At 40.3% G+C, this 72,089-nt stretch overlaps 1 protein-coding gene across 2 annotated transcripts; it reads left to right on the forward strand.

Moving 5' to 3' along the window:
- The first annotated feature begins 33,939 nt into the window (after positions 1–33,939).
- On the forward strand, positions 33,940–60,032 carry HDAC2 (histone deacetylase 2). 2 transcript variants are annotated; one of them, XM_086461286.1, is made up of 14 exons: positions 33,940–33,999; positions 42,660–42,772; positions 43,233–43,350; positions 44,306–44,380; positions 44,681–44,819; positions 46,887–47,028; positions 50,722–50,814; positions 50,926–51,034; positions 52,384–52,524; positions 54,633–54,741; positions 57,451–57,581; positions 58,473–58,628; positions 59,376–59,433; positions 59,650–60,032. In XM_086461286.1, exons 1-14 carry the CDS (start codon positions 33,948–33,950, stop codon positions 59,678–59,680), a joined length of 1,467 nt encoding a protein of 488 aa, XP_086317412.1. In that variant the 5' UTR covers positions 33,940–33,947; the 3' UTR covers positions 59,681–60,032. The 2 variants fall into 2 exon arrangements, with proteins under 2 accessions (XP_086317412.1, XP_086317413.1); XM_086461287.1 differs by lacking the exon at positions 52,384–52,524.
- The last annotated feature ends 12,057 nt before the right edge of the window (positions 60,033–72,089 follow it).

Here is a 72,089-nt window from a genome sequence, read left to right on the forward strand (position 1 = left end):
CTGAGCCACCTGGCAAAGTCCTGCTAAACTTTGTAATAATCTCAACTTTCCTTCTCATCAGCTTGTTTTACCAATGTCAACTTGTTCAGTCACTTGTCTATCAAACACGTCTGGCTTCCCCAAGGTAGCATGCCATAAACCAGTGTCATCATCATCTCTGCAGGTGGTTCTGCTTTAAGAATCTAGGAACATATTCTTGTATTCTCAGTCATAGTGGTCAGTGTGTTGGAAGAATAAGATTTTAAGAGTATCAGGGTCAACAGAGATTCCATTTGTGCCTCAGGGTCTCTTTTGCATCAGGCTCCTTTTCCATGTGTAACTGCAAATGCAATAAAGTTTCTTTCTATGGTAACTCTACCACCACATCAGTAGTTGGGGACAGTAAAGAATGAGAATATGAAGTTTTTGTGTTTGCAACTAAGGATTTGAAAATTCTTTGGGATACCAAAGGCTTATGGCTTCTCTGAAGCAAAGATGATTTAGTCATTATTGTGCCATTTAAAGCACATAACTTGAACCAAAGCAATGATCAAGGTGATATATATATATACATTAAAAAAAATGAATGAAGGAAAATTTGGAGAACAGAATATAATTATTACCAAAAGAACATGCAGAATACTAAGCCTTGCTCTGATACAGCAATAACATTTTAGCAGTTGCAGCTGTGGGATCTATCCTTACATTTTCTTTCTCCACAAAAGGAATGAAGGACAATATCTGGAAAATATTCTATGGGCCAAATGGTGGGAACTATAAAAGTAAAGATACAAATATCGGGATAAAACAATATGAAAGTCAAATGTTGACAAAAACCAACAGTAGAACTGGTCAAAATGTTTTATTCTAAAAAAAAAAAAAAAAAAAAAAAAAAAAAAGTTTTGTCACAAATAGATTTGTATTAAAAAAAAACCAACACAATAACAAAAAATCCAAACCAGAAGTGTTCTAGCTTGAACTACAACATAAGTAATCTCTGCAAGAGAGTCTGGAAGAAATAACTAACATACACTATCAAGCATACACTATCAAGGAAATTACACATATGTTCTGAAAAATATGTGGGGTTTTTTATTGAATGAATCCTGTCTGAATATACAGGCATCACCTACCTGAACCACAATAACACATCAAGAAGTATCAGGAAAATCCATCTAAATAGTTCCACTGTATTCTACGTACTATTGTGTAACCAGTTGTTTCTGTTCATCTTTGAACAGTATGCCAATAGCTAAGCGTGAAGATTGGCAGCAGTTGTAACACATGGAAGAACAGCTCAAATATTTTTAGAAGGCTTTTGTGACGTGACCAGTGCATGTTTTCAAGATGAAAGTACTAATCCACAGAAAGAATATATGTTTATACTGAAAGTAAAAGCAAAGAAACATTTATATTTTTCATATTTGCACATTGAAATCTCATTTGTACAGTATGCCTAATGAACCATCCATCTGCAGAGAAGAGGAACAGTTCAGCTCTGTCTGCTGCCTTTTGTTTCTATTTGATCTATGTTTGTTTGTAAGTGATGCTAGATTCCCAATTGCTAGGTTTATTGTTTATTGATTTTTACTATTATTGGGCTCTGCATACACACAGGAATTCATGGTCCGGAGATTTTTACTAACTGTGCAGTGAGAACTGTACACAAGGACCTTTTTCATCAAAGTCAGTGAAATACCAAGGAGGTAGGGCCAGCTCTGGAGTCCCCAGCACAAGAAAGGCACGGAGCTGTTGGAGCGAGTCCGGAGGAGGGCTACCAAGATGGTCAGAGGGTTGGAACACCTTTCCTATGAGGACAGGCTGAGAGAGTTGGGCTTGTTCAGCCTGGAAAAGAGAAGGCTCCAGGGAGACCTTATAGCAGCCTTCTGCTACCTGAAGGGGGCCTACAAGAAGGCTGGGGAGGGACTTTTTACAAAGGCCTGCAGTGACAGGATGAGGGGTAATGGTTGGAAGCTGGGAGAGGGCGGGTTTAGACTAGATACAAGGAAGAAGTTCTTCACCCTGAAGGTGGTGAGACACTGGAACATGTTGCCTAAGGAAGCTGTGGCTGCCCCCTCCCTGGCAGCGTTGAAGACCAGGTTGGATGTAGCCTTGAGCAACTTGGTCTAGTGGGAGGTGTCTCTGCCGTGCCAGGGGGGTTAGAACCAGATGATCTTTGAGGTCACTTCCAACCCAAACCATTCCATGATTCTATGATTCTATATCCCAGGTATGCCTAGCACTCTGGGACTGAAGGTGCTCAAAGGTCTCACAAGTGGGCTTATCAATGGGCAATTATAAAGAATCAGGGAAATTATGCTGAAATCTTGTCCATTCTGCATATATACCATAACATAAACACTTACAGATTTCTCAGTGCTTAGCCAGCTCTACTAGTGTGAGCAGTTAGTTATCATTAACATGCTATTCTGTCTTCCAGCCTTCACCGCAGACAGCCAGGACCAGACTAGGTTTGGCTTTGTGCTGCAAGAACAGTAATGCTGTCACCACAGAATCATTCCATATTTTTATTTATAGAGAGTTGTCAGGAAACTGTTCTAGTCTGTTATAGTTATGGAAACAAATGTCCTAGGCCTATAAAATGTATCCCCTTACTTGAGAGCACAACTGCTCTCAAGAGCATGGTTGTCAAGATCTTTCATTAAAACTTGATACTTTCAATGGAGCTCATGTTACTCTTTCAATAACCTGCACAAACAATATTCAGGATTTTGAGGTTGGAGAAGACTAACTTGGCATTTTTTACAGCCTAGTAGTCAAATTAAAAGTTTCAGAAAGGTCCATTGGTGAGGAACATGAAAAAGTTTAGGTTACTGATAATAAAGTCTTCAAGAGTTGGATCATGCACCTACTTAAGATGATAGTTATAGAGCAAGCTAGACAAGCAATTTATCATTTCTGAGTAGTTTGTCAAGGAAATAACTGATGCCAGGAAATAATGACAAATGTGGAAGAGCACCAGGTTCAGCAAGATACATATTTTACAGGCAACATCCTATCCTTGTGTGATGTAAAGGGCAGAAATCAGAAAAAGTCATATAGGGAAAAGTGAAAAACAACCAATACAGACTAAGTACCATTTAAATACAGTTTAAGGAAATAATAAACCTTTATACATTTATACTTTATCTAGAGTCTATAAGTCTAAAGAATAAGACTGGGGAACGAGAATGCCTCATTTAAACAAGGGTATTGATACAATAATAGATGTATCAAGAATTTATCAGAAGGGAAAAAACCTGCTTGAGCACTATGGCTACACCTCTACCAGTAACCAAATCAGGGCTGGGTCTTAGTCTAGAGCACTGCATCACCATGGTCCATATTGCTAGAACTCCTTCTGGCAAGGTAGTGATTTGTGGCAACAAGCACTCCCCAGACATCTTATTTATTAGTATATATGTAGCCTATAATAGCAGGTTATGAAGCATACAGAAAAGCTAGAATATACTTAAGTTAAGATGTATGTCAAATACACAACTAGGGACACTCTCAGCCTTTTTTTTTCAGGTCTACACCAAATGGATGCTCCCTTCACTTTGCTAACTGTAACTTTGCCACTTTATATTCCCTAACAGATGAAGTACAGAGGTCTCGGCCTTCTCCCACACTCCAGACATGAGTCTGTTGGCCATGCCCAAAGGGACCACTGAAGCCTCTTTATAATTTAGAGTAGTTCAACATAAAACAGATGGCAGAGCTAATGTAAGGAGCTGCTTTGGAGATGGAAAAACAAGAGTCCCTTGGTGGAGCCATCCCGTGCTGAAAAACTAGGATAATCAACAACAAGGCTACCTTCATCCAACACTAGGCATATTCACAGACTTGTGTGAGCCACTGTGTCCCAGCTCATGAGCTGCAGAACTCTGCTGAGACACAAATAAAGCCTAGAAACATGATGCTATTTATTACTCAGTGCAAAACATCAAACCCAGACAGCTACAGATCAGTCTGGAGCTACACAAAGCTGTCTTCAAGTTTTTCATTTCAATTAACCCTGTGCTGTCCCTCTTCTCGTCAACACTGGCAATATCCACCACACTTGGCGTGTATGCTGTCCCTTAGCTGCATGCGTAAAACTAACAGCATTGACTATCACCAAGACTCACTTTCTGAAAGGAAATGTCTGCCTTCAAAGCACTTGCAGGACCTTGGCAGTGACCATGGCCTCCACTGCAGCAAGCAGTTGATGATGAACTGTTCTCCTTCAGGCAGTAACTTCTGCTGCTGCTGAGCTTCAGTTGGCAGGAAGGAGCAAGGTGCAGTGTTGTCCAGATGGGAAATTCTTGCTGTAGTAGGGGGCAGTTTGCTCCATGATGAAATTCGCGAGTCCAGTAGGAGCTGGAAACTGCTGCCCCAGCTATACATGGTGCCCGTGAAAGGCTGCCATTGAGCAGGTGGGTAGCTTTTGGTTTGTGCATAGGCAAATGAGCATTTTGCTTTTCTTTTGCTCCTCATTTTGGGCACACTTGCCTGAGAGGCAAGATTCATGATTCAGCCCTGCAACCTTCCTCTGCCCTTTGTAATAAAGCCTTCCTCATCACGGTGAACAATGACTGTCTTTGACTACATGCTCTGCAGTGGAAGAATGGTGGTAAAGGGCATCTTTACCCTAATGACTGCCTTATCACTGCACAACTCCGTTATGTTTGTATATGGAAAGCAAGTGAAAACAGATAAAAGAGTAATACAGCATATTCAGGTTGTCATAATGTAGGTTAATCTTGTTGCTTTTATTCACATAGGAATATCTTAAAGAGATAAAGATTCCTTTCTTTCCAGCTTTGCTGAAAGCTCATTGATGCCTAAAGCCTGTCCAAAACAGTATTACAGCAACCGTGTGACTAACAAATGTCATAAAATTATTTAAATACTTGTTCTTTCTCTGATATTGCAAAGGTTGTAGAAGTAAGTCAATGGCATGATGGTTCATGGCTTTCTTATCCAAATACTAGGATTTTTTATTGTTTTGAAATACAACAATAACAAGGATGGGAATCCTCGAGGTGTAAATTTTTAGCAAATTAGCCTGTTCCTAAGCATAAAAGGCAAAACCGATGCCCAGGCACACCTGTGAGGCTAATTATTTCCATGTCAAAGGCAGTAAGTTTTTTAATAATCTTGCATGTCAATAATTTTGTAGCAGTTAACTCTTAAAGTGCAATTATAATTCCATGTTAAAATAAACCTTAAAATAAAAAAAAAAGAAAAAAAAAAAAAAAAAAGGAGGGGCCAGATCTCTCACAGTAAAAGAGCAAGATGTTCCAGGAAGAAACTTACAGCTGGAAGATTCTATCTTACTATGGAATCTCTGAGCCTTCAGCTTAAAATGCAATACTACATTCAAAAAGACTGGGATTAGTACTCCATACAGAATTTGCAGCACTTTTGTGCCTTTTTCTCAAAGGCTGAGATGCTTAACATTCCTTAAAATATAAAATATTTAACTGATTTTTCTTTTTGTGTCATAAAATAATAATTGTTCTGAAATTTAACCTATTGGAAACTTTTATTCCCTGGAGAGTAGCTGGCAACTCACCAAAAAGTAATATATTTGCTCTGGACTGGGAGAGGCAGAGAAATTCAGTGCACACAAGGAGCATGATCTGAGAGCACAGAAGACAGTTAGACCATTGTGCTACCCTGAAGATGACACAGAAATCCTGCTTATAAAACTTTACTGCGTACTAATTAAAGGGGGACAGCTGGAAAAGCAGAGTATCAGCTAGAAAATTAAGCTTGTTACATGTGAGTGAGAGATTCATTCCATCAATTGGCTTATTAGCATCTCTAGAAAATATTCCTTTACTTTGTAGGTTTTTCCTTCAGTGGATTTCACCGAGTCGTTTTCATTAACTGGAGCTCCCCCTCAAGGAATACAATGGGAAAATATTTTTGCAATAAAATAGACAGATTTTTCATTTTGACTAAAACAGTCTTGATATCCTAACCTACAAAATCTTAGAGATTTTCTTCAGTGTATTCCCTCGCTTACGGATGATATATAGTTTGCTAAGCAATTTCATGTAGAAGTGAGTCTGTTCTTAAATAAAGAAACCTAGGCCAGAAAAGATTCGAACATTGATCCGAGTGACTTTGGGGACTTAAGTATGATTTTACTCTAACTACAGTTCTTGTACCACAAAATGGCTGATACCCACACTCTGCTGTAGTACAAAAAGCCTAGGTTTTGGCTCAGCCCTGTCCCTCACATTTCAGCAAAACTTAAATGAGAACTGCTAGATGGGTCACTGCATGGAGCTCTTAACAGAGCCCCTCTCCAACAGCCCCACTCCCACTGTCTGCCAAGGCAGTACCTGCAGAAAAGATGACAGGCCAGAAAATATCGAGTGGCAAAAAAGGTGAACACAGGAAGACAAGTTGCCCACACTTCGTCAGGGATGTCTAGGCTGTGGTACCCAGAAATATTCTCTAGGTTTGGTCAAAACTGTGCAAGGAATTCTTCCCAAGACATGAAGACCCTCATAAATCTCACAGCCTTAAGTTTTGCATTTCTTCAGCCTTGACTTCTCTGATACAGACATTTTGCAGCATAGATAAAGAAACACAAATCCTATCAAAACAACAGCATACATCAAACAAAACACAGCACATAATTATTTTGCGGTGGAAGATAGGAATGAGTCACATATCACAAATGTTAGACACCTGGCTGAATTCATTACTGCAGCATCGTTATATAGTGTGATGATACCCAAAGAGGGAGGGCTGAGGGCAAGAAGAATGAATACCTGGTACCAAACAGCTACTAGTGTCTTTACTACTAAACAGGTGAGCATGAAGAGATCGTGGGGATTTGAAGGGTATTTGTCTTTGTGCCTTTCTTGGTGCCTCTATTATCCTGTGTCTCTTCACCTTGACTCATCATAGGACGACTCACAAACCTGTAAAACTATCTTAGGAGGGAAAAGATGTCCATGACTCTTAAGATTTGACCAAGATAGCCTCTGCGATAGTTTTGGTGGCATTAGAGCTTTCTCTGCCTGTTCACATTCAGTCACACTGTGGTGGTAAAATTATTGAATATTTAAGATTTTCAGAGGTCTGGCTAAGAAGTTTATCCTAACTGAAAGAACATTCTATCAACTAAAAGCTAAAAGTCTGTGATTGTTTCCCCCTCCCTGTTCTGAGCTGAGCTAATACTGGGTGTGCCACTCCTACAGGCTCCACCGACAGCTGTCTCTCCATATTGTCACATTATTTACTGTTTGATTTCTTCTTTGAATTGTGGCAGTTAGCATGATACTTAAAGAGTCCATCCCTCCCAGGGATGGATACCTGGGTTTGTTAACATTGAAATGATTGTTTTTCCTCACCCCTTTCTGTTTTTTTCTGAAACAGCATATAGGCTGGGTCTCTGCAAATCGCTTGGCAGAGAACAGGGGAGCAGAGGGGAAGATATTGGCCGAATGTTCACTCACTCTGATCATAAGTAATAAAGCTTATGTCTGACCTGTGCATTATTATGCACTTGGAGTCCCCCAATCTGCAATAACAACGTAGGAAATACAATTTTTCAGGTTCTCCAGGGACCTGGTCCCACTCTTAGCACTCCATGGTATAGCTCAGCATGGCATGATTAGCTGCTCCAGAATTTGGTTTTAATTTCACTTCTTCCAGAAAGTGGACGGAATCACAAAGCTTAACCTGACACAGTATCTGACACTTGGTTTTCTTTTCAATGTTGTACAGTAGATAGCAAAACGCCACACACTATTTGCCCCAGTAATGTCACTCTGCCATTCATCCAGCAAAACCCTTAAAAGCTACAGTTTCATGTTATTTTTCTCACACAATAATTAGATTTTGTATTTTGCAGGCCCTTACAGTTTTGCTGCAGCCTACAGCAGGTACAGCAGGTGCAGCACGTACAGCCATGCTGTAAGAGAGGTAATCGTCTGCCCCTGCACTGGTTTCTCAATACTGAACCTTTGCTATAGGGTATTGCCCCTTAATCCTCCTATGCAGCCAGAGTGAATGTTCAGTCATTCAGGAGCCAGGTCGCCAGAGATCTAATAGTTAATCTTTATAAATTATGCTTATTTATTCAACTGAAACTGCAGGGAGGACACAGCCAGTGTAACTGGAGGGTTTAAGAAAGGGGAAAATTTGTTGGGCAGCAGTAATTGCAGCAAGAGGAGCAAGAATATGTGAGAGAAACATTTCTGCAGACACCAAGGTCAGTGAAGAAGGAGGGGGAGGAGATGCTCCAGGCACCAGATCAGAGATTCCCCTGAGGCCTATGGTGAAGACCATGGTGAGGCAGGCTGTCACCCTGCAGCCCATGGGCGGTGGAGCAGATGACTGCCTACACCCCGTGGAGGGCCCCCATGCCGGAGTAGGTGGATACCTGAAGGAAGCTGTGACCCCATGGGAAGCCTGCACCGGAGCAGGCTCCTGGCAGGACCTGTGGCCTGTGGAGAGAGAGAAGCCCACGCTGGAGCAGGTTTGCTGCTAGAGAACCCATGGGGGGCAGGGCTCATGCTGGAGCAGTCGGTTCCTGAAGGACTGCACATCATGAAGGAGAGCCACGTTGGAGCAGTTCATGGAGAACTGTAGCCCGTGGGAAGGACTCATGCTGGAGAAGTCATGGAGGACTGTCTCCTGTCAGAGGGACCCCACATTGGAGCAGGGCAAGTGTGTGAGGAGTCCTCCCGCTGAGGAGGAAGGAATGGCAGAAACAACAGTGTGATGAACTGATCCCAACCCCCATTCCCTGTCTCCTTGCGCTGCTGGGGGGGTGGAGAGGAGGGACAGAAATCGAGAACAAAGCTAAGCCTGGGAAAGAAGGGAAGGGTGGGGGGAAGGTGTTTTAAGATTTAGTTTTATGTCTCATTATTCCTCTCTGAGTTGATTGGTAATAAATTACATTTTTTTTCCCAAGTCGAGTCTGTTTTGCCTGTGACAGTAAATGCTGAGTGATCTCCCTGTCTTTATCTTGACCCACAAGTCTGTTGTCGTATTTTTCTCTCCCCTGTCCAGTTGAGGAGGGGGAGTGATAGAGTGGCTTTGGTGGGCACCCAGCATCCAACCAGGGTCAAACTCATCACACTGTCCTTAAAACAGTAGAAATAGCCTATACACAGCAATTTTTTTTTTTTTTTTTTTTTTTTTTCCTAGGGAATGTTTGCTCTGATTCTTCTTACTGTCTTCCTACTAGTTAAGCAAAATCTTTCCTTCCTCACCTACAGCTTTATTCCTATGGATATGCAACATATAGACTTTGTAACAGTTCAGTTATGGTATCATTATATTTATACCCCATCTCCTCATTGCTACTAGCTTCTGATTTGTCACAATGTGCGACTGAGAAAACGCAAGCTTGTAACATCCAGGCTGCATCACAAACTTCTGTTCACACAAGAAGGAATAATTCTGCCCTATGTCAGCTGGCTTTGTAGTTTGCATAGGCTGTAGTATCACAGGCTGATTAGAGAAGGAAGGAAGAATGCAGAAAATGCAGTTGGTTTTGCTACTGCTACCCCCAACCAAAGCTAGCACTTCTCATTTGTCTCTGTAATGAGAGGGAGCCTTCCCGAGCCCCAGGTACATTAGGAAAGAATGTGTGCATGGGAAGTCCCCACTGTGCGGTTACCCTAATGTTTTCAGGACTCTTCAGATGGCTTCTGCTGAATTAGATGCATAAAGGAAGAACTAATCCTGCTGAATCAGGAAATGAGACGATGGGGATGTTCTGTATGATTCCCATTACCTTTATATTATAGTCTGCAAAGGCTACAGCTCTGAATATATGTTACATGTCTAATTCAATGGGAGTTTGGGGTACAAGTTCAAACAAACTGCATGGGGAATGTGGAGGACCCTGGTGACTGGGAAAAGAACATTTTCTGTATTTTTCAAGTATTTAGAGTCCATATCTCAGTGCTTTCAGTCTTGTCTATAAAATAGGATTATCTAGGCTTCAGAATAAAACTGAGAAACAATTTACAACCTTGTTGTCTAATATGCCTTAAGCTTCTGGTGATGTACCATTAAAATTAAGAAACACAAGGAAAAGGTTCCACTATAGAGCAACAAAGTTCATTTTAACTGCAGACCATATGTTCAATATCACCTACCTTTCCATACTGTTAACTAAACTACTGGCATCAGCTTGATCTGCTGAATAAATAGATTAATTAATCTAAGAGAGACATGATACGCATCCCTATTATCTTCCATTCTGTGCACAAAAAAGAGCAATCATGATGTGCACTTATATTAAATTTTGTCAGTAAAATACACTTCCTTGATATTGCAGGCATTTGCATTTTATATACTTCAGTTGCCATCTGCTAATGGTAATTTAATCATTTAATAAATAACACTAAAGAGAGCAACATTAATGAAGATTGGAGAATTTTTTAATATAATGAATAATTTTTGGTTTATTTCTGAGAACTGCAACTGCAGCCAGCAATAAAAAGGATAATCCATTAAAACTAGAGCACAATAATGAAAGCTGTTGTTATGGTTCTGGCATAGTGGACGACCAAAGGGGACTGTAAATTCCCAGAGTGATGACTTTCCCTACTCTTCACTAAGGAATAATGTGTGAATCATTATGCTATAGACAGATGGGACTACTCCAGAGAGGCTGTGATTGCATGCTAGCCTATCAGAAGTTCCAGGAGGCATTCGTGGCTTGGATAACCAGAATGTCTCTGGCAGGGCAGGAGGAACCTGGGTATGTCCAAACTCTTTAAAAGAGTGCAGGCTTTAGATCCCAGCTCAAGAAAGAATGCCTCTTGGGGAGGGCACTTCAGACCTGCTGAATGGTTAAGTCAGCTTGACTAACACACAAGTTTAAATATAAGCATATGCTTATAGGCTTTTCTAAATAAATGTATGCTGATATATGCTTGCAGGTATTTATTTACTACCCAAGATTTTAATTTCATTTTTAGCTCAACCCATCAAAGCATGAAAAATCTTTTGCAAAGTTTTGACTGTACATTGAATTTGATTCTGTTTTCTGAGGTAGAGCCCAGATTTCTTCTTAACTGAGACTACAAACTATTCTCTTAGTAAAATGGAAACAGGATGAATCCCAAAATACAGAGCTCCAATGTCCCCCAGTAAATTCCAGTCTGTCAGAGCCTGTATTTCTATTCTCACATCTTCTGCACTGAACATAATTTGTAATTTTATATGGGATGAGTTCATATTGTAGCTCTTTATTGCATAGGGCCCCACCCATTTCTGCATTCAAATAGCATATATGTAGCTTTCTGGCAGCTCCATATCTGAGTACACTGATAACCAGCAGAGGCCCATAGTGAAGTACCTTGGATACTTTAATGTGATGTTAGATAAGTCCATGATTCAAAAGCATCCTCAGCGTCACAACCAATACTATTTCCAAGGTACTAGCAGAGGGCAGTAAGTGGTAGTTATTTAATGCAAGGAGAGGCTGGTTTAAAAAAAAAAAAAAAAAAAAAAAAAGGCAGCTCAGTTATCACAAGACCAAAGATAGCACAGATGAATCCATCAGTTCTCATTTTTCTGTGATGAATTTCATTGCGTACTCACTATAGTCAGACTCCACGGGCTTTTTAAGCCACTTGGGTCTATTTTTCATTAGAGGTTTTTGGGAAAACCAGAAAAGACTTAGGAAACACAGGGATCAAAGGGCTTGAGATGGGTCATGCGAGTGGAAGGACTACAGTGAAGGATCCAGAAAATGTATCAGATACACAGCAGCAGTAGTGTTGCAGCCAAGAAATAAATTAAATAAGAAGAATTAATGATAAAAAGCTATGTCCTGTGGATCAGACCGACTGTTGTTTGCCAAGTATTTTCCCCTTGGCTATGTCAACAGAAGTTGCTACTTAGGGAGACAACATAAGTGTAGAGTTTTTGTCCACCCCCCAGCACCCATAATCATCAGGGTTGTCAGAGGGCACATCCCTGCCTGCTTCCTTACTATCTGTTTATGGACATGTTTTTTGTCTAATGGGATTTGTCTAATTCCCTTTTGAATTTACTGATACGGTCTGCGTCCCTCAACCCCCTTCAGCAATGAATTACAGAAGTATGCAGACTCATAGATTATTGCAGGTTGATCGGGATCTCTGGAAGTCACCTAGTCCAACACCCTGCTCATTGTAGGGTTAACTTCAATGTTAGATCAGGTTGCTCAGGTCCTTGTTCACCTGAGCTTTGGAAATCTCCAAGGATGGAGGTTCTGCAGCCTCTCTGGACAACATATTTCCAGATTTAACCAGATTCATTGTGAAAAATATTTTCCTCATTGTAATTTCTCATTTCCCTTTCCTCATTCTAGTTTGTCTACCTTCCTCTTATATTTTTTCTATCCACTGTGTAAAAACTATTTTTATTTGTTTTAAAGCAATCTCCTCTTAATTTCAGAGATTGCCCCGTAGTCATAGTAATGTCATGTAGTGAGAGCTGCCGTTAGTCTTTTTTTTACATTACAAGTGAAATTTCCACAAAAGTGAGAGGATTTTGCTCTCTTATGAATATTAAATGCAGTGGAATGGTCCTTGCTTCCGTTGAGGTGGAAATGTGACTATATTTCAGCCTTTGGATTATCTATAATCCAAGATGAACGATGACAGTAAAATTAAATATGTAACCAGTGATTTATTCTTGATTGAATGTGACTGATTACTGCTAAATAATTTATTCAAAATCAAGTTTGCAGACTGAGCAATGCCTGCAGGTACAGGAATATGTAACATTAGCAAACAATTTGTATGAATATCCTTCTTTTCTAAAATTCCTGAGCAATCTGTGGTTGTAGCAAGTACGGAATACTCAAAAAGGACTTTGTGACTGGTCAAGATGTGGTTCAGTACTCAATGGTCAGTTGCCTCGAACAAGAGTGGCTATGCCCATGACAGGTGAGTCTAGCTCAACATCCTACCTATGCCAGTCCCATCTGCTTTATTTTGCTTGAAATCTTTTCATATGAATAAACTTCCTTGGGGGAAGAAATTTCCTGTTACCTTTTCTCACCCACCCTGTAACATTTTATCTTTTAGTCAAAGACCTGCTAAGTAATTGCTTGTCAACGAAATGACTTTTTCCCATTGATTGATGCCATCCTCCTACAAATCCAGAAAATGATCCTTCATCCATTCTGGAATCTTCAGAGGTAAATAATTTCCTGCATCAAGTACCGCACTAAATAATCTGTGGTTTATAAGCTTCCACCACCTCTGGACTGAGGTATCGTTTCTTCATTATAATTTTAAAATAAAACATAATAAAATATTTTATCATTGTCTTGAGTAAATAATGACTTCTCACGCGTGTGTCTCAGACAATAAATATAGACAACTGTAGGTAGTTTAGAGTGAAATAACAACGCAAAATGCTGTTGAAGAGAAATTTGCCTTTTCTTTCCAGTGGCAAAGACCAAAGAAAGAAAGAAAAAAAAAGACATGGAATGATGTGCTGCAGGAAGCATGCTCAGATTTTGTCTCACATGTCAGACCAGAGGTGGACAAGGATGGAAGAAGAGTAATGGCAGTAATGGCCAATAAATTCTGCCTGGCTGTGTGGAGCACGAGCAAGTGCCTGAAGACCCAGGGCTACTCAGGATTACTGTGTCTGTGGTGGGTGAAGGGGAGGTGTTGAGGGAGGAGCAGCTGCAGCAATTGCGGCTCTCCAGAGGCTGTTGGTTTCTTGAGCCCCAGCACAACACCTCACTGCAGTCTGTGCTGGCAGCAAAAAATCCAAGTCTATCCTGGACTGGGCTGGGCAGACGTGCAATCGCTGTGGTGACACTCTGACTTCTCAGGGCTCATTGCCATGGTGTTCATGCTTTCGCCCCCATGATCCCTGCTGTAGCTGCAGTGCCTGACCTCTCCTTGGCTTCAGGCGATGCTCAGTACCTGACACCTAAAGCCTCCTGCTCTAGTGTTGTCTACTGGCCAGTTTAGAGGGTCCTGCTGGACCTGTGGATCTCCAGCCTAGGGTTGCTGCCCCTTCCCTTTGCATGTCTCAGCTGGCAGTCTAGCTGTTGTGCATGCAGATTATAGTCACACTAGCGTACATCTTGATACTGTCTCCATCCAGTCTGCTTTGTCTTCTGTGCTAGCATCCAAGTGAACCCAGAGGGCTGCACTCAGGATACTCTGCATTTCCTTCTGAATTCAGGACAGAGACATTTTGGGCACAAAAAGAGCTCCACTGGACAATGGTTCCCTCTTGTCATTTGTTAGCCCATTTCCCAGTCCTTTGGCCCCCATAGAACTGCTTTGGCAGTGAATGGCTCCAGCAGTTTTCACTACTTCCAAACAAAAGGGATATAAAGTTTTTCCCAGTAGCCTGAAGGGAAGATGGCTGTCGCTCTCAACAGGCTAATTTGCCTGAACTCAGCTGAAGGGTAAAGCCAGCTATTCAAACACAGGTGAAAAGGAACAGAGCCACCCCGCTACTTCTTACAGTCCATTTTAGTGAATTTAGTTCCTATTGGAGGCGTGAAAGCAGGGGACAGAAGCTGTAGCCTGCTTTGTCCTCATTATTTCTGGCTTGCTCTAAAAGTAATTTACTATAGAATAACTGGAATTAGAAGCTGTGGCTCTGGGATTTTACACAAAGCAAGTATAGCTTGAGCTTCCTTCCTACATTCTCCTGACAAAGAGTCCTCTCCCATGTTGAGAAAGTGGTTTGCTCTGCCGGTCCTCCAGCACCTGCTCTGTCTGCTAAAACAGCCAATGAGGTTGCCGCTGGTATCAGTGTTGTATTTTGGATACAGAATGGTATTTTTTTCTAGGTCTAAATGTCTGGCAAGCCTATTAATTGTGCCTGTTCCAGCAAGAAGTTGCAGAGATGTAGTTGTAACACTGTACATGCAAACAGTCATTCATTTAAAAAAAAAAAAAAAAACAAAAACAAAAAACTAAAAAAAAAAACAAACTTGAAAAAATCAGTTTTATGCTTAGCACTAGAACTGTGCTTAGTTCTTTCAAATCCATTACACCGGAATATTGATAGCCTGAGAAAATGCAATTTGGAGCTAGACAAGCAGCTTCAAGGTAGGGTAAGTATTGGACAGTTTCCCACTTTACCATTATTTTACCAAAATCAAAGGGCCTGTGCCAGTTAAGGATGAGTCAAGGATTTGCCTCATTGTTCTATTAGAATGCCAAGCCATACACCAAGTAAGAAAGTAGTAGTGCTGCTTGAGCTAACCAAACAGCCATGTGAAGGCTGAAGTCACCCAAAATAATCCACCCAGCTCCCTTAGAGCTGTGCATCTGAACTCAGCCATCTCAAGCAGAGTCCCAGTGGTGCTGGAACGCTAATCTATGCATAAAATGTCCAAACCACTTACCAGGAAGAGAGAAGCAGATATGATATCTATTTCAGGAGTTCATTTGGATGGTGAGGAATCCTTGGAGAGTCAAGAGTGAACAACAAGCAAAAGTAAATACATAACCTCAACAACCTAAGGGACTATGTACTTTAAATTGTGAGGATAAGGGGTATACTGCTGGGCAGACCGCTTCACTCTTTGAATTAAATTCTGAGAAATCTAACAGGCAGGTGCATTCCCTACATTCCCAAGGGAGACAGCGAACATTATTTCTTATGCCGTCTTCATTGCAAACTGTTCAAACAGTCACAGCAGGCTTCCACCACAGAGGCAGCTGAACCTAAATATCATAAAAATAAATTTTTCTAGACATCCATTCAGAGACCCAGGAGTTCTCCTGCTGGCAAAAATAGCAGTGTGTGGCATTTGGACTCTGCCAAACTCATGCCCTGTGAAAGATAACAGGCGACAAACTTGGAGCTTGTGAACAATGAGAAGACAAAGGCAAGAAAACAGCACCTACTGCCCTCCTCAAAAGCTGGGGAGGAGGTGTCGCCTTTACCATTTTTTGCTGTCTGCACTTTATGCTATTGTAGTTTTTTGTTACTTAGTAACATAAATGCAGGGTTAGTCTATATGGGGAAAAATGTTAGGCTTAAAAAAGGTGCCTCAACCAGTGTGAATCAAATACATGTTTAATCTTTGGAGAATAAAGGAAAGTGTGTAGTGACGGGGAACCTTTTAGGGGGCAAAAACAGAAAGAAAAAGAGCTGCTGCATTTATTAATGCTGCAAAAAGATATAAAAGTAACTCATCAGCTCATTTAATGTACACCTCGCATGGAAAGAAAAGGATTCAAGTATGATCAAATTAGGTTTATTACAAAGAAATGACACATTTCTGCTATGAAATTGGCTGGTTATAGATATTCACTAATATATCCTGTTGCTTCAAGGTTTGCCTTTGACAAAACTCAGTTCTCATGACAGCCAACATTTCACCTGGGATTAATGCAAGCCATTTTATTTGTATTTTCCTAGCTTTACAAATGTCCAGCTATATATTCTAGCATATTCATGCGTTAAGGAACAGAAAACTCCTAAGAGGCCTCGAATTTTCTTTTTTTGTACAATCGGGAGGTGGTACTTGAAAAAATTCACAGTAAAGTCACAGGTAAGAAGAAAAGACACATCTCTTGGGAAGCATGCAGGTAAACTGAAACGCCACCCCAGCTTCCCTCATTGCAAGTTTGTTAAAATGTAATTTTATGTTTTGCAATCATCCCAAATACTACTGGATAGGACAGCCTTTGAACATCATCATCTTTGAAGGGTACTAATTTGGCCTCCCTCCCAGGAGCACTGATGTGGGACTGTCTGCACACACCAGTTGTCCCAGTGAACAGCTGGATGATGGGAGAATATTATATCTGATTCACAACTGGACGACATCAGCACATGAAGCTGAAAAGTACTACACCGGCAGAGAACTGCGATGATGTAGGTTGCAGAAAAAGTGGTAATTTCAGGACTACATCCAAACTCCCTGGTTTAAGGATCATACTTGAATCCTTTTCTTTTTATGCAAGATGCATGTAAAGTGCTTAGTCTGAGCTGATGAATTACTTTTATATCTTTTAAAGCAATATATTGATATCAGGGAATGTCGAAATGTCTCAGCCCACTTTCTCCCCTCCCTATAGTTCTCACAGGAAAGAAGCCCGGACACTCACACCTCCAATACCTGGGATCACGCTGCCGGCTGCCTCAAGGGAAGATGTCCCAGCAGTCTGTTCCACGCACCCACTGCTTAGGTGAAATGCAGTCACAGTGATCCCTCAGTTTCTGGTGTTCCTTCTTTCACTACTTCTGGTGTTCCTTCCTTCCTTCCTTCCCTAAAAGCTTGAACTATCTATATCTCTCACTGAAATAACTCCAATGAAGCTTACTTTTCATGACAAAATTGTGTATGGGATTAAAGAATCCAATACTGACGTTAAGCTAATGAAATTGATGCAGACTTAGTTCAATGTAAGTGGGAGCAGAAAATGGGGTATAATAATTTGAAAATATTTTGAGGGTATCCTTTTCCCCAGAAATCCTTTATCAGTGTCACTTAGTGTGTAATTTACTTACCACACACTATACTTCAGTTTCCTGACTGGACTGTGACGTCTCCCAACATCCTTTCAGCATTATTGTCAAAATTGCCTAAACTAAAAGATAAAACTTTAAAATAATCAGTTTTGCCAGTTTGTTTTAATCCTATCTTTGCCTCTGGAATCTTTCCAAAATCTATGAGACTGAAATCAGTCCAAATTGCCCTCTCTGAATTCCAAAAGAAAGGGAGAAGAAAAGAAAAGAAGCTTTTGGAAGAAAGCTAAGCAAGTCAATTAAAAAGAAGTACAGTCTAAAGAAGTGGTTGTATAGTCTAGGGAAAAAAATCATTAGCAGTCTTATGGAAGACATTGACTTTAAAGTTAGAATTGACACTAAGGACAACAAAGAGAATAAAAAATAATAAAATAATGTCTCTTCCTCCTAATGAAAAAGAAAGAAGGAGAGCTTTAACATTTTCTATGGTTTTCTATGGCTTTCAAAATATACAAAATACACCATTTTATGCCCCACTGGCATGAAACACTTTGGTTAACTATGTTGTCAAGTTAATTTAAAAATGTCCCTTTTAATGCATGAGGCAGCAACACAAAAACCACTCTGTGTGACTCTTCTGAAACAAAACCTGCAAAGAGGTAGACTTTATGCATGAGGGACCTTTATTTAGGCTTGGTTCTGTCCAAATTAAACACTAATACTAAATGCTGTGCATTAACACAGGAAGCCCAAAATACAATCGGTTCTTTTCCTGTGTCTCTTTCTAGTAAGTTAATCAAGCCCAGGACAGTTCTGTGGCCTTGAAGGCAATTGGAACAGTACAGCCCACGTTCATAACATAAAATTACCCCTACCCTTCAAAACTGGATGGCTTCATCCAACCTGCCTATTGGAAATGGTTCATAACCATACTAACTTCTGACCCATGCCCAAGGCTTATGTTTGGAAGACTGATGACCAGTTGGGGTCAAAACCAGCAACAACTGGCAGTTGTACAGCACAGACACTTGAGCTGCAGCGTCTGGGAACACACCCTGGAACTGTTTGGTTTGCTGCTATAGACGCAGACTTTGCAGTTTGATCCTACAGCAAACACAAAAGCTTGCCATGCAGTCTTGGTGAGCTTACAACAGCTCAGGAGCTCGAAAAAGGTTCTGAAAACAGAACCTTTGAGTAACCTTGAGTAAGAATTCCTTCACCATGAGTAAGGGAAATAAGGTAGCTGGGACTTGGATTAATATCAGGTTGCACGGTGAATGGGGGCTGTCTGAAGGAAACCAGCTTGATGGCAAGCCAGCTAATAAGAAACACAAAGGAGAGAGCTTCACCTGAAATGTGATCTTATGCTCAGAAAGGTCTCCAAGAAAGTGTCTCTGGTTGGGACCCACAGCCACAGCCTTCTCTTGAAAGCTGGTGCTGACTGTAGTTTCTCCAGAACCTTTCCTCTAAGGCATTTCTCGAGCTGCCTTTCCCCATCTGTATGATAGCTTAGCACACAGAATGCTCACGGGGGAGGAAATTTTTTACGATAATGGAAATGTAAGCAGCTTTGTCCCTAATTGTTGGCCCTACAAATGCTGACAGAGTTAAGCTTTGCGATTTCTTCTTTCATCCTAGAAGTGGTGAAATTAAAAACAGATTCTGCAGCAGCCAGTCATAGTTGGTGGTGAGCTGTGTCACAGGGTATTAATCTCCTCACTGGGAAGCTATAATTCACTGCATGTGGACAGGCAGAGAAGGCTCTAACACCACCAAAAATCACTGAAGAGGGTAGCTGGCTCAAATCCAGAGATATAAAACTTTTCCTATGCAAGACAGTTATACAGATGTGTGACCAGTCCTGAAATTAGTAGAGATGAGGGAGCACTTGGGATACTGGAGACACTGATAAGCGAAGGCAGTAAAGTTGCATTTCTGATGATCCTGAAGGTTTTCTCACACTAACAGCTGCTTGTCCCTAGGTCTCACCACCTCTCCTTCTCTCCCTTTCTCTTCCCTCCTCCTCTATCCCCTGACGTCCTCCATTACTCTGTTCTTGCGCTACCTGACCATGCTCCTCTCCCCATTCCCAGGCACACAGTGTGACCCCGTCCCTTGTGTCAGTTCTTCCACACACAGGATTCCCCTATGAGTGAATTGAATTTGCAAATCCAACACAAAATTGCCTGCTGCCTTTGCAAGCTTACTCTTCTACTAAGCAATTTGAATCAACTTGTGGAGGAGTCCAGTGGCAGCTCAAGAAAATCAGCATGTCCTGAGGCCCTGAGGAGGAGGTGGCGACTGCAACCTTTGGTAGGGCTGATCTGTTTTTCTAACTGCACCTGTAGGAAGAGGCTTCCTTCCTCTTCCTCAGACACTCTCCCACACCTTTCCAGCTACCAGAAGCCACCTAAATTACAGACACAGGATGGCTCTGGAGGAGAGAAAAGCAACATTGTTCAAGTCTTTTGTTGCAGCTCTACAGAAAGCGACACTGAAAGAGCAAGTATAAGGAGGAGTCCTATGCTGTGCCTGTTTTTGTCTCTGTAGTCCAGTATCCCTTTTTTAGATTTAATTGCTTGTTTTCTTGGTGTGCATACCTTGCTTTAAAGGAATTAAACAGGGAGGTATTGCTCAGTGTGTAACTATGAAATAAGTGTTCCCTTCCCCAGCCTATCCTTTATCATGTGGCTATCCTCCTGACTCCTAACAGAGTTTCCTGGGGATTTTTGTAACAGATTCCCCGATATTTGGCACTTAAATAACTGTAAACACTGTGCTGGTTTTATTCCATTGGCTGCAACACAGAATTTATTCCATTGGGATTTATGTAGTATGAATGCTACAAAAGGAAAAAAAAAAGAACTTGTGCAGCCATTGAAAATTATTGCCTTGATAAATCAACATCAGCAACAGAGCTCAAATATTATTTTAAATTACGATTCATAGCTCGTAGGCCCTAATTTTGTATGTTCTAAGCATGTGATGATGAGAACAATGCTACTAATAGATACATAGAAGTATTTCAAAGCCAGAAAGACTGATTCAACATGCTAAACATATATTAAAAAATGGTTGAATTACTTCTACAAAATAAATAACGCATCAAACATAACATTTCTTGTTATGAACGACCTATAACTATTCCATAATTGAGAGAAGTATTATGAAGAAATACTGCTTCCTACTTAGTTATTTAGTGCTTGTTTCCTTTGCCATTCTCTTTATGAAACTGGCCGTATAAACCATGCAATGCATTTTGTCTCTTACACTTCCCATGTAGGAGAAGAGCTATTTATTTCCTTAGATTCCTACGTTTCTCAGCCACGTTGTTGTTAGCACACACATTTTTAGCCATTTACCCAAAATGTATTAAAATAAGTCTCTCCTGCATGCCATGCGTAAATATTAATAGTTAACATATGCACAGTTTAGATTTGGCAAGCAAGCTGTAAGACATATTGGCATCTTTTAAAGGTTATTTCTTTGTTCTACAGATCCTAAAGGCTTGGGAGGTGAAGGGAAATATCTGTGTTTGTTGCTGTTTCCCTCAAAATTCCCTCAGAATGAAATCTCCAGCTAATGTGGTTGGAGAGATGAACTCAAACACGGGAAGAGGATGTAACAGATGTAGTGGCATCTGCTTGCTCTTTCAGAACCTTAACTAAAAATGTTCTGAGGAAAATTTCCCACATCCTTCTCAGTGAGCACCAACTTAGCTACCCATTGATAATGCTTTAAATGTCAACACCCTTCTATCACTGCTCATCAGAGACAGAAGAGGAATGACTGCAATATACCACCAAATTTCTCCAACTCTGAGTCCGAAAAGAACCTTAGAATACCTACCAATGATATTCCACCTGTGCAAGCTGAGGTTGAGCCAAGGACACATGAAGCTCAGACAGCAGGACAGGGCTCAGGAACCCCAACTTTAATTTGAAGGGTGGGGGACATATTCATGAGATCATATGTGTGCTGTTCACATGCCTGGTCATCTGGTCATATGATGCTACTGTGCCTGGGGAAATATCTTTTATGAAAGGGTTTTTTATGTTACAAATAACACATTATTAACATAGATACATAAGGACACATTCTCTCAAGCAGAGCTGTGGAGGTGAATATTTAGCAACTATCGTTATGGATGTAAGAAAAAATGCTGAGGTTTTTTGTTTGTTTGGGGTTTTTTAAATTATTTTTGAATTTGGGGGTAATTTCTTCTTTCCTTCCTTTTTTATTACTTCTTTCTCTCGAAGAAGAAGAACTAGGAACTCAATAAATTTCCAACCTCAGAATTCGTATGACACACAAACAAATGTCCTTTGTTTCTATTCTACATGTCTGTTAACAGCAAAAGTACTGCCAGAAGTGTACTTCAAAGACTCTTTTGTAACAGCTTCTTTCAGAGATTTTCCTTCCTACTGCAAGGACATTATTTAAATCAAGAAGCTATGTTAGACAGGACAGTTGTGGTGGTTAACTTAATGATGAATACAGCTCTGTAAAAGTTCCCTTATGATGGCTCCAAGACTAAATACCTAACTTTTGGAAAACTATTTGAGAACATCATAGAGTGATTCTTTATTATCTTTTATTATCTTTATTATCTGTTTATTACCTGCAAGGCAAACTTGATGGTCAACTAGTCTTTACAGTGCTTCCAAAAACACCTAGATATGTTCTGAAAGTGTAGTCTCCTTCTCCACATAGGGTTCAAATTCACCATTATACACCTCACAAGGCACTGTAATACAATCACGGCATCTTCACACCAAGCCCCACTGCAAGAATGAGACACTGTTCTTAAAAATCAGCTCACTTGGAATTGAGCCACGTGTGGTAAGTCTTCAGCCTGCTACTCAGACTAAAATGCTTTATCAAGAGCCTTTTTCTAGAGGAGATTTTTGTAAGAGCCTAGCTTTGCCAAGGTAGACCTGAGTTGGTTCATTCCTGAGTTTATCGATGTGTAGATGTCCCAGTCAAGTATACACAAACATGGAGGTAGTGCTCATGGAAGCAGAAAAAGGCTGTAATGAGACTAAGGACAAAAGTTATAACTGCTCAGGGTAAGAAGGCTTTCCTACTTCAGATGAATTGTTTCAGGAGTTCCACAGCAGAGGGCAATTTGTGCAGCCTCTGTGTGAATGTGGGAATAGGGAGAAAGAAAACCAAATGGTCAGCGATAAACTCTGGGTTGAGTGGCAGAGAAAAGAATTTAGAGTATCCACAAAGCAGCAGATGGGGCACTAAACTCGTGCAACAGGGACCTTCCCTAGCCATGGCCTTGACCACAGAAACCCTAAAGATGACAACAGGAAGCAAGCAGCAAGATCCCTTTCACCAGAGAGTCCAATCCTCCAAGTCTTCTCCACAAAAGTCAGCAGGTAACACTGCATCCTGCCACCAGCTGTCCTCCACCATCTCCTCCTATCCACTTATCACTCAGGTTCCTTCACTTAGCAGTGAGTCATGACCATCTGGAAATTCATTTGTGTTTGTCATCACACAATACGTACTCCCAGAAATGTCAGAGATGGTGAACAAAGTCTTGACAGCAGGGACTTGATTATGCTTCAGTTATGTTGGAGCAGTTGACCTGAGATTATGACTGGCACTTGATAGGTGACATGGACCTCAAAATGCACTTAAGTAGTTTGGGTGTGAGTATGCTGCTCCCTCCTCTGAGGTTTTTGAAATCTTTTGTTCCTTTCTCATCTTTCCCACCATCATGTTCTATCACATATACCAGTGTTCTTGCTAGAAGATATTGACGCATTGAGATTGGAGTAGGTGCTGAGGAGCTGTATGAAGGGGTCACACTGAATAGAGGGGTCACAGAGCATTCATGTGAAAAGAAAAAAAAAAGAGCTGAGGAAAGTCTTTCCAGACACATTGATAGAGCTCCTCTCTCAGGGTACCCTGTACGCTAAGTTACCTACTTATAAATGAACTATTTTGTATCAACCCTTGGGGGTAGAGCATGGACACAAGCAAGGTTTTATGGCCTGTAGTCTTCTCATGTGGACACACCCCAGGAGCAAGCTAGCAAAGCAGTCCAAATGTGTCAGCATTTTATCTGCTTATGATGCTACAGTATTAGGTAATAGGAAATATAATTGCTAGAGACCATATCAAAACCACCACTTTTTACTCACCACAGCAGTAAGGTAGGGATTTGAAAAAATGAATTAATTCATTCACATGCCTCCTTGGGCAAATTCTAACACAAAATATAATTTTCCAAATCTCCCTAAACAGAAAGAAGTAGGTTAGTGGAGTGGATAATCTTAGTGAAACCTATTGGCCTTTCATCCTATCATCTGACTCTGAGAAACTGTAACAGTCTCTACCAGCGGTTTCCTTCTCTCTGCTTTTTCAGCTGCAGACTTGGGGGGGAACATCTGTCGAATTTGGTTAGTAGCATCCAACTGGTGACTGCATTTTCTCTTTTTTAGAAGATGACTCAGCTAGTTGTCTGTACCACTTCAAGAGCTGGCAGGGACAGAAGTACAGCGAGTTCTTCCTGTACTCCAGAATGCACACTGACACAGACTTCGCCCTGACTAAAAACAGCAGAATAATTAAAAAGCCCAACACTTCCCACTAATAAAGTTTCAGTTTTATATATCCACTTGCTGTGAAATATAGGCCCCTGAGAAAGTCACTTCAAAGCTTAGAGTAACAGCTTAAAACTTGTCTTCAGACGCAATGGAAGTCAATATTTTTCTTCTAAAAAAGCACCAAGAAATGTTACTTGATTTGTTTTCCTTCTCTTGAAAAATGTCAGATTTTGGCATAAGTCTTTATCAGTCTTTGGAAAGTCCCTGACCATTACACAATGTAGAGAATCCGCCAGTTGTCCAAAATGCACCAACTGCATTGGTGGATTCTCCTAACTGGTAAATTTGCTATCTCCTCTTTTTAAGTGCTGAATCTGAAAACCCTTGTTCCTTTAGCTTTTCGCTAAACAAATCTGTAGCTACTTCTCTCCCACCCCTAGAATAGAAGGCAGGCAGATGCAGCTTCATATGTTTATCCTATGGTTCAAAAATATGGTTGTGAAGGCTGCATATCAATACCTCAGCATGTTTAATAATTGCCACCTAAAAATCTGAATCAAGGGACACTTCATGGACAGTATTAAATTCTGCTGTAATTCAGGACTCTATAGAGAGTAAAGTAGTGAACAGTTAGACCATCAGGTTATGTATGACAGAGTAACCTCAAATTTTCATACTGTCCATGACGGAGTATTAAATAACTGAGTTGGAAAAAAGATATGAGCTTTAGTTCTGTTATTTGCTTTTCATGTCAGAACCAGAGCCTTTGGTTTCTGCTATATTTTGCTTTTAAAACCTAGGTCTCTTGGGAGAATTAAGATATATTTAGGACTGTTAAAACATCTGACATAAATACAGTAGCAGAAATAAGTACTCAGTACCCTCAAAATAGGTTTGGCCATTTAAGTAAACTGCAGAGAAAGTAGGTAGTTTGGGAATCACCTGGAATGTAACTTGTCCAGATCTTCAACTGTTATAATTAGCTTAGGTGCTAAACCAGCTCATTGCGTAGATATTTAGGCTAAAGTAAATCACATTTGAAGAAAAGGAGGGAAAAAAAATGCTCAAGAGAATCTAGCTAAAGCTTGGAATTTAAGAATTCATTCTCAGGCCCTGAACCAGCTTTCTTCCTCTACACCTCTCATCAGATCAACGCATCTTTTTGACTTGCCTCATCTCTTCAGGCAGAAAGTATCACAGAGAACCTAAAATACAGATGTGACTGCCTACCAGGAGACTTTGGAATTTGTGTTGCTGTGAAGAGTGAGAGACCCCACTTGGGTCTGGCAATATGAAAGAATCAGGCTAGATTTAGAGTCAGGGTATATGTAAAATGCAACTGGTGACAGCCTCTCAGCTATGATCTTGCTAAAGAAGACTGCTTCCTTGTCATTCCTTCTGGTCATTTCAGAGGGCAACCCTTCTATTATGCTGTCTTATGCCATTACATTTCATATTTCTCTTTCCTAACTTTCAGCCTAATGGACACTACATATTATTGTAATATCATATGAGTACTCAGCAGATCTGACTCACCACATTGCTCTTCCCTTTGGAGAACACTGGTCCCCACAGTATTGTCTATGTGGCACTTCCCACTCCCCTGCCTGTCTCATCTTTGCCCAGAATGGCATTCTGATGGATGTGCCAAGGGACCCACTGACCTGCACAGAAACCAAGGAAGGGACTGAGGAGATGAGGATGGTGCATGAAGAAGATACTTTTCTTGGTCCGGTTGGCCTGTTGTTGGGGTTCACAGCCAAATCTGGAAACAGGGAAGTGCTGTAGAAGCCAGTAAGACAGAAGTGGCCATGCCAGCCCTCAGACAGCCTTCTAAGATGTCTGTTATTTAATCCTCATGTGTTAACATATTACGGGCTAAAACTGATTAAAAAGCAAATAAAATGGCACGGGTAATTTAATGAGGAATAAAAATGTAACATGGTCCTCCTCTCTTTTTTTTTCTTCTGCAAGAACCTAAAAACTCTGTTTTAGTTTGCTCCTCAGTCACTTCAGTGCTAAGAAACATGCTTCAGCCTGCCCTTCAAATGCTTTGATCTCCTAGGCACCACCTTCATGAATGTGATATTCCTGAAGAAATCTGCTTATCAAGTGGGGTGAGGTGAGGAAATAGGAATCTTGGCAGAGAAGTGAGTGTACAGCCAGCACATCAACATTAGTGGCTCCGGAAACAAAGATGGCAGAAAGGTGTAGAGAAGAACTTGCTTCATTTACTAAAGGCAGTGTTGCTAGTAAAAGGACAAAATATGCATAGTACATATAATGCAGTATTTTCATCTGGCTACAATATGATACTTTATTACAGGCAACTACTAATAAATCACAGGTCCTAAAATGTGAAATTAATATGGTTTCTAGAATGTAATATTAAGCTGGGTCAGTGGGGTAGAATAGGTATTTTGGTATCTGGAAGAGATAATGATTTTTTTTTTTTTCTTTCAGTGGGTTTCCTGGAAAAAATCATAGTTGCTTAAAAACTTCTAAATTATGACCTTTTTTGACTAGATTTATGAGAAGTAACAGGAAAACCCTTGGGACCCATTTTGTAAAAATGCTTTTGCTCACCTTTGCTTCTGTTCTTTGACACTCAGATTTGCTTTGCTGCAAAGAACTGTTGTGGTACATTGCACCTGTGATATATCCACGCTAAGAACAGATAAGGAGAGAAGGAACATTCATGACTTTGCAATAATGAGATTGCTGATCCACAGCCTGCTGGTAATTCCTGCACAGAGGAAATAAAGCCAAAAAGAATTGCCAAAGATCTCATCTGCATGCTGACAACTTCATGTCTCCTCAGACGCATCTATCCTTAGGTCACCGTTTTTGTTTTTTACCCTTGCACTGGTATGGCTAACAGAGTGGCAAGTAGTCTTGTCGTCTGAGCAGTGAACTGTCTACAGACTCCAGAATTCCATTTATTTTCCCTGGTTTTATTCATTGGCAATTTATTCATTGCCAAGACTCAATCAGATAGGAAATTCAAACTGATAGGCACTAGTTATATGAGAAGTTTGCCCCTGTCTGCCTTAAATTGTTTTCTAATTGATACAAATAACTAAGTGGATGCTGCTTTATATCAGATTTGTCTCCAAAGATTAGAATCAGTTTAAATTGCCTGCCACTGTTGAACTGAAACAGTGTATATACAGTGCCTCACTACAATATAAATTTGGTTTAAATTTGATTTAAGATAAATTGGTGAATTTGTCTTACGCAGATACAGCTTTATTTTAATAACACTTCACATGGTACACCTGATACGCAAAAACTAGCACTGGCAGGGCGTTTGCATAGATGGCCAGTGGCTCACTTCTTTTTGTTAGCTTGAGATATCAAGGTTTAATCAAGGAATCAGGAGGGAGAGTGAATCATGCAGGGACCAGAACATCTTATCAGCTGTGATTTGTTCAGACCCTGAGACAGAGAAGAAACAAGGAAGTGATTTATAGGTTATAGCAGTTCAGGACTCAACTCTTTGGGAGTTGCTGGAGAACAGTGGTACTTTGCACACTGCTCATCTGTGTCCTGACATGCTCCTCATCTGGGGACTTTCTACCAGCACTGTTTCCCACTACCATGGTACAAGTTTCCCACTACTTACTGAAAACAAAACCTTACCTGTGTTTGTCCATACCAATTTCTGTAAATTAGACTGCTGCTAAGAACAGAAACACTTAACCCTAGCAATCTGTAAGCATACAGAGCTATTAAAACCCCATTTATAGGTTGAGAAGCCCTGTCTGTTACATTACCCAAGTTTACCTTCCACCCAACTTCGGTATTTAACTCAGAAGTCGATAGGATAAAGCAAAGTAAAGCAGACACCAGTAAGTCACAAGTACTGCACTTGATATGGAGGTCTGTGGCTCTGGGAAATATATTGTGACAGATGGTTACTTTTTTAATCTATATTTCTTGAATGTCTTAACTATCTGTCAGATTGTCTTTTAAAATGATATCTCTCTTTCTTCAGGCATTACCAGATACAGAGAATATCATTCAGTCATCTCACAGAAAGCTAGCATATTTTAAACTGATCTCTTTTTGCAAACAATGAACACTGGAAGACTGTATATACTGGGCACTCTAGCCATCACCAAGAAACAGTATTTTAACTGCAAAACCTAGTGACAGCCATCTAAGTTCTTATAAAGGTGAATGTACATCATTTTCTTTAGGTCTGTCAAAGTTTTCAACACAAATACGAAAGGTTAATTACATTACTCTCATTATATTATATGTAGCATTGCAGATTTCTTCCAATCCACCTTCCTACTCCTAACAAGTTTTAATAAACTAAGTTTTTAAAAGAAAATATTTGAATATTGATAATTATGTGCTTTAAAAACATTACATAGCCATTTTTTAAAATACAAGCATCAGAGCTATTGCAGTATATCATGCTGCTTTGCACAAAAACTGCATCTGTGTATATGAAGACAGACTTTTTCTGGCTATCAGACTGCCAGGAACACAACTGCCCAGGGAACCACTTTCAGGCAATTACAGAAGAGATTCAACGGGTGGGTACAGCTGCCCCAGGCAGAATATACTACTGACATATTAGGTTTACATACATCACATAGAGATGAAGGCCCTACACAGAGAAATCTTAGGCATGTAAGAGATTATACTGGCCTACTACTTAAAGTGAAACCACTGCCACGTTTTACGATTGACATGAGCATTCAGGAGCAGGGCAAGTTCCCTTAGCTCCCAGATCGACAGTAACAACTATTGTATAGCATTAACACAAAACCCTTGTGAGTCTCAGCACTTTCCAGCAATTATTAAGGAAGAATATTCAGCAGCCTACCCTCTTGAAATTCAAAAGCAATTAGTACACATCAATATTGCCAGTGCTTATTGCACTAATAAGCAAGGGAGAAAATCTGAACCTCACAGTTAATTTTCTATTTAGTTCTCTTTATCTATTTGTTCTTTAATGGCTTTGATATTCTGCATAAATTGATTTCATTAGCAAGGTATCTGCATGATGAAACCTGTGTTTCCTTCTCAGGAAAGCAGCCCCAAAGCCCTGTTTACTCTTATGCTTCCTAGAACTCCTGTAAAGTCTATGAATGTCTTGAGAAAAATACTTTTTCTATGTTAACTCTCTTCTGTGCTGTCAAGAGATTGTTAGCATTATTAGATAACGGGACACATCAGTAACATTGGCGGTGACTTTCTCCTTACATTTATGTAGGTGGGATTACAAGTTTGTGTCTGTGAATGCTGCTAAGAGGTAGCACCTGAAAATGCTTACTTTCTCAGATAAAAAGCAGGGGCGGGAGGAGGAGTAGTATCAGTATTGCTAGGGTTAAAGAAGGATCTGGGGTGGGTGGAAATTGGATAAGGGTTAACTTTTCTATAAGGAGGTAAATTAAGGAGGAGATTTTATGTGTATCTCTGTTAAATTAGTTTGGGATATTTGAATGTGTAATCTGGAGTGAGGTAGTTCAAAAGGCTCTTTCTAGTCCTTGATAATGAGGAGGCTCATTAATTGTAAGGTGAATAATTTCCTTTACTCTTTAAAGGTTTTATGCTTGTAGTTTTCATTTTTCTGGGATTTTTTTTTTGTTTTTTTTGTTAACTTGATTAGTTATTGAGTTCTGCTAAAGTGAACTGATGTGGCTGTATGTACAGGACTATGTATGGGGTTGCACAGTTTAGGTAACTAATGAGCTAGGTGATGACAAGCTTTCTAGCTCTATCTTTCTGTTTATAGATTATGCAAATGCAAGGAGAAATAAAGGGGATCTTGTTATGACTTCTGGGGTATACAAGTAATGTCACTTTCCTATAGCAGCTGCTAGGAGGAAGAAAATAGATGCTCTAGAGCATTCATTTGAGCCCTCTGTTTTAAAATATCTTAGTCTGCTTGGCTTTTACCAGGAGGGTCCTCTGAATGTGAGAACATTATCCTGATCACTTTTTTTATAAGAAAAACAAAAAGGTTTAAACTCTCACTTACAGATTTCTTGTTTACTGTTTGTATAAACTTTGACAGTAGATGTTCTTTAGGAGAGATAAGAAAGAAACAGCAATACTTCCTGTTGTAGAGCTGGCTGCAAACGCTGAAGCTGAAAGTTATTCTTCTGTTATAAAAACCTTATTGCTTCTTTTTATGTCACTTACTAAACAAACACTATCTAAGGTACAACCTATATACTGTGTGAAAGAACAAACTAATGCTAGCATAATGATGCACAGAAAGGGTGAAATAAAGCTAAAAGTCACCCAGTAACATCAATAAGCAATTACAGGAAGGTATAAAAATATCTCCATTATGTTGTAAACTCATGTCTGTATGTAGCTTAAAATGGAATAGTCGCCTTTCCCACTGATGCTTTGTTACAGGCCCTTTTTCTGTCTCAGAACTGGCCTGGGACTCAAGTAGCTGATGTGTATGTGTGCTTATTGTGGGGAGTGACCACTCCAGAGTTTCTTCCATGTCATCAGCTTTTGTGTAGCATAGCTGCCATGCTGTTTCCTTAACAAGCAGGTTTGTAGGTATCTGCAGACCTTGTATTTCTAGAAGTGAGACTGGGCTAGGAAATCAGCCTTGTACACGTACCTTTGAAACCTAACATATAAGCTTTACTGACCTGCTAAATCTAACAGTGTCCTCACTGTAATACTGAATTATTTCAAATTCAGTGAATGAATTCTTATCTCCCAGGCTAAAGGATAACTTTGTATGCTTGTTTGCACTTGCTTGGTTCAAGCATGAGTTCCTATTCTAGGAGCTGCTCTAAATGAGAACTACACTTACATAAATTAAGGTGTTAGGAAAACATGTATAGTTATTTTTTACCCTGAAAGCAAAGCAGCTTCTCTTGCTTTAGCCACTGTCACTTCAGTTTCATTTAAACCAAAATAAGGTATTTCTAGATGAGGTTGAGTACCCATCCGAAACTAATTGTTCAACTTCATTAATGTAATTATGAACTTTTTTCTTTAGATAAAGTCCCTAAGAAGAACTTTGACAATATGTTACTACTTGTATTGAATTCCCTTCATGGTGCTGTTACCAAAATATTGCTTTTAGAAAGCAAGGCATTCTTTTATTACAGTGCTGGGCACACACAGGAATCATTTTGCAAAGGTGAGCTCACCTTTCGGTCACATGGTTACAGCCTTTATAGACCTTTCTCATTACATATTCATCACCTTTCCCCAAAAATGCAGTGTTATTCTAGTGATTTCCCAAAAATGTTTTATACAAGTTCTTTCCCACTAGCGCATGCTCTGTCAAGCAGAACTAAATGGGTTGGTGCTCTTTCGAGGGTCTCTGGTGGTTGTCCATAGTCTTCCTCACCATGTCCTCTAGTTGAATCCTCCTTCCTGAGCACGAGCCAGGGCCCCTTTTCTGATGCAACCTCTTGTTTGTTCCGCAACGGTAACAATCAGTCGTGTAGATATTTGCTAAGCATCTCCTTAACATCTGGCATGTGTAGATTTGCCTCCTTGATGTCTATCTGGTATGTACAGCTTTGAGTGAGCTCCTGCTGTTCCTGGGTTCCTGCAGTTTCCCTACATTCCTCTTTCATCAGCAAACAGGGTATGCAGTTTCATGACCCAAAGTTTCATATAGTTTCACAATCCCTAATTCAAATGTTAGCAAAATCAACATCCATACAAAAGTAGAAAACCTCACTTCATCAGTGCAAGTAAAAGTATTCCTCATTGAGCCAGCTGACTTGTGCTATTATAATGTTTGGATACAAATGTTTCTCAGGCACTCAATAAAACATCAAGTGATAAAGCTTCACAAACACCTTGAATTTCAATAATTGACAAAGTCTGTAATATTTTATTTTCTATTAGGTAACCAATGTACGGAGCTTCTGGAGTCCAGTCTAACTCTGTTCAAGCAGTGACAGCATTAAGCAGGCTGAGACTAAAAGGACGTTAGTGGTATCTCAATAATATCATGCCTATTATAACTTATAATGCCATGCAAGTATTTTCCTGCAGTTTGCTGGAAGAAGCACATATCAGCTTTATGATAAGCTGTAGAAATCAATTTTGTATGTTATTCTAAGAGAAATTTCCAAATGGAATATGGCAAATGCTTTTTAAATATGTTACACCACCTGGCGACATGACAAAACAGTATCCTTTTGTCACAACACAAAGGGGGGTGGGGGTGGAAATCCAGAATCCTTTTTTATTTCAGCACGGCCTAGTTTTATACTTATTTTACAGTTGGTTCTCTCTAACATTATAAAGACAATTTTTATCAGCTACAAGGACCCAGTTTCCTGTCAGGTATCTGTAAGAGGAGTTAAAACAACCTAATTCTGGGAACAAAGACCTAACCTGTGTTTGGGCATGCACTGGTTTTGATGAGTGACACTGATAACATGCAGGCATTTATATAATCTAATATAAAGGTACATGTGGTAAGAATCAGGGTTTCTAGGTACTTTTGGACACTCATATAAATCAGGAACCTTGGATGAGACTTCTACAACGACTGCAAGTCCCTAAATATTGGATTTTCATGTCAGCTGAAGAAACAGTAATCTTTTGTGTAACTGATGCACATCCCCAAGCTCAGATATATCAGACATAAAAGTTCTAACAAGTGTGAACTCCTATATAAATGTAAATACAAGAAAGCCGTAGTTACTGGCTGAGTATAGATGTAATATTAACTGTCTGTATTCCTTTCTCCTGTACTTGTAGCTAAGTTGAGGCAGGCAGAGAAAACTGCTGGTAGATCTTGAACTGAAACTTGATTCAGATGTCAATCCCTTTACATATGTCCCGGTTTGGGCTACCACAACTACTTTCACCTTGCGTAGCATGCCTTAATTTTGGAAGAAGTAATTGCCATGCATACTGGGAAGTGTGCTTTGAACTCCTTCTAGAACAGGGGTACTGAGCAGGGACAGGGCCCACGTACTGCCAGGAGCACTCCCAGCTCTGCATCAGCCTGGGGCCTCGCTGCAGCCACCTGTTGCCTCACGTTGAGCTCTTCTCAAGGGTAAAATGGCAGATCCTTCACAACCCTTCAGGACTTTATTAGTTAATGAAAGAAATCAAACAACAACAACAACAAATCCTATGTAACTCCAGCACTAAAAAAAAATGAAACCAAACAGAAACCCTTTTTGTTGTGTACAACAGCGGACTACGTGACTTTGCACTTAGTGTGGGCACACGACGTGGCACCCGCACCACGCTAGCACGTCCAGCACCTCCACCTGTCCCGGGCAGGCGGGCCGCGGGTGAGGAACAGGCCCCATCGCGGCGGGAAGCGCTCCCCGGCCACGGGCGGGGCAGCCCCGCGACCCCGGCTGGTCCCGGGCGGGCGGCTGAGGGAAGTCGCTGTGACTCAAGCGCTGAGCAGGAGAAGGGCTCGCTGTTTTCGGGCGCAGGGGTCGGCTGGTGAAGCACGGACTGCCCGCTCCCTGCCACGGCCGCCATACAGTGCCGTGCCCTCACGGCGCTGGAGGGGGCGGTAACCCCGCGCACGCGCCAGAGGGGTCCGCTAAGGGGCGGGGACGGAGCCCGACGCCCGCCGGCGGGCCGTACCACTCCGCCGCGTGGGGGGAGACGAGGAAAGAGCTTACTCCAAAAATTCGCTTAGGATGACTCCCCGAGGGCTCCTTCCTTGACTGTGCGTCTAACTCAGCCACAACGCTAAGAACAAGCAGGAAAGAGCCCGCGCTTGCTCGTTCGCACGCGCTCTCTTCGCCTCCTTCTCTCCCTCTCCTCCCCCGGCAGCGGCGGATTGGGCGCGCCCCACTTGCCCCCCCCCCCCCGCCCCCCCACTGCCGATGGTCGGGCCCGCTCGCGCTGCTTGTGGCCCGGCGTCGCGAGTTCCCGCTCTCCCGCGTCCGCCTTCTCCCGCCCCCTCCCTCCTCCCTCCGTGCCGGCTCGGCGCTCGCCTCGGCCTCCCGTTCCCTCCCCCCGGCCCCGGCTCGGCCCCGGCGCGGCGGCCCTATGGCGTACAGTCAGGGCGGCGGCAAGAAGAAAGTCTGCTACTATTATGACGGTGAGCGGGGCCGGCGCGGGAGAGTGCGCGCGCGTGTGTGCGTGAGAGCGGAGGGGAGCCACTCCATCGGCCGCCCGGGGCGGCCTCCCCCGTCCCCATCCCCCGCCATTACGGGCGCCCCCCCCCACCCCCTCGCCCCGGCTCCATGGCGGCCCCGGCCGGGGGTGGCCTCCGCCTCCACCTGCGCCGCCGCGCCCCGCTCCCGCCATCGGCCCTGCGCCCTCGGGGGGGGCGCTGAGCCCGGGGGGGCCGCCGGACGAGAGAGAGAGGGCAGCGGGGTTGGAGGGGGGTAGGGGGGTTGGAGCCGGGCGATGTGCGGGTCGGGGAGCTGCCCGGCCTGCCGCGGAGCGGCCGCCGGGCCTGGCGGTGGATGCTGTGTCCATTGTTCCTACACCCCCCACCCCACCCCCCTCCCCCCCAAAAAAGAAGAAAAGTTGAGACACTCCCCTTCATCCGCTAACCATGGAGGCGTTGGAGTCGCTGCCGTGCCTAGCTCCTCCCCTGCAAAAAAAGTCTAGGCCATGTGTAGCTTCAGCACCTGGTGATTCTTGCGCCGAGGCCTTCCCCTGCCTCTGGCTTCCGTACAGAGGTCTGGTGTGCGGAGGGGCAGGGGGACTCTGCCCCCTCCCCGCCCCCCCCATCCCATCCCAAGCGAACATGCATCAGAGCGGAGGTTTGGCTTCTCCGAGCCTCTCTGCTAGCAAAACACGAAAGTTGCCTGCGTAGGTGTTTAATAATAGTGAAATTTGAGTTGCTTGCAGGCCTTCTAAGTTTGCAGGCTTGTCTGATGAGGACACCGTGACTGGTGATCTGCATTGTCAGTCACGTCGAAAAAGTCTATGAAGATTGTGCTTAGTTTCAGATATTTGCAGCCACTTGTTTGTGGTCCTCTTTGGCCATAGTGGTGAGAACTTTTCGTTTTCTTCTTGAGTTTTGATTAGTTTTTCCTTTTTTATACTGGGAGGGTAAACTCGTTGGTCAGACTACTTAAGAGATTTTTTTATTATTATTTTTTTTAATCGCCTCCTATTGTAACAATCCTTTGAGTTGATGTCTGAGACCAGTGTTGGTAGTAGTCAGGAAACAGAGGTCGAGGCTGTTTGGCCGTAGTGCTTTGGTGTTTTCACCATTTTGGAAATGAAGATGAATGGCTAGACTCACTAAGATATCAAAGGTGTCTGTTGCTGTAGCAAGTCTGCCATTCTTTAGAAATGGCAGATCTTGTGGGGCCTGTCTTGGTTTTTTTACCACACTAAAGGAGGCAGAGTGGTGGTTGCCGCCCCCTTCTCTTTGTTACTAGCCGTGGTTCTTTGTTCAGCCTAAAGGGGAAAGGAGGCCCCTGTTAGGGATAATTTTGGTGAGGCTGGGATCTTACTTTTCCTATGGAAGAGAAATCACTTTTCGCCTTGTTGGAAGGAAGACTGCAATCATAGTTTAGGAGGTTTTATTCCGCAAATGTTTGCATGGGTTTTTTTTAATCAATATGCTTTTTCTTTTTTTTTTAATTTTTTTTATTTATTTTTTTATTTTTTTGTAAATAAAGTCAGGTAGCTATAGTTTACTCGATATTGATATCTTCAGTTTGTCCATGATCCCTGGATTTTGGTATTCTGTGCTGGTATCAGACTCCCTTAAAAGCCAAAAAACTATACATAGGAAAAAATGGAGAAGGAAGAAGTTTGGAGGTGGTAGGATAATGGTGACTTAAAAGCAGCTGTAGCTTATATCTTGCTTGAATATGTAGACTAGGATAAATACAGTTAACAATATTGTAGAGAAAAGAGTATCTGTTGTAAAAGTGATTTTTAAAAAATGCTTTATATGTGACAGAAATGAACAGTTTTGGAAAGTTTTTGATATTAATTTTTTCATTGCCAAAGTCAACAATTATTTCATATTTCTTTTGGAAATAGAGTTATTAGAGGAAATTTTAGAGTTAATACCTGCAGTAGATATTTCTAATGCTATTTTGTGGTATATCTGGTAATTCTGAGTATTTTGTAACTGTGTTGTACCTGCAAAGTCTTGGATCAAAGCAAGGGGAGTGTTCGAAGCCTTAAATAACCTAAAACAAAAAAAATACAAAGATGCCTCAAGCACACAACTGAGGTAGTGGTATATCTCCAAAGATGTAATAACTGAAGTAAATAATAATTTTTTATCATAATTTTCCCTCCTCACATACTTGCACACTGTTTCTCTTAAAAGTGTACACTGAAAAGTATTGAAAAGTACTAGAGGTGTATATGCATATCTTCTGAGAGGCAATAAATCCTATATACTTGTTGTGAAATTCAGTGTGATTGTCACCTAAAGTTGTTTTTTTAAATTAGCCTGTTGCTTACCAAGTTTTCTTGGAGTGTATTGGTGTTAATGTTTTCTGATAATTAACAGTTTTAGTAACCTTCACATGGTACCTGGAACCAATAAACTTTGGGTAGGCAAAGCTTGATTTCATTTTCTGTAGCCTGTTTGTAATGGACTGTCAGCCGCAGAATTTGCATTGTTTGTGATCGTCCTCGGCTGAGGAATTTTGTTTAAATTTGAGCCAGTATACTATGGGAAGAACTAGAACCCTACAGATTAAAATACTGTAGTCATCTTATCTGAAATATTTTTAATAAATGCTTCTAGTCTTGAGATATATATATATGGCCGTAGCTTAGTGAAGTCTGTTCCTCACATTGCATAGAACCGTGCTAGATGTGGAAGGATATTGTGGCTTTTATTTTAGCCTCTTACTATGAGTCTTCAGGTTGTTGCCACGGTCTTGCAGCATGTGGCTCAGGTAGTTCAGTGGCCTCTCCCGAAATAGGTGTTATTGTACAATTGCCCATAGCAAGGAGGACAGGACCCAGATGGTCTTCCCAACTCTGTGCTCCTGTACAGCGAAGCACAACTCTACAGAATTACACAGCAACTAGCATAGTTACAGTCAGTAAGTGTATTTATTCCATGCCAGTGCACTAACAGTATTGTTTAGATTGCTGCTTGTGCATAACTTAATGTGGGTGTTCAAAAGGCTCTACCTTCATGAAAATTTGAGAGATCTGCATCAGAATGTGGTTGGTTCCACCCATAAAGACGAGACTAAACCTGTTTTAGTAGGGCGGTGTGCTACTATATTCACACATTGTTTAAGTACGTTAGCACTTCCAGTTTAAGTTCATCTCATCTGCAGATGTAAGCTTTAACTGAAGCGTTCCATGGAAGTTCATCCGTGCTTTGCGCAGTGGCTTCCAAACACAGCGATGGTGTCCAACCTCTGCTCAGGGCTCAAAAGTCAGAACTTTGCTAGTCTTCTGCTGTCTGCTTAATTTTAAAAACCACAATAAAACCCCAGCCCTTCAGATGCTACTGCAGCAATTTTAGGCCTGTTTGAATAGCTGTTTGTTGGACTGATAAGGTATTGGTGGTCTTTTTTTACATTCATCTTTACATGAGCGCACCCAGTAGTATTGTAGAAGTCAATCCAAATGTAACTTCCGCTATTAGCTTATTTTTTTTTTCTTGTGGTTTCCATTGTCACAGTTAGGTTTCTGCACTTAGTGCAGTTCTGAAATACCTCATGATTTTATGGTAACTGTACTTAAATAAGCAGAGATATAGGTAGTGTATATAATTTAACTGTATCAAGCTTACAAGGTAATGTAACTTACAAGTTACAAAGTATCAAAAAAGATAAGTAAATGTCATCTCTTGCCTCTTTGTTCAGGCCATTAAGACTGCTGTAGTGGGTTAATTTAAAGGTGTTATTTTTTTTAATACTTTTTAGTAACTAGGGAGACTAACGTACTTTTGGGGGGACGTAGCACCTTTTGTTAGTCAGTTGTGTGTTTGTCAGACGTAACTGAAATTCCTTTATTCCTTTAGGGCATGTAGCCTCTTGTATTTTCCGATGTAGTAGAATGTTTAACCTCTATAGACCTTGCTGAAGTCTCAGAGAAGTGAGCGTTTAAAACTTACATTCATCAAAGGAATCATGTGGGTTTATTTTTATTTGATAGCTCTCTTCAGAATTTAGGCAAGTAACTTGCATGAATTGAGAAGTAGTATATGTTTGGTTGGTTTGGTTTTTAATATATTTGAACCCAGAACATGACAGTGTCTCTAAAAACTTAATTTTCAGGTAGGTCTTCCGGTAATTTCTTGGTATTACATTTTCCATCACCTGACGAACGGTGCAGGACAGTAAACTTTGTTCATCTCTTTCTAGTTAACGACTCAACTTATCAGAGATTATGTTGTTACTTCTTAATGAGACCCATTTAACTGATATTTTTACTGGTATAAACCAGTAGATTTAAGTCTTTGAAGCCTTGCTATGAAAGATTAATAATTTGCCAACTTTCTACATATACTACTTTGCATTTTTCCCCTCTGCTTCCTGTTTCAGTTATGTTATTTTCTTTCACACTTTCCATGTGCACCCACACTGGTGAGTGACAAACTATGCTCGTAATACTTCTGTATGATTTTTACCTTTGTATTGACAAGTTTAGGATCAAGTACTCAATATCTGCAATAATAGCCTTGTGAACTTGGCCTCACTGTACCTGTTTCTCATGTATGTGCATACTGTAGTCAGAGCTAGTCTGGCACTTTGTGTGGATGGAGCTTTTTAGCTGCAACGGGGAGGGAGGTGTCCCATGCCCACACACACTAGCTCTTGGGGAGGAAAGCAAGGTATTCCAAAGTACTCCAGTAAGGCTGTGATATATGAAGAAATAATATGTAGGCTTCAGGATCAGCGAATGAAGTGTTTGTCCCAGGAAGGGCACTGTCTCCTTCACCGGGTAAAGGAGGAGAGACTTTTGACACCTTTGCCTTCACCACAGGATGATGTCTCCAAGATGGATCCCCTTTGTGATGTGATTGTGGCTGGTAATCAAGGTGCTAATGAAGAAAGAGGAACTTCTTGCTTACCTTTTCCTTCCCCATCCCTGCAGACACACACATAGCAACAGTCCCTTGAAACCTAATGGGCTTTTTGTTCATGTCATGAATCACAGAATGTTAGGGGTTGGAAGGGACCTCGAAAGATCATCTAGTCCACCCCCCCTGCCAAAGCAGGACCACCTAGAGCAGATCACACAGGAACGCGTCAGGCGGGTTTTGAATGACTCCAGAGAAGGAGACTCCACAGCCTCTCTGGGCAGCCTGTTCCAGTGCTCTGTCACCCTCACAGTGAAAAAGTTTTTCCTTAGGTTAATGTGGAACCTCCTGTGCTCCAGTTCGCACCCGTTGCCCCTTGTCCTGTCATTGGCCATCACTGAGAAGAGCCCGGCTCCATCCTCCTGACACTCGCCCTTTACGTATTTATAAACATGAATGAGGTCACCCCTCAGTCTCCTCTTCTCCAAGCTAAAGAGACCCAGCTCCCTCAGCCTTTCATCATCAGGGAGATGCTCCACCCCATTAATCACCTTTGGGGCTCTGCGCTGGACTCTTTCAAGCAGTTCCCTGCCCTTCTTGAGCTGAGGGGCGCAGAACTGGACACACTATTCCAGATGTGGTCTCACCAGGGCAGAGTAGAGGGGGAGGAGAACCTCTCTTGACCCACTGACCACACCCCTTCTAATACACCCCAGGGTGCCATTGGCCTTCTTGGCCACGAGGCCAGGTCCCTTTCCCCTGTGCTACTCTCTAACAGCTCAGTCCCCAACCTATTCTGGTACATGGGGTTGTTCTTTCCCAGATGCAAGACTCTACACTTGCCCTTGTTGTGTTTCATTAAATTTCTCCCCACCCAGCTCTCCAGCCTTCTGGTGTGTCAGCCACTCCTCCCAGTTTTGTGTCATCAGCAAACTTGCTGACAGTGCACTCTATTCCCTCATCCAAGTCATTGATGAATATATTGAATAGTACTGGTCCCAGTACTGATCGCTGGGGGACTCCACTAGATAGAGGCCTCCAACTAGACTCTGTCCCATTGACAACAACTCTGACTTCTTTCCTTCAACTGATTCACAATCCACCTCACTACCCAATCATCCAGACCACAATTCCTCAGTTTAGCTGTGAGGATGCTGTGGGAGACAGTGTCAAATGCTTTACTGAAATAAAGGTAAGCCACATCCACTGCACTACCGTCATCTACCCACCTGGTTATTCTTCAGAAGAGGCTATCGTGTTGGTCAAACATGACTTCCCCTTGGTGAAGCCATGTTGACTGCTCCTAAGGACCCTCTTATCCTTGATGTTTGAATTTATTTTTTATTAATCTAATGCCAAAACCTTTTTTTTTTTTTGTGGATGCGAAGACCTGAAAGATTTAAATGGTATTGCCTGTTGCTAAAGTGTATTATGTTGATACCTATTGTTAGTCATTACTGCTGACCTCTAATGTGGAAGGAGCAATATGCTTCTGCCAGATACTTACCCACAGATCATCTGTTTGATTAAATAGGCTCTCATTAAATTTACTAACTTACCAGTTCTTTTAGAAGTTTTCCTTTCTGGTAAAAAATAAAGTGAAAGTTAAAAGATATGCTTAGTTTATTGATTGATTATTTTAAGTGTACACTGCAGTGTATGATATTTAGAATATGCTTAATTTTGAATCTGATTAATTGCAATATATCAAAGAATATCTTGCAAATATATTTGGGAAGCTTGTTTTAATGTGTTTTTCTTTTACATAAGGGAAAATAACAGATCTTACATTTTACATAAGATCGAAAATCATTCTTAATTGTCTGCTTACTTATCAATCAACATTCTAAATAAAATGCCAGTGATGACTATACAAGCTGAAGTAGTTAAAATTGAAATGACCGTTTTTTTAAAAAAAAAGGGTGTGAAATACATACGCATTCTTTAAGCCACAAGTGGATTTGGAATGAAGTTTCCTCAAAAGCATCATGTTATTGGAAGTCTCTATCTTAAAAATTTCAAAATTTTAAGCTCTTACTTGAAGCTTTGTAAATCTGGGACTTAACAGTAACTTCACAAAACAAAGTAGGGCTAGTAAATGGTTGGTTTCCATCTTCTAGTCATTAGTTTCAAAGAACTGTGATCTTTCCTAAACACTAAATTTGTAAGGTACTGCTTTATAAGAATGCGTGGAAATGTTCTTGCTGGTGGGAAGGAGTGTGGTTATGCTCTCTTAATATTTTTTGCTCTTGACCTGCATGTGACCAAAACTGCAGGCTTGCAATAAGTATCTGTAAGACTCCAGGTCTTAGTAACTGACAAGAAGTGCTAGTCTTCCACTTAAATACCTAAGGTAGGAATAGGTCCATGTTCTTCAAAGTTCTTAACCTAATGCCAAAACTTGGTATTTCCATTGTTACGAGATGGCTAAGAGCTAGATGTCGAGCAGTCATTTTCCTGCATAGCTTCATCTTGCATTACATTAAGTTATATCTGTTTCCTTAAGTGTCCTTACTCTCCTTGTCACTTTGAAAGCTAAAAGCTGGATTTTAGAATGCTTTGAGACTTACAATCCTACTGTAATGCTTGCTTTTCCTGGTGGTTGGTGATGGTGCTGCAAGCTGACATTTTTCCCCTCCTCCCGAGCTGAAGCTCATGTGTAAGAGGTGAAACTAAAGCTGTTGTTTTAGTCATAGAGGTGCTTCTTCTTGCCTCTTACTAACAAAATTTGTAAAATAGTATGACATTATGAAAACAGTGTTTCTTTCATTCCCAGTGGACAAGGCAGAGCATGTTGGAGGATGTGAAAGAAAAGTAAAAATTTCAAGAAGGTAAAGTTTGCTAATCCTACCAGGAAGTTTGGTCAAAAAGAAAAGAGGTGCTATTGTGAAGAATTGTTATGGAATTCTCCGGATGAAAGCCGTTGACAACAGAACATACCTTTTAGGCTTGCCTACATTTCCAGAAACATGTGGACTGCTAGTTCTGTTTAAAATGGTTCCTGTCTTGGGAATGTCAGTGTTCAAAGTGGAGGCATGTATGTTCTAGCAGTACCCGAGCTGGGGAGAAAACTTACTAGCCCATGACAGCAGCCCTTCTTTTCTTGGAATGAGTGTCAGATTTGTTATCTTAATCAAGTGTCTAGTTGCTCTCCAATTTGACAGAGCTGCGCTAATCTGGATTACAAGAGGTATGTTAAACTACTGTGGATCTGTAGCAGCAGGTGTCGGGGGATTGTTTGTGCCTGTGGTTGCAGCAATGGATCTGAAGCTAACTTCTGGAATGTAACTGCTAGGGTTAGTAGTTAAGGGCAGGCTGAGGATGGTATCCTAAAATCAGCTCCTGCAAAATGGGGGGTTGTACTACAGCCTCTGTTGTGGTATAATGGGGGTATGTCATCAGTCATTTCTACTCCCCTCTTAATTCCACTTCTGTTTCCCATTACTTTGTTCTTCAGTTCTGGACCACTGGTTTCTTCAATCTTAATTTGAAACTGTGTGTTGTAGACATCTTTGCTCCCCTACAACTGTCTGCTTGTAGTAAAGGTGTTAGATTTGGCCTCCTTTTTGCCATCTGTTTCTGACATACAACCTTTCACGGGCATTTTGTTTTCCTCATGACCTTTTTGAAATAGACAGTAGTCTCTCTACTGAGGTTTTTTTGTTTGTTTGTTTGTTTCTGGAATCATACCTGCTCCCTTATCTTCTCTGAGATTGATTCTTTTAAGTAGCAAAGAAAAGTTGTTTTGTACTATGAATAGCTATTCATTTGTGTAATATTGACAGGTGATATTGGAAACTATTACTATGGACAAGGGCATCCAATGAAACCTCACAGGATCCGAATGACCCACAACTTGCTGCTAAATTATGGCTTATACAGAAAAATGGAAATTTATGTGAGTATAAGCAATAGAATGTCCACTGAAGCATTTTAAGTTATTTTGAAAGGGCTTCAAGTATTGTCACACAAATAAACAGAGAGGAGTGGAAGTGGAGAATACTTGGTGTATTCAGAGCTCTCTTACTAGAAGTGAAGCGATATTTTATGACTGATGAAGATTGTAGATTGTTGTCCATGCCTGGAAGAAGTGTGGTAGAGCCCCAGTAAAGAATTTGCACCAGTACTTTTCTGATTGGAGGGGTGGGCTGTTGGGGGGACATTGGGGTAACTGCACAAAGAGTTAGGTTGTATATTAACAACAGAGTAGCCCTTGCTTTATCTAAAACAGCACTACTATCAGTTTAACTGTTCTTCCTTCAAAGTCGATTAGATTCCTTTCGAGTTGTCTGTTTTAGAAAATTGTTAGCTGATTTTGCAGAGCACTGATTGTTTCTATAACTTGTTCTTGTTATCAGCGACCCCACAAAGCTACTGCTGAGGAAATGACCAAGTACCATAGTGATGAATACATCAAATTTCTCCGATCAATAAGGCCTGACAATATGTCAGAGTACAGCAAGCAAATGCAGAGATGTAAGTGTTGACATTAGGCTAAATCTATGTTTACGTGCTTTGATGGTTAGTATTGTTTAAAGCTAAATGTTCACCAACACGAAGGTATGAATGTGGCTTAAAGGTGTGAGTGGGTTAGAGAAATACTGTCACAAGAGTAGCATATGCCTGCCTTTAGCTACACTAGTCTTGGGACTTTTCTATTAAAAGCAGCCATCTTGGCAAGAATGTTCTTTAAGCTTATGGAAGGATTTTTGCCTCCCCTTTCACAGGGTGTATTGCAGATGTGAAATAATGTTTTCTGTAGGCTTAATGCACAGAGTAAACTTCGGTCGTGAACTGTTTGCAGAAGTGTCTTAAAATCTGTTCTAATGCAAAATCTTTCTGAAAAAGAATGGCTTTTGGAAGAGTAGAGAAGAAAAAAATCAATATGTGAAAATTTCTTTAAGTCAAGAAAAGGAGTTACTCGTTCCTCTTGGAGGGAGATAGTGAAAACTGTACATTATTCACTGTTCACCTTTTCTGTTAATTTATTTCTTTAATTATGGGAATAGGTTCAAAGTAGTGTTAGGAATGCAGTTTGACAACTATTACATCAATTTAAAAGGCAGCATCGTAACCTCTTTATGTTGCCTTATTCTCAGCAAATTATTTTTCCAAGTAATTGTGCATTTGTTAACATGACCTGTGTTAATCAGCACTTCTTCAAAAAACCTAAAAATAATCTAACTTGTTGATAACAAGGAGACAAAGCTTCCTGTGGAAACTAGAAAGGAAAAAAAAAAAAGATAGTTTGGAGTCATCTTAGATTTTAAAGGTTTTACGTTGTTTTCAGTGTTTAAAATTTAGCCTGACAGAGGGGCGGAGGGAGAGTAGTTAAAGTGCTGAATGAGCTATGCATTACATCTGTGTTATCCATGCATACAGCAATGCTGTTGGAGTGGTGTTTTTGAAAAGTAATACATTTCTTACACAGTTAATGTTGGAGAAGATTGTCCTGTATTTGATGGCCTGTTTGAGTTTTGTCAGCTGTCAACTGGAGGCTCTGTTGGTAAGTATAGGTTGTTTGCCAGCTATTTAGTAGCTTTATTATATTTGTGTCAGTAACTTAAAACTTTGATAGTATATTTAAAACCGAAGCAAATATGAGTTTGGGTTTAAGTATAAAGAAATAGTAATCGTATATCCGTTACTGTCAAATATGGGATATATCAAATATTTCAATATTGGTAAGAGATCAGATCTAGGATCAACTTATTTAAAAATAAGATATTATTTCATGTAACTGATCCAAAGGCCTTCAGAAGTTTGTGACTGCATTTCCTTTCACTTTTGTTATGTCATTTTACAGCTGGGGCAGTAAAGTTGAACAGACAACAGACAGACATGGCAGTTAATTGGGCTGGAGGACTTCACCATGCCAAGAAATCAGAGGCATCTGGTTTCTGTTATGTCAATGATATCGTGCTCGCCATCCTTGAGTTACTGAAGTAAGTTTATGATGGGAACAAGATAAAAATGTAGAAAGTGTCAAAATTCAAGTATTTAGATGTTTGAAGATATAGGTTGTAATTATTATTTCAGTGACTTCTCATAGCCCATGTTGAACTTGTATGGTTTCAATTAAGAAAACTCCAAGCTCTGCCCAGTTTGGCTTCAGCAAGAAGTTTAAAATAAAATACAGGCAAGCTGTAAAGATAACTGGTGTAAGAGATAGGTTTAAAACAGATATTTAGAAGTACTTATTTACACAGAGGATAGTGAACTTGTGGAACTTGCTGCTACAGGAGACTGAAAGAAGCAGGCAGGAACAACAGATTCAGAAAAAGAGATTAGACTTAATTGTGGACAAGAGGTCCGTAAATGGATGTTAAAGACCCAAGCAACGATGCGCCCTGTAAAAAGCCATATTCTGTAGTTCTAGATGGTGGGGAAGTAGTAGAGTAGCAGATTTAAAAAGATGGGCAGGCTTGCATGCTTTCTGTAAATGTTAATCTCCTGTTGCTACTCCTGGGGATGGCGTAGTGGGCTAGATGGATCACTGCCCTGACCCCTTAGGGCAGTCACTGTCTTCACAACCATACATCCATTTGGTTGCTCAATATGCCTGCTTGTTTCCTATCATTTGAGTCGTTACTAAACCAAACAGGAATATTCAGGGAAGATTATGCATTGAGCTTCCTTGGATTGTTACATGAATTAATGTGACTGTCATGAATAAATAATGAAATAACATCTGTGCTGCTGTGACTGCAAAGTGAAAAATGAGAGGAATAATGAAAAAGTGATCATATAATTAACTTCAAGCAGTAACGCTTGTCTAAAATTTAAAATCTTGAGTGTTACTTGTACTGCTTCAGGGGACTGTATCCCTTCTAATAACACACAAATCTCACTTTTTTTTTTTTTTCCCCACAAAAAATGTTCTAGGTTTTTGACTCCTGAGAATGGAGCAGCTGAGCCTGCTGGTGGGGGATGGGGGAAGTAGCTGTAATCTGGAAGTGTTTTTTATTGATGGAAAAAGTTTCTAAAGACATTAACAAATAGTTAATATTAACATATCAAGACAGTCATTTTAATGTACAGCATGTATTCAGGATCTGTCTCTGCAGTGTAAGCAAAGCAATATGGTTTTCTGTGCTCCAATCTCAAATGTTTAATGTGCGTGTGAAGGAAGGAAACTTTCGAATAGTTGTGGGTTATGTAACTGTAGGAAACTGTCCCGTTCAGTGTCTTATTAACTGAAAAGTCTTAGTCCACCTGAAATCATGGCTGCTCAGACTTGCATTCTATAGCGTTACACAAAGCATAATGAAAATGCATCTTCTGGTATTGATAGACTTTGTTCTTCACTGAACAACATAGAATTTAAGGGATACATACTGTAGTTTCCAATGCTCTGAATTTTCAAACAACTAGTTTTATTATCCATCTCAAACTGATCTGAAACTTGCAGTATTTAAGGAAATGATAAGCAGTCGTGGAATAATTTCATGCTAATAGTAAGTGTGTTATACTTGGAAGTAAGAATGTGCCTATCCTTGCAAGTTCTAGAGGTGAAGAAGAAAAGTCAATGGAAAGCAAGTATTTAAAATTAATTTTTGCGGGCTTATGGAACGGGGATTGTTCTGCTCCTGGCACTATGCTGTTTGAAGCATGCACTAAGATGTTTTAGTGAAGACTGTTGGTAGTTATTGAGAAGGCAGAAGGAAGTGCCCTGTGAAAGAGGCGAATTCAGCAGATATGAACAATGAAGTGGTGTGGACAGAAACACAAGGTGTAGCTTCTACAGAGGGAGGCAACTTGGGGTAAATACTAAATACAGCACATACTTAAATTACTTATTTTGATGAAGATAAACATATTTTCATTATTGTGCAAACTGTATTGAGAATTCTAAAAGCACACGGTCACTTGAACCAAAATTATCAAAATGATCGTAATCTTGGATTTTAGTGTATGGTTGGGTGTTTTCGTTAGGTTATTCCTTGTTAGGTAAGAGTATATTATGTATCTAACAGTTAATGATGATTTCTCGTACATTATTTTCTTTCTAGGTATCACCAAAGAGTGTTGTATATTGATATTGATATCCATCATGGTGATGGTGTTGAAGAAGCATTTTATACCACAGATCGTGTCATGACAGTATCATTCCATAAGTATGGTGAATATTTTCCAGGCACAGGGGACCTTAGGGTAAGGCTGAACATGAAATTTCATTGGGTGATGCATTCTCTCTTGTTCTCTTCCTTGTAGATACTGGTTTAGTACTGGGTTACAGAAACTACGTCTAGTAATAATATACAGCAGTAAGTGTTCAGAAAGTATGTTAGTCTAGAACAATAGGTTTGTTGAAGAACCTTAGAAAAAAAAAACCAAACAGGATAGTGGGGAAGTAAATTATTCACTTCTGCACAAAATCAACACTTTCACTTCTGGGTAAATTATCTGAAATTTTAGTTCTGTCATATAATTAGTTTAGTTCACTCGGATTTTGGAAATGTCTCTAGGAAGAAAGTATGGTATATTTATAATGATTATCTGTACATTTCAATTCTGCACATATAGTGAAAAGAAGCTGTTTTGAGACCATGTGGCTTCAAAACTTATTTCAATTCTTAGAATAACTTCATGCCAGAGCTTTAGTAGTGGCAAAGCTTCAGTTGCAACTTGAATTTACTGTGTTCTATTAGCCTGATAATACAGTTGGCTTGTTTTGGAGTATTTCTTATGTCATAAAGTGTGTTTTGAGTTCCTGTGATGCTCACTGCTGAAGAACTTCAGCATGCCCCACAGACAACTGTGTACTAAGCCTTATAGCTAGCTTGAAGGAGGGAGCATTGGCCTGTGAAGAATTACCATTTACGCTGTTGTAGAATCTCTGGCAAAGCTGAGAATGGAAACCAATTTTCCTAGACCTTCATATTAATTTTTAGTTAGTTAGTAGTTCCTCGTGTTAGACTCTTGTCCATTAGAACAGGAAATTGTTCCACCTCACAACTTGAAAGAGTATTTCAGGTATTAGGTTTAATATATTCCTAGCTTCAAACTCTTACATTAAACCTCTTTTTGTCAGAGGCACTCCCAGGATAAGTCACTCCTCTGGTATTAGCAAGTTTGTACATACATATAGTAATTTTTTTTTTTAAACAGTAAATAATTCTAAAAACTTGACCTGCAAAAATGCCGTGTTGGGAAAGAATTCACCATTTTCCTACTATCTTTAAATTTATTCAAGAAGTGCAGATAATTGTGTTTCTGCTAATATTCCTGAAATGTGTGCTCCTCAGTGTGCTGATGATACTCAGAGGGCACAGGAGTAAATGGAAGTTGAGCTTTAAGTCATTGGGGTGCTAAGCGTTCGTTTCAGTGTGGTTGTTGGAGCTGAATGTTATTACAGTTGTTAGCTCCTGTTAAACTGTTCTGAATTGATTTAGGTAGAAATCGGATGAGGCATTGTTTTTATCCGTGTGGTTTAACTTGACTGGCCACAAGGTGGTAGTGGTGCTTTAAAGAAAAAGCAGCTCAGACCAGAATGTTTATCATGACAAGCTGCTGTTGCTGAATTTGGCTAGAATTTTTTTTTTGAAGGGTCAGATATCTTGGCTTTTTAGAAACAGCACTTCCGGTTGACAGAGAAGTTTATGGACTCTTCACCTCACCACACCCAGGACAAAGAATTTAAAGATAACACAGTTGAAATAAACAGAAGAATATTGTATGTTACTGGGATTTTTTTTTTAAGTGACACACAGTACTTCAGGCATGGTGACTTGTATTCTGTGCTGCTAGCTAGTATTTTGAAGTGAGCATTGTCTACAAACAGACTTCAGCAGGCTTTATTATTACATCCCCATAGGAAAAAAAAAAAACAACTTTTTCCTATCTCCAGAGCTTGCAAAGCTAATTGAACTAAAGGGAGAACTAAAGGTCAGTGTTCCTTCTGGAGGCCAGTATTGTGCTGCTTGCTTCTGCTCAATTTGATCTGCCATTGCTGGTTACATACATCAACTTTAAACAGCCAGATCTTATCTTTGTTTTTGTCAGTGGGCTCCACTCAAACTTGTTTCTGTAATTCTGTAGTTAGTTGGTCTAGTTTGCTGATCAGGTTATGCTTATTTGGTGCAGGAACAAATCATGCGTCAGCTGAGATTTTGTGATTGCAGCTCCATCAGTGTAGCTGAATTTCACAGAGGTTGTCTAGTTCAGCTACACTCGTTCATTTGATACTGAAGGTATTGTGCAGTCTGAACGTCTAGCGTCATTAAGTTGACTTCCTACACACCTTAGATGATAGCACTGAACTTGTCTTTTATATACATAGATGGGTCGGTGGCGACTGTAGTGCTACGTAGAGGCCCAGGTTTTGTGAGGAAATTTGATGTGTTGGTGAAGGGTAACTACCAGTATGCTGTATTGTTTCTTTAGTGTTTATAACCGATGCAAGTATCAGTTACAAAAAACATTTGTTGAGTAGCTCAGGCTGGAAAGCAATTACCCTGTTAAATGGGAAATTGTGTGAACGTTTGCTTTGCTGTTTTAGGATGAGATTGATTTAATGATAGCCTTTTTTTCTTGTCTTTTTTAACTCTGGAAAGCAAGGCACTATCGCCTCAGAAAAATCAGCGTCTGAAAGCCTAGGTGATGCGTTTTGGGAGATTCTGGGTAACTGTCATGCTCCAAATCAGCCAGGGTTGAGTTCAGTAGGGGTCTTCAGTGTCACTAACCTTACAGTACTATGAAATGTTAATAATGTGCTGGAAGGAAAAAGTCAACTGTTAACATTAAGCCTATGCTGCATTAGGCCATTTGTCCCTGTCCTCATGTCTGTCTATCCCCCCCAGTAAAAGATCTGCAAGTGACACATTACTGTTGCATTCACTGCTAAGGAGGCTTTGCTCAGGAAGAGGAGAAAGTCCATGACTTTTTTGGTAGCTAGTGTTGAGAAGTTTAGTATTTGTATTGCTGGGCCATCCTACTGGTGACTTGTGGTTTTTCAAGGATGTTGGACCTTAGTGTGCTGTTGCTGCAGAGCTGCTGTTTAATAACTGTTTACAGTCAAACTGAACAGGTTGAATCTTACTCTTTTCCCCACTGTACTTCTGTTAGTGGCAGAGAACTGCTTTGTAAACTGGATCGGTTTCTGTCTGTCTTGGTGATGAGCTAAAGGAAAGAAATGGGAATGTGTGGCAAGTAGGGATCTTCAGGTTTTAAGCTGATCATGAAACAGAAGTGAATGGATTCAGGGTTTAGTCAGTTGATTTTCTTTTTTTTTTTTGCAAAGAGTTTTTTCTTTTAATGCATATGTGTCTAGGAAAGCTAGTAAGATAGACTACTATGGTTTCTGCCTTGTCACCTGATGGAACGGAGAATAATCTGCAAGTTCTTTTTTTTCTTTTGTTTAAAAAGTCTGTTTTTTCAAGGGCACCTGTAAGTGGCCTCGGTTTGATTTTCTTCTCTCCCTGTTGCTGCAGCTAGTTCTTCATCCTATGTTTGGAGCAAAGAATATGGTTTTAAAAACTTTAAGCCCAAATCTTCTATACAGCACCAAAACATGCATATCACCTTGCTCTTCTCAGGTTTCTTGCTTGTTTTTGCTTATTTTTAAACTATTTTTACCAGGCTAAACTGATGAGTTGTGTTATCTTTTAGTTTTAAATCTTTGAATTAAAAAATCATGCGTACTTACTGCAAATTTAGTGTTTGTGTACAGCTCCTACACTCCAAAATGATTTTATGGGAGAATGGGAATAAAGTGCTTCGCTTCTTTTCCTCTGCACACATGAACAATGGTACAAAATAGCTCAGCAGACTTGTGTAGACTTTTTTTCTGTGATACCATCATGTGCTGCTTGTTTATAATAAAGTATTTGTCATCTTTGCTTATAGGACATTGGTGCTGGAAAAGGCAAATACTATGCTGTCAACTTTCCAATGAGGGATGGTATAGATGATGAATCATATGGACAGATATTCAAACCAGTGAGTGCTTTTATTTATTTTTTTTAAGCTCTCTGGAATGATACTAGTTTCCTTTTTTGGATTTATTTTCATTATGTGAGTTAATGACTTGCTGTTCTATATTGATTGTAGATTATATCCAAAGTAATGGAAATGTACCAGCCCAGTGCTGTGGTATTACAGTGTGGAGCAGATTCACTGTCTGGTGACAGGCTGGGATGCTTTAATCTTACTGTTAAAGGTAAGCAGAAAAGTGTGGTTTTTGTTGTCTGTACCTTTTTATTTAATAGAAACCTTTATATTTCATACTATTTTTCAAGACACTTGCATGATGAGGACAGGAGTCACAAAAATTTTGTTCATTACTAAGATTAATCACCTCTTTCTTTGCTATACAGGGATGGCCAAAAGAAACCCAGAAGTTGCTTCTTTCTTTCTGTCCATCTAAAAAAGTTAAGAAGCTTGGTTTTCCGTGTTCTTCCTAGCCACTCAAGTGATTCCCTTTCTTCTATGCACAGGCTTTCTGTAGCTATAAAGCAATGTCCTGGAATGGCAGGATGACAACGGTCATCCTACTGCAACACTTACTATGATGGACAAATAGCAAAACTGGTTGTTCACTTAGTAGAACTAGATACTAAGCAATGAGCACCTTGTGGGTGTAAAATAGGTATTACTGGAATGAGAATACTCACTGCGTTGTTAAATGTATAGTGGTGGGTTTTTTATACTGAGCCTTATGTTAAAATTTTTTTTATTAACTTTTATAGAATTAATTTATGTTTTAATAATTATTATTAAAGTGGTAAAATGTTAAATGTATGTTGAACTTTTGCCAAGCCTTGAATCCAGCCTGTTTGAATCATTTGTATTCTGGGTTTTCTTGGTTTTGTGTTTTCTTAATGAGGCGATTAGAGTTTTGTAGGCAACAAAATACAGTATAGTATCTATTGGGAATGCAGTGTTTCAGGGTTCTTTTCTTGATTTGCACCAGGTGGTAAAGCTACTTCAGTTGCCCATACAGCTCAGATTTTTTTCCATCTTACATATCTTGGAAACCAAGAGAGCTGCTGCCTCCTACAGATGCCTTTCAGTATGCTGTATCTCCCTGGAGTGTGTACTGTCTTGGCACCAGTTCACTCTGTAAGCAAGACTTAGCAACCTCTAATACAGGTTCAAATTTAGAATTAGAAAGGACCAAGTACTGATTTGCTGTTTTCCCTTCTTCCCCCATTGCATTTGATTGAGAAATTGTCCCTAGATTTGTAACTGTATATTGACGTCAGTTATGAAAAGACAAAACACTAAACATTCTGAGAGCATTTCAGAACAGCAGCAGTAGACCGTCATGCAAAGTCTCTGAAGACTGGGGTGGATAATAATATTCGATGTATTTTGTATGTTTCTTACCTGTAAATCTTGACTTTTTGTGACCTTGTGCTTAGTTCTAAGGGGAGACAGTTCTGTTTTACTTGAATCAATTCAGTTCTTGATAAGTGTGACTGCATATGTCTGATGAAATAGTTCAGTATTTTTTTTCTGTTTAATAGATACTTTGCACAGGTTGTCAGCTCTTTTTGTGTTTGACAGGTCATGCTAAATGTGTGGAAGTTGTAAAGACTTTTAACTTGCCGTTGCTGATGTTAGGAGGAGGAGGATATACGATTCGTAATGTTGCTCGATGCTGGACATATGAAACTGCTGTTGCCTTAGATTGTGAAATTCCTAATGGTAAATATTATACCCAAATTAATATTTTATTAAGTAATAGAATAGGACGAGAGGAAACGGCCTCAAGTTGTGCCAGGGGAGGTTTAGGTTGGTTATTTGGAAAAATTTCTTTACTGAAAGAGTAGTCAAGCATTGGAACAGGCTGCTCAGGGAGGTGGTGGAGTCACCATCCCTGGAGGCGTTCAGAACACGTGTAGATGTGGCACTTCGGGACATGGTTTAGTGGGCATGGTGGTGTTGGGTTGACGGTTGGACTTGATCTCAGAGGTCTTTTCCAACCTTAATGATTCTGTGATCATGGGAGGCTTTAAGTGAACAGCTGGCAAATGTTTCTATAGGTAACTAATGCATCAGTTTCAAATAAACTGTGTAGAAAGTTAAGATTTAGCCAATAAATTTTCAGTAGCCTGTGTGCTAAATAAACTTAAGCATTTGGGGCTTTTTTTTATGCCTTAGCAAAAGCTTTAAATGATTGGATCATCTTTGGAAAATTCAAAACAAGTAAAACTTACAGAACTTTACTTGTGGCTATTTTTAATATGAACGTCATCAGTATGATAGAATATATACTGCTTTTTGTTTGTAACAGCGTAGACCTGTGTAACTTGGGCACCACAGAAATTAATGAGTATGCAAGTGCCCATTTTACATAACAAAACATAACTGTTTCTTCATTGTATCTGTGACTTAAAAGTAACTGTGAAAGTATATTGACCTCCACCCTTCCATTTGACTCAATGTTGGCTACACAAGCTATCTTTAAAAAAAAAAGAAAATCAAAAAGGCAATAGTAACTTCTTTTGCATAGTTGAATAGTTAAGTAATTTCTCTGAGGAAGATCCCCGAAGATCCATCACTCCCTTTACTTCTGGCTAAACATGCCTCTGGACATGTTTTTGGAATGCCTTTTTATAAAATTGGTGTTTGGACTGGTTTGTTGCAAATCCGTCACTGGCGGTTTCCATGTTGGACTGCAACTTTTGCTGATAAACTTTTGCTATTCATGTATCTCTGGCTAGATTCATAGTGTTTCTGTCTGACTTCAGTGGAATGCTGCTGTCGGTGAGAAAAGAATATTTGGACAGTACCTTTCAAGATGTTTATTTTCCATCTTGCACATCAGCACATATTTTTTGTCAGACAAAGCTTTTGAAAAGCCAGTGGTATTTCCTTATCTTGAGATTTTTTTTTTTCCATTAGCATGGTCCATTCAATGAATATATATGAAGTTTTTGGATATTTTTAACATTCCTCTCAACTTTGTGGGTCCCTGTCATCTTTAGTCTGTTCTGAGAAATAACAGTGCATTTCTGAGTGTCGCAATCTCCCTGTCTCCTTTCTAACCACCTAACGAGATTGCTTATCTTGTCATAATCATAAATGAAGAAACAAGAGTTCAATTAAAGTGGATTTCAGTGTCTTATTTCTTGAGTTCTGCATTTCTTTAGATTTGTTACTTTATCTGGGAAGATACAGTCATATTCAATATAAAATACTACCGTTTTCCTGGATATGAAGTCTTCATCGGCTTCATTTTGGTGATTAGACATTCAGTCAGGGAACCTTTACCTGTGAAAATGCAAAAAGCAGGGGAAGGGGGGAACAAGCAGACATGGACATCACTGAAGCCCTGCACAGCATGTACCATGGAGATCAGACAAACTGTGAACTTCAGCCTAGTAAATACATATTGTATCTTTTACTGAAGGAGTATTTTGAATGACTCTCTTAAACCTCTCAAACTGGACTAACTTTGGAAACAGCTATAAGAAATCATCAGTTCTCTTCAGATCTTCTCTTTTCTGCAGAAGTAGCATTTTTAATTATTTTATCAAATTTGTAACATCTGTTGTTCCAGTGTATGCTCTGACATGATTACAGTAGTACTTGCTCTTGCTCTTTGCATTTTGCCAACAAATTTAAGTTCATCTATTGAATAATATAGAGGAAAACCACGGAACAGTTCAGGCAGTATTTAAGTATTGCTTACCTGAATGCTTCAGGTTTGATAGTTCTCTAACTAAAATCCTGTCAAAACTACTCTTGTATTTAAAATGTTTAAAAGATGTTTTGGGTCACAAAATTGTCTTTTCTGTTTTGGTTTATAGAGTTGCCATACAATGACTACTTTGAGTATTTTGGACCAGACTTCAAGCTTCATATTAGTCCTTCGAATATGACTAATCAGAACACACCAGAATACATGGAGAAGATCAAGTAAGTAGTGATTACCTTGTCTATCAAGCAGGTCGTGTGGATCATATTTCTCCAGAGGTTTAATTGTTAATTGGCAGCTTTGAAAACTATCTGCCTTTCTCTGCTACACACTAAGAATAAGTACTGAATAGATTTCACATATTTTTCATTTCTGTCAGAAGAGGGACTTTTTAGAAGTCTGTTCCTACAGCGGTATGTGTGCTTATGAAGTCCTGTGACTATAAATATGAAAATTTAAGACCCAGCTTGGATTTTTACTTTTTCCAGCTACTAAAGAAGTGACTGTTTTACTTGGCTTCCCATTCTAATTTTGTAGAAAGTTTATCCCGCCAGGAAAGAAACTGGTATGCTATGATGATTCAGATTTCTCATTCTCAGCTCCCTGTCTAAACATGAACCAAGATTTTATTTTTACAGCTGACAGCTACAAAGAATGACAGTCACATGTGAGCTTGGACATCGAAAACTGTGGAAAGATAGTGATACGTGTGCAGGCAATTGAGTGACTGTGGCTTGACAAATCCGCAAGGTTTGAGAAGTGCTCGTTGCCAAGCTGTAGCTGATATGTCTTTAGTCTGTGCCACTTTTGATACTTTGTTTATTTCTCCTCACATCCTGAAGTTTTGATTGTAAACAAGTGCTTCAGGGATGAGTAATGCATACATACGATCAATTCTGTACTCAACTGATAAGACATAATCAGTTAGCCCGAAGTACTCTTTGCTTACCATGGCTTGTCTCCCCTCTGGGTTTAAAAGAATAAACCCCCACCCCTGCCCCAAATTTAACAGGCTGTTAACAGTGCATAGGAATTATTTTGGTTACTAAAAATAACTGACTCACAGAATGGTTTGGGTTAGAAGGGACCTTAAAGACCATCTAGTTCCAACCCCCCTGCCACAGGCAGGGACACCTCCCACTACAGCAGGTTGCTCCAAGCCCCATCCAACCTGGCCTTGAACACTGCCAGGGAGGGGGCAGCCACGGCTTCTCTGGGCAACCTGTGCCAGTGTCTCACCGCCCTCACAGTGAAGAATTTCTTCCTAATATCTAATCTGAATCTCTCCTCTTTCAGTTTGAAACCATTACCCCTCGTCCTATCACCACCCTCCCTGATCAAGAGTCCCTCCCCACCTTTCCTGCAGGCCCCCTTTAAGCACTGGAAGGCGGCTGTAAGGTCTCCCCGGAGCCTTCTCTTCTCCAGGCTGAACAACCCCAGCTCTCTCAGCCTGTCCTCATAGGAGAGGTGCTCCAGGTCCCTGATCATCTTAATGGCCTCCTCTGGACCTGCTCGAGCAGGTCTGTGTCTGTCTTGTGCTGGGGGCCCCAGAGCTGGATGCAGCACTGCAGGTGGGGTCTCACCAGAGCAGAGTAGAGGGGGAGAATCCCCTCCCTCGACCTGCTGGCCACACTTCTCCTGATGCAGCCCAGGATGCATCAAATAAAAGATGTGAAACTAGCTGTGTAAGTTTGCCAGTACTGCTATAACCTGTTAAACTGTCAAATCGCAAATTCACCAAAGCAATTAAAATACTAATTTTTGAAGTGGCTGTTGTATAGACTGTGGTTGGTGTTCATAACACAAATATATAAATCACAATCAAGTGAAAGGGGTTTAGTTTTTAACAATGTGCAAGGGGGAGAAAGCCCACCTATTTTTCATTGATGTAATTCTACAAAATTTCCCTGTAGTAATGTAGTGCTCCAGCTGGTGATCTGCCAGGCTGCTTGCTGTGTATTAGGTATTGTTGGACTTCCGTGGTGTGAGTAGGCTGCAAAACTTGCTTGCTCTATAACACATCCCTGGGCACAGATTGTGTGTTTTCTATTGACAGAGATATGATCTTACATCCTCATGCTAACACCCACAAGCGCAGCAATGACCCATCATTTCAGACAATCCTCCTGCAGTTGTATGCTTTCCCAGAGACCTAGCTGTAGGGGACTCCTTGGATTGGCAAAACTGCTTTGGCAGGTCATGTGATTTGAACAGAGGCAAAGACTGTAGGGATTCCAAAAAAACACCAGTTGCCCTTTAGCTTTTCAAGTTGTGTGGAAGGATACTACGACAATTGTTACAAATACTGCTATTTGATGCTTTTGAAACCTTTCTTTCTACTTGGACTTCTTTGGAATGATAGTTTTGAGTCCCAAGAGAAGCCCGGTGTCCTTCCTGTTACTGCAAGTGCTTCTTTGGGGTGTGGGGTCCATCGCATCAGGTTGGTTAGGCAGGAGAGAACTTCTCTCTGTTCTCCCTGAAACAGCCAATAACAAATCTTATCCAGATGGACCGCTTTTGACCCTGACATCATTGCCGTACGCAGTTGGGAAGTCTTCATGCTTTAGTGTCTCTTACTTTCCAAGAAACTAGAGGGTAGTTTATTATCCAGCTGGATACTCTGCCTTATAAACAGAATAATACTGTCACTTGGTTCAGCTCAAGTGGTCAGTTTAAAAAGCTCAAAGAAAATTATGTTCAGGTGCACTGTGGGTACTAACGATCTGTTAGGGATGGAAAAACTTTCTGAACTTGGCATGCCTTTTTTTTTTTTTGCTGTTTTTGTTGTTGTTGGTTTGGTTTTTTTTTAAGTGAAACAATGACTAAAGCAAAGCAGGTTGACTTTGAATGCAGAGTTTTCAGAATTTAAACCAAAATCCAAGGAATGGCTACTTCTGCGTAGTAATGCGTTTCCTTGTCTGTACTTGTAGGCAACGCTTGTTTGAAAACTTGCGCATGTTACCTCATGCACCTGGTGTGCAGATGCAGGCCATTCCTGAAGATGCTGTTCATGAAGACAGTGGAGATGAGGATGGAGAAGATCCAGACAAACGCATTTCTAGTAAGAAATATCTTTTCATGGTACAGCATGTCCAAGTAGAGTCTCTTTAGATTTAATTGTTCAGAACCTTAGTTCTAATAGTGCAGTATTGGAAGACTGGCAGTTTTGTTTCCCCAATAAAAAATTTTGGCACTGATCTGCCAGTTTTGCTGTTCTTAAGGTGGCATATGTGCACCAATCTGAACCTGTCGATGGGGTGGGTATAAAGAAGTGCTGAAAGAATGTGGGGTTTTGTATCTTATGAAACAGTCTGGCTGTTTCAAATCTAATATAGATACTCTGGAAGTCTTGGGTGAATTTTAGCTGGAGGAGTACAGGACTTAGCTCCTATCTTACACTGTTCACAAAAAAAGTATTATTCCCCCTTGATGTAAAGTGAGATACTGTGTTTTCAAAAAAGATCTTTTATTTGCTTTTTTGTAGTCACAGAGGTTTTCCATACTTTCAATGGGACCCTTCACTTTGGTACTGTTAGCCTTTGTATGGACAATGAATTGTTCTTCACCCATAGCTAAGAGTTTCCTGCTACATTTAACCTTTTTTGATGGTGATTGGAATAATTCTATAACCTCTTGCTGGTGCACTGTCCATTTTCTGAACTGTGGTAACTGTAATTTTTTTCTCCTGTGATTTAGTTTTCAGTATTTGAAATCAATTTGATACATGTTAAAATACTCCCACCCTCCCCTTCTGTCTCTGTAAAGCTATTTTCAGAAGCCATTGTGAGAATCTGAGTATCTGGAAAGATAGTGTTTTCATCCATAATTTAGTTCCTCAGCATTAAATGATTATAGTGTATTATTGCTCTTTCTTAACTTGGTAGTTCTTTTTTTATTAGGCTTATTGTAGTTGGACTTTATGCTGAATTAGTTTCATAACTCTGAATCCTAGTTCGAGCATCTGATAAGCGCATAGCCTGCGATGAAGAATTTTCAGATTCTGAAGATGAAGGGGAAGGTGGACGGCGAAATGTTGCAGATCATAAGAAAGGAGCAAAGAAAGCCAGGATAGAGGAAGACAAAAAAGAGACAGAGGACAAAAAAGCAGGTAAGGTTCTGCTGTGATTTCATCCTATATTTTAGAACTGCAAATGTCAGTTTTGCCAGGAGAAGGATGCGTTTTCTGTTAACAGTTAATTATCTGTTGAGATGGTGATTTATTTTTTTCCATCATATTTAAAGCATCTATTTTAAATTAATCAGTTTCAAGATACAGCTATTCACACTAGAATAGTATTTTCAGCCAAGGGTTATTGTTGCTTCCCCACAAGCTTGAAATCTTAGAGCCAGGGATCTGTATGGCTTAATGAAAAGAGGGACAAAAAGGGTTCTTGCTTTAAATACGTTGGACAAAGTTTGTTCCCATTTGCTTTTGTGGGGTGAGCCAAGTAGTATTATCTGAAACAGAAGCTGGATGGGGTTCTGGGGATAGTGCAGTTCCAAGGACTTTTGACTTCTTCGAGAGCAGGCTACATCTTAGGGCTACAAGACTCCCAGAAGGAGCTCAGGGGAAATCCAGGTCTCACTACTGCAATACCATCCTTAGGGCCAGTCAGGAGAGGAGACTTGCCTTGAGGTGTTGTGAATTCACTTGGCAGTGCGCCCAGTTCACTCCTTTGGATGGAGGCATTTAACACTGTGTGTTAATGTGTAACCAGGGACTTCTTTGAAAAGCTAGTTCCCCCTGGCTGGGAGTATCTACAAAAAAGTGCAACTTAGTCCTGCTTTTTTCTTCTGAAGTATTTTAAGGTTTTCTTGCATCTTTTGATACATTTAAAATCTTGTTATTTTTCAGATGTTAAGGAGGAGGATAAATCAAAGGACAGCAGTGGTGAAAAGACAGATGCCAAAGGGTAAACACTAATTAATTAATAATGAACATCACCTTTTTGACGGACGTTCATTAAAGCAGTACTTTATAGTAGTTTAAATTCTGTAGAGATACTTTCAGTTCCTTAGAATACTAAATATATTTTAGACTCATAACAGTAGTAATTCAGAATTGCATTTCTAAAACAGTTAATCAAAAAAATGAAACAACTTAACAGTTTATTCTTGCTTTTGTGCAGAGCAAAATCAGAACAGCTCAGCAATCCTTGAACAAAACATAGCCTCTCATCAACTGCAGAACATAATACTAGAGATGGAGAAATACCTAAAAGAAGAAAAGTTTTCGTATTGAGAGAGAGAGAGAGAGAGAGAGAGAGACTGCTGGTTTCATTTTGTACTATTTGGCATGGACCGTATTTATTTTCAAACGGCTTTGTTCTGGTTTTTGGCAAGTTGTATTGTGAGTTTTCTAATTATGAGGCAGAAATTCCTTTCTTCACCATGCTTTATGTAATAGTATTTAAAAATGGATGTGAGTTATTATGTTAAATGTCTAAACTGATCTATTAAAGTAATTTGCCTTTCCTGAGCTGATTTTACCTTTTTTGTAATTTTATCTTTATTAAAAAAAAAAAAAATTGCACTTGGTTGTCTTTTGTCCATCATTGAACTACAAAGAGGAAAAACTCCATAGAAACTAAGCAAACTGACCCTTACTATGAGTAGCTAGTGGACTAAACGGACAGCTGGCGAAGGCACAAGTTGAACTGTGTGGCTTTCATCGACTCCCCACATTTCGTTGGCCTCTGCATGGGGTGCAAACAAATGTACGGGAGCCTTGAATAGGCTGAATGGGTGGGTGAGGAGACGTTGGATTAGGGTGGTTGCATGAACTCGCATTTGAATGTAAAGATTCAAAACTCTGCAGTCAGATGCCTTGTACTGCCCAGGAACCTTTCCCACCATCAGGATCTACGCAAAAGTCTGATTCATTATCTGCTCGTGAAAACTGTATGCGGTCATCTTTCAAAGCTTGCAGGATAGGAAGTGAAAGTTTGGATTTACCTTAAAACCCATTCTGATTCTTTACAACTATGAGCAATATAAAACTTTGTCCCACTTAAAAAGAAAGGAGTTTATTGCCTGCTGCCTTTGATTCATTCGTTCGTTCTGGTGCCTGAATGGAAACGGAGACCTGAGTGCGCGCGTTCTGTTTTTTTCTTTCTCAGTCTACAACAGTTGTCTTACAGGTTGACACGTAATGAAATGCACAAGCTTTGGTATCGAGATTTCAGAGCCATGAGTACAGAAGTTTGCAGAACTGCATTGCTGGTTAGTTGTTTTTTTTTTTTTTAAAAAAAGAAATGTTACTACTTCTTTTTTTTTTTTTTTTTAAACTACTCTCTCTCCTTTCCATAAAATTCTGGCATTGTGGTCTGTGACCTAATTGATTAATTTGTGTTAAAATTCTAACGCACTACTTGGAATTATTTCTGCATTTGTTCTGTCCAAATGGTAGATTCTCTGAAGGCTTGTCGTGTGTGGACTAATTTGACTTTTTTTCCAATGGGGAGAACTTTCACTAAAACTAGGGGTACTTCAGTCTGTAGGAGGGGGAAAGTTTTGTTTTCTTAATGCCTTTTTAGAATAAGTTTTCTTGGGGGTTATTTTGTTTGTTTTTTTCTTAATCTTGCTGAACATTTCATCTTGGAGTCATCTCCTCCATTTGGACTCTTGGGTAAACTTAGTAAGGGTTAGATTCTTAAACGTGCAGGGAGAGACACAGTGGGATTTTCCAACACGTGTGTACTAGTGCTGTGTTCTTCCTTCCAGGAAAGTACCCGTAAGGCTCCCAGTAGGGTTTGTCTGACTCAGTATTGAAAAATCAGGTTTTTGGTTTGGGTTTTTTTTTTTTGTTTGGTGGGTGTTTTGGTTTGGGTTTTTTTGCTGCAGTTCAGTCCAGCTAACTAGCGCTTCCCTGGTATTTGCGTAATAATCTATTTTGGCCATAAATTTGCCCAGTAGACACTCTGCTAGCTTTTTCCTATATATGACTACAGAAAAGCCTTACAATTCCGTTTTACAGGGAGTAGTATAAACTCTTGTCTGTTTCAAGTCTGTTACCTTTTAGACTGAAGTTTAGGAAGAAGCTGGGGATTCTCTGTAGTTCAAGATGCTGTTAATTTTAAATAGCTTGTGGATTAATTGCTGGTTCTGTTGGGAATGCAGACTTAAGTGTGTGAGTAGAATTAGTGGACTGAAATACAGTATTTAAGGTGATAAAATACTGAGGTTTTTATACGAATTAGACTGTTGCTGTTGGGAGGTTCTTTAACAGGTCAGTGTGGTTTTGCTAGACTGAGAACCTCTTCACTCCAGTAGTACCCGTGTGGTGAAGCGTTGGTTTTTTGTTTTATTTGAGTGGACACAGATAAGGTACAAATGCTCTAGGACCATGCTCTGGCCAAATGGTCTGTTTGCCTTTCTCTAGTCCCCTGTTGCCTCTCCCCAGATTGGATCAGCTCCCTTTTTTTGTTTCTTTTTTTTGGTTTTTTGCTTGCCTGCTTGTTTGTTTTTAGAAAAAAGAAGAAAGCCATTTCACTTAATATTTCTAACAACAGCAGGCAGCCCCTCTGCAGCCTTTGTGTGCTGTAAAAGGCTCTTGGTTTGTAGCTGACTGCTGTGAGGATGGGGAAGAGTATTTGGGTGAGGGTGCTATGAAAATTAACTTATTTCACCTTTCAGTGAATCATACGTGCTCTCTGGACACCTCTTAAAGCACCTGAAACTTCAGAGATGCTTTCTGTGACCTGTACAGGCTTGGGGAGGACGTGCTGTGTTTTTCTTTTCTTGACTGAACCATGGATTTGGAGACAACATCTGGGAGCAGGAGTGCAGTCTCCCATGTGAATCTAATACCTGCCAGCTCTAGGGTGAAGAGGATAAAAGTTGGATTTGGGATAGTGGTAGAAAAGCTGCAGGATTGTACCAAGAGGGTGGGGAGAGGTCAGTGACACTGATGCTTGTAAGGAGTTTGGCACTCTAATTTTTTTTTCTACGGAAGTTTTCACTTCATAAAACTGAAGGTAACATATATGTCTTTATTTGCAGTGTATGTACAACTTATTTTTTTTTTAAAGATGTTCTGTACCTTGTTTGTATCTATTACAGGACGTTTGTTCAAGTAACCTGTAATCTCTGCCGCTAACTATTACAAGCAGATCAAGAACTATTCTTCGTTAGCTGAATTTCTCAGATAACGGTATAGAGAAGATCCAAGTTTGTGACTTTGGCTCACTTCAGCACGAAGCAGGAAAATGTAGAGACTAGACATTCATTCGTATGTGAATGAAATCCAGGAATGTGCGTAAGTGAAACTAACCCTCGACTCACTCCAGATAAGCAGAAAGGTTAACGTTTTTGCCGCCACCTCAGATCATTTATTGAAAATGACAATGCTACTCATATCCTGCTGAGGATTGATGAATATCTCTTCTATTATTAGAGGGAGGTGTAATACTAAAATATATAACTATGTGTGCATGTAGCCTCACTACTCGGGCAACTTTCCTTGAATTAACAATGCAAGTTCTGTGGGCACAAGCGTTTGCTTCTCCCCACCCTCCTCCCGCTAAGAAAAGCTGTTGCTCACACTTGTACAGCTTGTGCAGACTTACTCCGCAAGACATGATGATTTCTAGTGCCTTTTATAAAGTTACTTTATGCTTAGTGTTTATGCTTGGAGGAGGGAAGTTTCTTGCCCTTGTCCTTAAAGAGCTGATCCATATTTCAAGCATAATTTGCTTTTAGATTTACCTATCCAAGAAAAGATTTTTGCTTATTCCAAACACTGACAGTCACCACCCAGTTTTTAAAAACCTGAAATCTAAGAATAACAATAGATATTTTTTTTAATGTTCATGCTGTCCATCAATCTAAAGGGTGTTTTATTATTTTTTTTTTGTATTTCATTTATTACTACCATTTCCATTCTTTTATGAAGGACCTTGTAAAACATTTGATATTTTTGTCATTTCCATAAGGAGTTTGTGAATGATTTGTCTCAGGAAGAGCTCAGGATACTGAAGAGCATTTCCAAAATGCAGCATTCAGGTATTTTGCAGACTGGTTTGTGGTGTAAACAACTATCTTCTGCTCAGGTAGAAATATAAGATGTTCCCATTTCGTGAGCTGCAGGACCCGTACCAAGACATTCTTGGAAACACTTGCTGTAGGTCTGTGTACAGATGGAAATAGATTTTTGCGTTGTTATTTTCTCCTGGTTCAACAGGAATATAAATATGAATTAATATCAGCAGCTATTTCTTGGGGAGGGGAGGGAGAAGAGTCAGGATTATTTTTTTTTTTTTCATTTAATTTGGATTCCATCTTCTGTTCTGTTCTGCAAGTGACTATGCAATGTTTGGCTGGTCTTTTGAGGGGGACAGAAGTAAGCAGAGAGAAGCAGCCATTTCCTTTTAGCAGAAAAGCTACTTCAAAATGGACTTGAAATTATGGCCAAAACCTTGAATTTATAACTGGGTTTGAATTTATGTATTTGCAAGTCCCACTGAAAATACAGCTTCCCATTCTTCCAGTAAGTAGCGTTTTGGGAACATGAGTTTGTGTGTGGGCAGAAAAAAAAAATCTGAAAGGGACTTCAGTGTCCAGAATTTCTTTTGCCCAGAGCCTAGAATTGACTCCTTCTGTTCACATATATGCTAATGGTTTAAGATGGATGATGTGGCTGTTTTTAGCCAAATTTTCAGTGGGATTTGGAAATCTGTAAATTGAACTGTATTAGAAAATGTTATCATCTATGGTTAACAGATGTTGCAAACATACGTATCTGTAAGATACTATTCAGAACATGCAGAAACAGAACATGCTATCAATGCAGTTACCAACCAAGGGGTGTCTTTTTTAAAAAATGTAATAATTTGTAATAATTACCTATTTGTGAGGTGAAGACATCAAAAATGGAGACTAACCATATTTGATCATACTATAATTCATTTCAAATGACTTCAATAAATATAATTGTAAATGCAAATGTAAACATCTGTTCTTGGGTATGGTTGAAGCCCAGGCAAGAATGATGGATTTGCAGGGGAAAGGGATTAGGTAAACTACAGCCATTGCCCTTGTTTCCTCAGCACCACCAAAAACATGCGTTCCCCATCCTGCAGCAAGAGAGTAGCTGCAATTTCTTCCCCCTCTATAGCTGTATCTTGAGTTAACCAGTGCTCTTTTTTTTTAAGTGAGGTAGTTTCCACCTGAAAATGGTTCTTTAGTTCACTAAAGCTATGAATGGATCCAGCCATTGGAAAATGTTGTCTTTTAAGTGACAGTTTTGCTACTTTTTTGCTAGTAAAAGAATCCTTAAAAATCTTTACCTTTTTTTCTGGCTTGCTTGTGTCATTATGTTGTATCACCTCTCTAAGAATACACGCAAATGGAACAGGGAATTATATGAGCTTATTTAAAAAGAGGTTATATACCACAGTCAGCAGTAAATTTACTGAAGTGTTTAATGCTTTTCAACCTACCTTAGAGAATACCACATCTTTTTGAAATGGCATTCATTGTAAACAGATGACCTGTCAAAACTAGCTGTTGAAGCTGGATAGCAGCAGGCAGAAATAAAGAATAACTTCCTAGGTTAGAAGCTTGTATTAATAGTCTAGGCCTAATGTTTTCCATGATCATGCTGCCAGAAGTAGAAGGGGGGGAAGAAAAAAAAAAAAGAGCTGTGGGCAAGCTTTAAGCAATTCCATGTTGCATTTGCCAAACCAGCCCCACATGGATAATGCATATGCTGAATTGCTCTTTGTTTTTTAAAATCTATTTTAAAAACTTTCTTTATGTGATGCTGCTTTTAACAATATTGCATTCCATAAAATGCCCCAGAGACTTAGCTGGTGGAGGAAAAAGTTCTCTATCATTGCAGATTGTATCATGCTGCTGTATTAAGCCTAGAACAAAATTGACTCAATATTTTAAAAGCAGTTTACTCTCTTCTTTTTCAGACTAGCAAGCAATTGAAGACAGACAAATCAGCATTTGGGCTTGAAGTGAAGGGAAGATCAGAGTGAGTGAGAAGGGTTATGAGTCAGAAAACCACGCTGCTGTGTGGCTGACACAGACCTTATTCAGTCGGGAAGGTTTTTAAACACAATAGCAACATTCTTTTAAAGTTTCTACTTACTACCTTTCTGTGGAGACTGAAATTATGAGGGAGATTTCTGACAGCTCCAATTGACAGAAAGAGACTTAAACACCACAGATTTTTGAATGGAATCTTTTTCTGTGCTAACAGTCTTCACGCTAACCTTTTCATTACGCAAACGAAAGGGGCATGCTTCCCTACTTCCGTCACTGTGCGGGGTTTTTTGGTTGTTCCCCTTCCCTCCCTTTCTTTCCTATCTTTTGGCAATGTTTTTTCATTCCGTGGTCAGTGAGTGGTAACACTATTTGCGAATAGACAGTGCTGCTGTAACTGCAGATAAGTATATTACCAGTCTAAAAAAAACTGTGCTATGCACCTGAAAATCAAAAACCTAGATGCTCTCCTTTTATCTATTTTTTAAGGAAAAAAACCCTAGATATTGCTAGAACTGCCCTGCAGAATCATACATGTTTCTTCCATATAAAGGGAAACATTAGAACTAATAAAGGTGGCGCATTCTCGTCAGACCAGGTGTTGGTCTAAACCATTGGCAACACAGGAATGATACATAAATGCCTGTTCCCTCTGCCCACAACCAGCAGGAGCCCGTGACTCTGTGTGCACACAGAGCACGAGAAAAACAGTGCCTTGGTCACTGGTGCTGAGATCACAGCTCTGTGTTTTGCAGAAGTAAGTACTTGTGCTGTATGTGTTTGACTTACGGGATGAGGAAGAAGCACCACTACAAGGCTGTGCTGCTCTGCAAACCTTAGTGAAGGTCTCTTGTATGTGGTGCCTTTAAAAGAGCTTGCTTAGCTTTCGGCAGCAGTCCAACGGGGCCAATATGGTCTCTGTCTAGCCTAATTTAAACTTTCTCTTGTTTACCCCTCACAGGCTGGTGTTTCTTAGCCTGGACTGCATGCAGGGAACAACTCTTAAGACTCCCATAAGCTCCTAAACTGATTTTGTTTGGAAAACCACTTCCATTCTTCATGCCTCTGCCTAAAGCTATGTTTGCTGCATCAGAGGGAAGCAGGCTTTGAGGAACAAAAAAAATCCAACCCCTGGTATCTGTAAAGTTTGACAAAAGTGTTTTCTGTTCTGTTTACCTAACTAATGTTTCCTATTCCCAGATGGATGGTGCCTTAAGTCTTAAAAACGATGGGTTAAATTTAAGATATGAGCTATTTTGAGTGCCTAATCTGAAAGAGCCATTTGGGATTTGATGTTGAGAGGCAGACAAACAGCAATTCTGCAAATCAGCACCTCCAAATGAAAGTTGCTATGGAGAGCCTGAACATCTTATAATTTCTAAGTCGATGAACTGAAATTTTGGAACATGAGTTAAGCCTTTATGTGACAGCAACAATCATTCCTTACTGCATACGTGCCTCTTCTGGTTTCTCTGTGCTACGTGATGGTGTGAAAAGTTCCTTTACAAATTTCTATTTTTAATACTAAAACTATTTCCAGTACTATTACAAATCCATTTTGGTATGGATTCATTGTTTGCTTTCTTTTCTCCGAATGCTAAGTTGTCTTCTGCAAGCAGGCTAGGAGAATTGTAATGCAGGTCTTGGCATGTCCCTATCATGTTCATTGTTAGTGTGTGGTAAGCGTGTCTAGGCACACCACAAAGGAGCAACAGTGCATGATACCGTGACTGGTCTGTTTTTTTGAAGCCCAGAGCGATACAAACCTTGACAAACGTTTAGGGTAGCTCCTGCAGGGACAAGTGTTGAGACAGATCACAACTAAAGGCAAGTCTCTTATAACACGCTGGCTTGAAACGACCTTGCTCAGCTTTCAGTAGCCGTCTTGCCAGGACCGAGTTCAGCTCAGGTTGATTTAAAATTAGGTCTCAGGTAGGCTGAGCTTGTTTGTAAATGAAACAACGTTTTTGAGGTGCTGGCTGGATGCATCCCAGCAGTGGGGAGTTGAACTCTAATGTTAAGACAAACTAAGATATGTGATAGAAAGGAAGTAGAAGGGAAACTTGTGGTTGTTGCTGGTCACATTCAGAGGGTGCAACAATAAGACTCTCATTGTTAGTCCTGGAGAGCTTGCTTCACCAGAGCCTTCTTTTCCTCACAGCAGTCTCATCTGTGCTTGTTTAAAAACAAGCAGGTCCTGCCTGTGCAGTCCTAGCCATGGCATTTCCTACTTGAGCTCTCCAACAAGAGGATGTGTGAGTTATCAGTATTGAACTCTGCAAGAAGGGCCCTTGGGTAAGGTATTTACAGAGTTTCAGATGTTGCAAGGTTGCCTAGGGTGCACTCCTTTGTTCCCTTTATTTTGGTGGATCACTTCTGTTTGTGGAGCAGCATGCAGTGTAGTTCTGCTCCATGTGAACTGGTGGGCATGACCAGTTTTCTGTGCCTGACCAGAACCTGGAGTCATTTCTGCAAAGCATGAATCTGTGGCTCTGAGGGAGTGGGAGACAGCAAAAGAGGAATCGGGGGCTCCACCTCTTTCCTACTCCTCATGCAGGAAGTTATGTGGGAGTTGTTAGGCTGCCACCCTTGCAGGGACACTGCCTCCAGAACAAACAGAAGAGGTATGATCTCACTCAGCTCTGTTCCTTCGCAATGAAACATCGTAAACAAGGCTGCCTGATAGTTCTTGTTAATCTAAACACATGATAGTTCTCGTTAATCTAAACACAGCTAATACAAAAGATGTGCAAGGCCCTGGAGAAACTGTTCAGCAAAACATTGGAGCCGAAAGCCTTGTTAGCAAGCACTTAACAAGGTTCTGATTTCTCTGAAAAGAAGCTCAGAAAAGAAGCTCAGAAAATACCCAGTGAACTCCTGCAGCCTTTTTCCTGAACTCCTGAATGGTCATTAAAATCACTGATGCCCCAAGGAATTTGAAGTGTGTTTCTTAAGGCTAAAATGTGTTCAGAGTATCCTCATCTCACCTGGCGGAAGACCAGTCCCAGACACTGAGAGCACTGGATGAACTTTGCTCTCCATAAGGTCAGCTGAAGCATTGCTTTCTTTACTTCTTTTCTGTTGCCCTCACATCTCCTCAGCCTGTGCCAGTAACTCAGTCAAAGGTGACATAACAGGCGGGGTTGGGGAATTGATCTGGGTCTTGGAATAATGCAGCAAAAAGGCTTTGTGCTCTCATTCTGTCATGGGCTGAGTGCAGTGGTGACAGTGGGTGGGGAGAGGCAGAGGTCACTTAATGTGGTACCAGTACTGAGAGTAAGGCTTCTCAAACAGTTTTTCTTTGGTGGTCTTTCTCCTTGCTACTTATGGCGCTTATTTTTCAGGGTACAAATTATGCTAATTTAAAAGCAGTATTATTGAAGTATTCCATATTGAAGGTCCCCAGTCTTTTCGGTATTAATGTTCAAGTAGTGAGTAAATGAGTTCTTGCTTAGTAAGACAACTGGGAAATATTCTCAGATTTTTAAAAGGAGAACAGTTTGTAATTCAAAGCAGCCTTGACCATTTGATGCTTTACTCCTGTCGAGTTCTTAGGCTACTGCTCCAGCAAGGACACCTTCTTAAGCCAGTGATAAAAATGTGACTACTTTTTCAGGGTAAAACTTTACATGCTATGTTAAAAAAAAACAAAGGGAAGTATCTGCAAAATACTTTGTCTTGTTTGATCTTTTCACTATTTCACGTCTTTTTCCTTCTGTCCACATTCTCCAACCCCAGGTGGTGAGGCCAGTGTAACGCTGCTGTGTGTTACCCATGAAGCACTGAAGAGTTGTTACAAACCACTGTTGTGGTCCTGCTGCTATGCGTAGTCCTATTTATTGTTTCACTTCTGCCTGAAGTTCTGTTATGGACAGAGGGTTTGTTTGTAAATTCCTTTGGAGTTTCTCAGCTTGGTGAGGTCTGTGGGGGGTGGGGGTTCAGTGTGTTATTTCTCTGCCAAAAATACTTGGAAGCATCCTTCAAATGTGCTATTGTCAGGCTTCTTGCAGCTGCTTTATGATTTTATTGCTTTTTATTATCCCTACTTTCACTGCTGAGGTTTTTTCTGATTCATCATGAAATCCCAATTTGATAGTCTTGGAGACTGTGCAGAATTATTTACTTAGAAATGCAAAGTCCCTCTGTAAGTTGTTGCTTTATAAAACTTGATGGGATGACCTGGCACTTCTTTTACTTCTGAGAGAGCCCTTGCAAGTTGTGTGAGTTCTCTTGCTTCCTTCTATTGATGGGAACAGGGAGACAACAACTAGCAAGTTCTAACCCAGTGCAATTTAAAAAGTCTTTTATTGATTTTTTTTTTTTAATTTTTTCCCGTCCCCTCCTATCTCTCAGTTTTCATACCACCACTGAGTCTCCTTTTTTATGGTCTGAAGCAGACAATAGATAAAGATCCTAGTGAAAATAGCTGCAGACATGACAAATACCAGATATTGAAAGAGCATGTGTAGCTCAGGGTAAAATATTAGCAACTCATACATTCATGTTGACCTTTGTCCTTTAATGCCAGAATGCTTGTGCTACTTGAAAGCAGTGTATTGAGAAATAAATCACTTATTAACCCCACCCTTGCAAAACAAATAAGGCAGTTGTAGCACACTGTCACTGTCCTGAAATGGAACAAAAAGCCCTTGTTATACGCATGGGTAGGAATGCATTTTTGAGATTTTAAAAGGCCTGGTTTAGGCAATCTGAACCCCTCTCCCCAAGCCCCTAATACAACTAGTCTTCTGGAAAAGTCCTATTGAAATAGCAGGCCAAATAATTTAAAGTAGAATGATGATCTACTTGTGTGGTTTGGATACATCATTTGGAATGCCCTAGTGAAGAAGTAATTCCCTTAAAATCATATGAATGCTATAAAAAAGCATTAGAAAGATTTTGCTCTTTTGACTATGCACACTTTTATCAGGTAAACTTTTCCTTTCTCAGCAGCCAAGATACTGCTCTGCACAGGGTAGCTGAGAGTTACATGGGTAAATTGGAATTAAGTGTTGTGAATTTTAGTATCATAGAATGGTTTGGGTTGGAAGGGACCTCAAAGACCATCTAGTTCCAACACCCCTGCCATGGGCAGGGACACCTCCCGCTAGATGAGTTGCTCAAGGCTCCATCCAACGTAATCTTGAACACTTCCAGGGATGGAGGCATCACTGTACTTAAATTTTGATTGCCTGGAAGAATGAAAATTCTTTAGTGTTGTTCCTAAATTTTCTATGACATAAGTGAGGCAATTACACTGGAAGCCTACTGAACATAATACCTTCTTAAAGCACGCTTTAATAAAAGTTAATGTATGTGTTTAAACTACTTCTCAAGCACCCCTTGGCAGGTGCATGCTGAGAGGTGCTCCATTTCCCTCCAGTTTCTCTACTTTGACATCCTGAAAGTAGGTTCTTGAGCCTTGAATTTTAAAAAAAAGCAAAAAAATTAATTTTATTGCCTCTGCAAATCACAGTTGGTCAAAGGCTAATGCTGCTTTTTGCACAAGTCATTTTGACTTTGGAGCTATGATTAAATGATGCTTTCTTTGGGCCTGGCTTTTCTACAAGTCAGAAACTTTGGAGGTTGAATTCTCTCAGAAGAGAGTTTCTTGCATCTTGAGTGAGTTTTCTAACTGCTGATCCATAAAAGGAGAAATACTCTGTAGCTGTCTTCATGGAATGCAAGAAGGCTCAAGGCTTTCATATAAGAGAAGCAAAGGAACACCAGACACGCCCCTGGGTGTTCACCTTCCCTGAATGTGCTCCACAGATCCAAATTCTGAAACCCAGTGTGCTTCTGCACTGCAGTGTTTTCAAGACGAGATAGTATGTTACCATTGACTTGGATGAGCATAAGATGCCTAAATTCCTACATCAATATATTTTCATTCTCCAGTGTATAGAATAGCAAGAAAGTATATGACAAAACACTTTATCCATATATTTGTGTCTGTATTATTGCCTCTACCTCCCTCCCCAGCCCACTACATGCTGTCTCATCACAAGACTTCCTAGATGTAGTGCCTATGGTAGTGTCGTAATGGCAACACAGAGAATGAATAAGTGCTCATTGATGTTCTCCAGTGTCTTCAGGCATCACGTATCACAGAATCACAGAATGTTAGGGGTTGGAAGGGACCTTGAAAGATCATCTAGTCCAACCCCCCTGCCAGAGCAGGACCACCTAGAGTAGGTCACACAGGAACGCGTCCGGGTGGGTTTTGAGTAAAGCAAACATGCTGGCCATGCTGCATTTCAGAAAATAAATCTCTCTAGAAGATGAGGGGAGAGAGAGGACTGGAAACATGGAAATTCTTAATGGGTCTCTAGTTCAAGAAAAGAGTTTAGGGTATGCCAGCACCTCATTCTGGAGTGAAGATGAGGATATTCCTGAGCTATCTTTAGAACTAGGTGCAGCATAATTGCATTGAATGGTGTTCCTTTCTGCTGAAGGACAGGACTTGTTCAGTGCAGAACACTATGGACATGGCTGATCCATATTTAGCTGAAAAAACACTGTCTCTCAGCAGTGCTGTAGCTGCACATCTCTTTTGGCACTCCATTGCACAGTTGAT

Source organism: Leptosomus discolor, chromosome 2 (genome assembly GCF_034619465.1).
Source record: "Leptosomus discolor isolate bLepDis1 chromosome 2, bLepDis1.hap2, whole genome shotgun sequence".
Classification (NCBI taxonomy): domain Eukaryota; kingdom Metazoa; phylum Chordata; class Aves; order Leptosomiformes; family Leptosomidae; genus Leptosomus; species Leptosomus discolor.

What these genes read in the sequence shown, in the direction of transcription:
- HDAC2 (XM_086461286.1), top strand. Translation starts at nt 33,948, where the DNA reads ATGGCGTACAGTCAGGGCGGCGGCAAGAAGAAAGTCTGCTACTATTAT. An exon ending in ACAGAAAAATGGAAATTTAT is followed by an intron (nt 42,773 to 43,232) that starts GTGAGTATAAGC and finishes TCTTGTTATCAG; the next exon opens with CGACCCCACAAAGCTACTGC. An exon ending in ATGGACAGATATTCAAACCA is followed by an intron (nt 50,815 to 50,925) that starts GTGAGTGCTTTT and finishes TATTGATTGTAG; the next exon opens with ATTATATCCAAAGTAATGGA.